Source organism: Marmota marmota, unplaced genomic scaffold, assembly GCF_001458135.2.
Source record: "Marmota marmota marmota unplaced genomic scaffold, marMar, whole genome shotgun sequence".
Taxonomy (NCBI): Eukaryota; Metazoa; Chordata; class Mammalia; order Rodentia; family Sciuridae; genus Marmota; species Marmota marmota.
The window spans coordinates 18,674,437-18,746,525 of record NW_026000142.1 but is presented as its reverse complement, the minus strand read 5'-3'; the positions used below and the strand labels follow the sequence as shown (position 1 = coordinate 18,746,525).

Genomic DNA, 72,089 nt, shown 5'->3' with positions numbered 1-72,089 from the left:
AGGCCAATAGGTATTTCAAGATTCCTTATGTAAATTTTCTTATTTCTCTTTTTGTATACATACATGAACTGTATTGTGAATAAAAAATAGTGACTGTTGAATTAATAAGCCTTGAATTAATTAAATATATATGAGATATGAAGTAACACTTCAATTTATATGATCAAAACATAGTATTTAATTTTTTTAAAATGATAGGCTAGATAATAATTCTACACTTGGCAGGGGAACCAAAGTTAGATGAATAGGGAAATTTAACCAAGAAATGACTTCTCTATAGAAGTAGCAGTAATTAGAATAATAGGACTAAAGGCAAATTTGTTAATGGGTATGTCAAAGGTAATTGTTTTCAAGTTACTTTCTTTTAGGTCATATAGTTTAGGGGGTATCTATGTCTTACTGATATTTAAAGAAAAATTTGGGAGAAAATAAAGGGATTGTGGTTCAAGTATAAAATGTAGTAGGAAAAACCCATAGAATGATTAACATGTTGGCCTCTAAATGAACAGTTGAAATAGAAATTCTTTTGTCTAACTTGATTAGAACTTGCAGTTGGTTATATAATTGGAAAACAGTGAAAATGAGATATCATTAAAAAGTGATTACCATATACCTTAAATGTCTTATTTTATTCTAAAATATATAAATATTTATTTGCTCACCAATCTTTTGAGATGTGGCCACTAATGAGTGGTGTTGACTAAAGATTCTCATTTTTCTTTACATAAAACACATCCATGCAAATATATCATTTCCATTCCCATTTCAGCCTCATTAGAGTAAGAACCTAACATTTAAAAAGGAATGTAAAGGCATTAAGTATTTTTAAGTTTTTCTTACACTTTTGTTGTTGTTTAGGTACTGGGGATTGGACTCAGCAGCACTTGAACACTGAGCTACATCCCCAGCCCCTTTTTAAAATTTTATTTAGAAACAGGGTCTGAGTTGCTTAGTGCCTCAGCCTCCCAAGCCACTGGGATTATAGGTGTGTGCCACCATTTATCATAATATTTTATGGTCATCTCACATCTAATTTAATAACATTTAAAAATCTATTTTTTTTTAGAGAGAGAGAGAGAGAGAATTTTTTAATATTTATTTTTTTAGTTTTTGGCAGACACAACATCTTTGTTTGTATGTGGTGCTGAGGCTCGAACCAGGGCCGCACGCATGCCAGGCAAGTGCGCTACCGCTTGAGCCACATCCCCTGCCCTGAAAATCTAATTTTTATGAAGCAAAGAAACAACTCTATTTTCATAACTACATCTCATTGTTTTTTATATAGTATTAATTTATACAGTTATAATGATGAGTACAACCATCTTTCACAGGTAAGGAAACAAACATAACTGATTTTGACTTTGGTTAAGCAGCACTGTTCAGGGGGTGGACTGGATCAAAGCGCCTTCCTGTGCTATTGTATATTGACTGGGCAACCCACGGGAAGTCCACACTTTATGAATACAATGAAGGAGGTTGATGAATTCAACAATTTAGTTAATTCCAACTGAACAATTTCCTTTTAAAAGTTTACATTTATTATTTTAAGGGTAATAGGCTTATTATAAGAATTTGAAAATACCCTACACATACACATAATGTACCACATGAAAAGTCAGGATAAATCTTTTCAATCATATCTCTAATCATTCTAAATCCATAATGTTCTTTTAAACATGAAGCACTTATAACAGCAGTTTTAAACATAGTCCATGTTTTTAGCTAATGCTGTATGTTTGATATAAAAGTATAATAATATTCATTTATAGTGAAAATTATAAGTCAAGAATATTAATTCTAATGCTAGACCTATAGCTTGAGTTTGTAGAATTCCTCTTGCCAAAATGTTCTGTATAAAAGAGATATTTTAAAATACAATATAAAGAATAAAAATGTGTAAAATATTTATTATTTTTTAAAATATCATATTACTTAGCACTGTCTTCACCATTTCCAAATGAGGATAGAGAAAGATTAGAGACACCCCAAGATTACCCTGCTCGGGAGTTAATGGAAAATTCAAAATTTTAACCCATGTCTTTTCTCAATGTTTTAATATTTATAGTATGGGATTGAAGTGCAGTCATTTTGATCTAAATAATAGTCTGAGGGTATATTTTTCTTCTTAAGTATGTTTTCCTCTATTAAAATTGCAGATTTCTAACATCCTTTAAGTTTAATTCCCAGGAATAATTTTAAATTGCAGCAATTCCTTTATAAATAAATTATAACAGCAATGAAACATCCTCAACAAATAGAACCCTCTATTGTTTTTTTCAAAATGGCCCCTGGATTTAAAAATTACAAAACTTTCTAGAAACAAAATGTTTTGTATCTATTTTTCCTCAAAGTCTTGTATATAATTTTGAAGCCAAATTTTAGACTTTAGACAACTCAAAATGAAGAACTATCTTAGCACAGAAAACCAAGTGCCGCATGATCACACTCCTGTGTAGAATTTAGAAAAGTTGATCTCATAGAAGTTGAGAGTAGAATTGGTGACCAGAGTCTGGGAGAATAAGAGGAGGGAGAGACAAGGAGGTTGGTTAAGGAGAACTAAGTTTTAGGTAGATAGGAGAAACAAGTTCTGATGTGCTGTTGTACAATATGATGACTATAGATAGTGATGATGTACTGAATGTTATTTCAAACTCTAAAGAAAGGACTTTGAATATTTTAGCCATTTATAAATGATAAACATTTGAGGAGATAGGTTTATCCTGATGTAACTCTCTACAATATATACACTCATTGGAACATCATGTATGTACAGCCCATAATATGTATTGGTTAATTTAAAAAAAATTAAAATATAAAAGGAATAGTGGGAAAAAAGAAGAAAAAGAAAATATAGAAAAAGAAAAAGAAAGAAATGCCTTAGCTCAGTCTGCCTTGTTAGGCACCTAGCACAGTACCTCATAAGGATGGCATATAGTGGGTATTTGCTGATTGCCTCTGATCCTTTTTTCTTTTTTTAGTGTGATCTCCAACTCTTTCTTAAATATTGCACAAGTTTAATTTTTCTTTACCTCAAGTCCATAGTGAAGAAATGCCTACCCACCTCTGCATTATGTGCTGGAGTCTGGTAAAACTTCTCCAAACTAAAAATCCTGGGTTACAGATCTTCCCATTCTGTGTGTACCTTAAGGGCACCCAGGGAAGGAAGGAGCAAATAGACTCAGCTTCCCATAATAGCTACTTGGAAGGGTCATGCTTCAAAGTGATCTATGATAATTTAGCAAGGGAAGGTATGCCAGAGAAATGGCTTGCTTTCCCTTCTCAATTCCCCTCCCTTAAAGAGTCTGCACAGAAAATCTATTTATGTTTACAAACTTACATGGGTTATGGATACACATTCCTGTTTATTTACTAGAAGTAAGGAAAAAAAACTTTATACAGATTTAAACATTCAAGATCTAAAAAATTAATAATTTTGTACAAACCCTGCAATTGTTTAAAGATCTAATAGTATAGTCATTCTATTGGTTTAAAATGTTGATTATTAATTTTTCCTGTGATGATACTTCAGACTTTTTTTTCTTAATAGTTGGTGCATTTGAGTAGATAAAAATGTAATAAGGTGTCATTGCTTTGAATGTCCCATGACAGATTAGCTATTAGCAATGAAAAATTTGGTTACACATAATTGAGCCACTATTTGATCTTAATTAGTTAAAAAGCACTGTGTACCTCACGCTTCCTAGGACTAAGGGGCAGCTTAGTGCAAGATCATGTTCTGGAGTTATGGCAGGCTTCTCGGTCTGAGACTCCTTCATCTGTTTTCCTGGCTGTAAATTGATTTTCTATATGTTTTTATTCTTATTGGAAACACACCCACCAGCACTTTCTGTGTTCTGTCAAAAGTAGAACTACTCTCCACGTTCTTTCTGCTTCTTTCCCAATTGAAAATGTTCCAGGGATTCAACTAATTGGCCAATTTTTGGTCAATTTGACTGAGACTAGGACAGAAAACTCTTGGTGTGGGCGGACTTCCCAGGAAAGTGTAAGTGGCTGGGGGCAGATTGGAGCATCATCTTGTTGGTAGTGCTAGAAGAGAACAACGGGTCTTTGTGAGTACTTTAATCTTTTCATTCATATTCAAGCTATTAAAACAAATCAGTTTAACAACAGTCACTGAGCACCAACTGTGATTTTATATCTATTACCTTTTCAATCATTACAACCACCTTTTGAGTCAACAAAGTGAACACAGAGCTTTCCCTGTTCAGAACCCCTTCTCATGCCAGAAAGCTTCCAGGAAGCACTCCACGATGTTCTAGGAACTCACTTCTCTACATGGTATAACTGTGAGGTGTCTGCGAAAGCTATGTGTATTTTCAATTTAGTCATTCCCTCAAACCACATGTGACAGGTCCAGGTCTGGTCATTTGACCATGTTGAGTCCTTTCCTGGGATGTTGGAAGTAAAAAAGAAAAAAAAAAAAACAAAGTCGTCCTCTTTGTACTTACACCGATTGACTTGTCAACATATAAGGAAGGAAGGTGTTGTCAGGTTTATTTTATTACACGTTTGAGGTGGCATTGGAAGTTGGAATGTAGGGACAGGAAAAAGCCCAGTGGCAGAGGGAAGTAGAGACAAAGGATGGTTCATATTAATTTCCTGTATCCTTCACCCCATCCCTTCTGAAGGGCATTCTTAGAAGACCTTCTTGTTGGGTCGGTGCTCTGGTTGAAAATCACTGGCTCTTAAGTCCATTCATGCTCTCTGGACTCTCTGACCCATCTTCTCCCCACTTCTACTTTAAACTCTATTTCCAGTCCCACCATATTACTGCTACCTTTGTAAGTCTACCCTATTGAATTTCAGCATTCTCCTAGTTTCCTTTGGATGTCCCACTTCTCCCTTTCTTCCTGCCTTCAATGCAGGTCTCAGTTTAAAACTTTCTTCTTCAAGGACATCCATTTTGACCCTGTCCCCAGTCTGCTTATGTCTTTGCAGCACACCTGACTTCTATTCTATTTTAGAGCTAATTTTGTCATGGTATATTCTAATGAAATGCCTATTTCTTTGATTGAATTCCCTCTTGCAGTGTGTGCTCCTAGAGGATATGGCCATAACTACTTTGTTCGTCACTGTACATCTAGCCCATATGGCACAGCACCTGGCACGAAGGAGGTAGGCAATAGGCATTACTGAATATGCATAGAGAGATTAATTTATATCTGAAGATCAATAGATTCAGAATAACTGGATCTCTAAGTCAAATAATGACCTAACTATTGTCCTCATTAAGTGACTCTTGAAAAAAATAAAATAGACACTAAGTATTTTGTAAGAGCAAAATCCTATTATGTTATTCCCAGCAACACAGAACTGCAGGTATTTCCAGACATGCCATTCATTTTCTCTTCTCCCAGTCTTTGCTGGAACTAATCCCTCTGCTTGCAACATGGGATTCTTCTTCCTCCAGCTTCAGTCTAGCTCCATCCACCCATTTATGCAGCCTCTCTGAACCTCTGACTAGTTGCCCCTTCCCTTCACTCTCAAAAATCTTGGTTTTTCATGGATGTTCCATTTCTACTGCAGAGCAAATAACCTTATCTACTTTGGTCTTGGTTTTCTTATTTCTCATATTTTATAAATAAAATCCCTTATGAAGTCCAATGTTTACATTAAAAAGTCTTTTCAGGGATCCAATGTGTCTCCCTTTTACCAATGAGGTAAAATGTATTTAGTAATCATGGAAGGGAAGCTGCCCACCCTATCCTTCCCTAAAGGGACCACCCTGTGGACACTTTGCAATCACCACAGGGCACTTTGTGGAACACCACTATAGAGGTCCTCAATCATGTCATCACATATGTATAGTCTTGCTAATATGAGAGGAGATATCACTTATTTGTTTTCTGAAGATCTAAACAAAACCTTTCCTAACTCCTAAAGGTGGATGCTCAGAGAAGGATATTGAGGTCATGGGGGTGGGGCGGGGCATCATACTAGTCCTGTAAAAGCATTCCATGGGCCAGCTAGAAGTGAAGCATATGGGTACCTAGAAGTGTTTTTAAACACTAGAAACTAGTAATCTCAAGTATCCAAATTTCATACCTTGGACCAATCTTATGAATTTGACCACTCAAAAATTTTATATTAAAAGGTCAATTTGTTGTAATGTCAATATCTGGTCACAATCTTTCCATCTTTTGAGTGAGTTACAAAATAAATATAAAGTCGACCTTGTTTCCACCCAAGCAGCAATTTTATTTTTCTTTCTGGATCTCAATGTTCTTTATAATATCTTAAAAATGAATGTAAGCAAATCAGAAAGATTATACTGGAAACATTTTCCTTTTGTTGACCAATCTTTAGGATAGAGTTTTATGACCCTCACAAAGCAAACCCTGTTAGGTATTTCAACTACAAATCAAGAAAACCATTGCTAAAAGTGCCAAGATTCAAGACTTCAATGTGACCATTGAATTGATTTCTTTGCTGGAGCTAAAATTTAATAGGTTGCCAAGAGAGCCAAATCAATGGTGTATTCTTAAAAAAAAAATCCCTTCTAACTATCATAACTTGTCTTTCACTTTTCATGGAGAATATATGATCTACCTTACTACCTCTATGTAGAAAAATTATACTCTAGTCAATAAGTTGCTAAAAATTCAAATTTATTCACGTTATTTTAAGCAATGGTTGATACTTGTGCAATTTAGCTTGACTTGTTTTTATACTTCTGTATTATCCAATATCAACACAACACAGAAAAGTGATATAAAGTATAATCCTTGATCAGAAATAAAGCAGCAGAAGAAAATAATGGAATTTGAGAGTCTCAGGAGACTCTTATTGATACAGCATACAACTTGGACCCATATGATAAGAGAAGGAAGTAAAATACATATCTGCATAATATTTCATTTTCTCTGAATAGTTCTTGAAAAGTTCTGCTAACTGTGATTGTTGACAAGACCTAAAATTAAAGTGACATAATTTCTAGAGAAAATGCATTATTTGAGAAGTCATGACAGACTGAAGTCTGAGATGCTCAGGCCTCTTGATACATCATGATTTGCTGAATGTTAAGTAAATATCAAATTGTCTATGTTTCTCAATGGATTTCATCAGAGAGTGGTACTGCATTTTGCAAGCATTTATGTCCATAGAAAGATGTGAAAGTTTGAGAAGTTTGGTTACATATGTGCTAATTCATCCTCAATTTTAACCCTTTATGTATTTGAATTTCTTTCCAATCTTCTATTAAAAATTAGACTTGGCTATAAATTATAATGTAGTGTTCAAATATTTTATGTAGCCTAGGAACTATTTTATTTTTTTCCTGGAATAAATAAAGAAATATTTTAATTATTCTTTCTTGATTTTAACTTATAAATTTAAATAAATTAAAATACCTTAATTTTGATACGTTTTTAAAATAGACATAATTAATCATGTATATTCTTAACAGTACCATTTTTCGTCCATTAATTCTAATTAGGATTTCATATAAGGCAAAGAGATCAGTGGAGGTTTCCAAAATAACAATTAGTCTAGAGACAGAATCAGGGACAAAGTTTGTCACTTGGTAAAAGACTTTTTTTTTTTTTTTTTTGGTGGTGGTGGTACTGGGGATTATTGAACCCAGAGGGCTGAGCTACATTCCTGTCCTTGTTATTTTGGGATAGGGTCCCACAAAGTTTCTCAGGGTGGTCTTGGCCTTGTGATCCTGCTACCTCAACATCCAGATGTGCTATGATTATAGGCAGGTACCTCCACACCCACAAAAAGGCATATTTTGAATCTTGGCAAATAATAATATGTTGGTTGCATATTGTGATTTCTTTTAGAAATATGGTTCTTTTGAATTCTTTGAAGCAAAATGGAAAGAAAAATTATCTGGGACATGAATTGGCTGCTGGGTAAAATTTTTCTTGTTCAATAATGTATCTCAAAACTTGAAATAGTCATTTCTTTTAATTTGTAGTGTGTCTTATTTCAGCACACCAAACACTAAATGGAGTGTAATAGATTTTATAGAAATGCCAAGACAGGTAATAATTTACATGTTCTCTTCTGTATAAAAAATCAATAGTATGTATTATCAACCCTGTGGAATGCTGATATGGAAAAATCCATGTTCAAATCAATTCTTTTTGTACAGATGACCTTAGATCTGAACCAAACAATGATTAGCTAACTTCTTTTTTGGTCTATATTTCTAAAGTAGAAACTGTAGAAATAGATGAGTTGTGACTATTCCCATTTGAAAAATTAAAGTTACAGCTGGGATAAGCTATGAATATATTCAGTGAATATATTCAAAATTTCCTTATAAAAATAAATATCTTAATTTAGATTTTTATTTATCAAACATTATAATCCCCTTCAAAACTTATGTGTCAAACTTTACTTTTGCTAAAAAAAAGAAACTACAAATACTTGAATTACTAAAAGCAATAACAAAAATATTTGCACTTTATGTTTTCATGTTCACTTAGTCAACATAACAACTTGCGTAGGTAGAGCTGAGAACAGGTATTAAAATCCTTGTTTTACAGATGAAGAATTTTGTTGCTAAAAAGATAAAGAGTTTATATTGTGCCAGTCCCCAACAGAGTGGCTGAAGCTCCCTGTGGTTTTATTCATGGTCAGAATAAGTCTTTACTTAAGGAGCCAGAACATGGCAGCCATCCAAGCAGGAAAGCATCATTGTTCAGGTTAAGGAGGCCAAAGCTTCTAAGTAAGGAGGTGTCATCTCAGACAAGCACAGGAAACCCCTCCTGTGGCATTTCCATAAGCCATGCTCCAAAGCTGGGTACCTGAGTTCTGTAGCCCACCACTTTGGGAATGATGCCCAGCTCAAGTGAAGCATGCATCCTGGCAATGGAGCTTCTTAGGCAAGATGTAAAAGATTTATTATTCCTGTTTAGCTTTGATCTCTCTTTGCATAAGGGTGGAGATTTGTGACACACTTAAGTGGTCTAAAGTAAGAAGGTTAGAAAAATGGCTCATCTGTATAACTGAAACTCCAAGCTAATAAGATGGGTGGGGAAGAGAAACCACTGGTTTTATTTTGGAAACTTTTTTTTTCTATTCCATAATTAATGCAGAGGTCCTACTTCTGAATATTTTTTAAAGAAACAAAATAAAAGAGTTAGAATACAAATTTGCTTCCATCCAATTTATAGAGGTGACTGATCTTCTGAAGTTAATGTTTATTTTTTTCCATCTGTATACTTTATGATATATATATATATATATATATATATATATATATATATATATATATATAAAACATATGACTTATGTTGTTTTGTGTGCATTTTAAGAGTTACGTGAAGGGTGGCATAGTAAAGACATTAATCGCGCTTTTTTTCCTCATATTTTTGTTTCTGGGATTCATTCTGGTTGATTCATGTAAGTCAAGTTTGTTCTTTTTCTGAATTCACTATAATTAAATTTTCCATTCCTATGTTGATTGACATTTCCATTGTTCCCATCTTTTTTATTCTTAAAAATAAGTGTGGAAGTTGCCTTCTGCCATATGCAAGAGCTCCACTAAAGTTTATACTTAGGCATAGTATTTTGGGTTTACAGGGTATAAGCCTTTAGCATTTTAAGGGATTGACAAGTCCCTTCTCCTTCAACAGCAGAACATGAGAGTTCTCACTTCGTCTTACTCTCTCAAGCAGTTGGGTATTGCCATTCTCTTTCATTTTTTTTTTCCTAATAGAGATGCAATTTCATTTGTATTTTACTTTGCAATTCTCTATTAAGTTGAGCACATTTCCATACTTTCATTGGTCATTTGGTTTTCTTTTTAGTGAAATTCCTGGCCCCATTCTTTGATCATCTTTTTTTCAATTGGTGTTTTTTTCTTATTATTTTGTGTTTCTGCAAATATTGTATGCTAGTCTTTTTGTCTGTGTCACAGGACAAAAAGAAAATTACAAAGACCTCATAGAATGGGGTATTTTTTTAATATTTATTTTTTAGTTTTCGGCGGACACAACATCTTTGTTTGTATGGGGTGCTGAGGATTGAACCCGGGGCCGCATGCATGCCAGGCGAGCATGCTACCGCTTGAGCCACATTCCAGCCCCTAGAATGGGGTATTTTTGAAAGAAAAAGATAAAATGGTAGTAAATAACTTCAAGATCACAGCATTCCTAGGTGTTCCCATGATATCTGATTCCTTCAGTCCCAGAGAAAACTTTAAATAACTGTGTCCCAAATGCTGTATTATTGGATACAGGAATACTGGGAGACCACCTCAGGAGTTTTATCAATGTGCATGTAAATCAACAAATACTATGTCATTTTGTTATTATAACATATAACAACAATTCAGCTCTAAGCAAGTGCCCTGGATACTTATTTTGTATGATATTTCTTATGAGGATTGTAAACCTGCACCATACCACTGTTTGACATCTTTAGATGACCAACTGAAGACAGACTTTTCTCACCAGGTTTCATTACTCCTTCATATCACAGTATGATTCCACCCAGTGGATTAATTGTAGCTTTGTTGATAATTATTATTATTATTATTTTTGGCTCTGAAATGTGAAACTTTAAGATAGTCACATTTATCATTATTGTCTTTTATTCTTTTGCTTTTCTTGATCTTACTTATGAGCCCTCTCCTACTCAGATGCCATCATGGTATCATCCTTAATTTTCTTCTCAAATTTTTCAGTAGTTAATTTTCATATTTAGATTTTAAAAATAGATTTTACATATGGCATGAAGAAAGAAATATAACCTTAGTCTGTCCCCCACATGGATTGTGATCTTTTTCTAGTACCACTTATTGACTGGTTCAACCGTTTCTACCATTTATAATGGCAGTTCTCTTATTTTGTAAAATTCGCTTGAAGTTTCACTGTTTTCTGTTCCATGCCATTGTTTTATTTAGCCATCCAGTACTAATATCATGCTGGTTTTTAACATGGTTGCTCTAAGATAGTCTTGATATCTGGTAAGGCACTAGCTATAAGTTTCCTTTTATGACAGGCTTTGCCCATTCTCTGTTTTCTTACTCTCGTTCCTTTGCCTCCTTGGCACTTATGACCTAGCATAATACATATTGCTTATTTTTTATTGCCTGTCTCTCTCAAGAAAATTTAAATTCGCTGAGAGTAAAACTTTATTTTATTCACTATTACGCCCTAAGTAAGAATATTTATTTAGTGATTTAACAAATTTGAGAGAATTAGTGTGTATAATGAATAAATGAATTCATAAATAAATATGGGGTTTTAAGTCATGATTTTTTTTCTCTTTCTTTGTCTGATTTTGATATTCTGGTTTCATGATATTAATCCAGTAGCTTTCAGACATTTTGTATAAATGCATATTTATTCTTTAGGATATATCAAGGTCTAGTTCTTCCTTGTGAATAGATGTTGGTAAATGATTTAATTTATTTAACATTACAGTTTTCCTTGGGTTTCTAAAAGTGTTATTCTTGAGCTAGTTTTGGTATTTTCTTATAAAAATCTTCCTGTTTCCTTCATTTTTCAGATGAATTTGTGCATTTGCTTATTTTTGCTGCTGCAACAAATGATCCCAATGTATTGACTTAAACAAACCAAATGGGTAGTTCTAGGTCAAATGTCTCAAATGGGTGGCAGACCTTTTCCTCCCTTGTTTCAGCTCCAAGAGTATTGCTCACATTTTGTGTTGGGTCACATCTTGGCTTCCCATTTCCCCCACCCGCACTACCACTTATAAGAACCTAAAGATTGCAGTGTTCCTGGGTGTATAATCCATGATACTCTTTCCTCTTTAAGATCCTTTGCTTCTCATATGAAACTCCTATTTCACCTGTCAGGTAGCATATTCACAGGTGTTGGTACTAGGTTATGGACTTCTTTTTGAGGGCCAGTATTCTACCTACCAAAATTAGCTTCATGTTTTTCATTGTATTTTCTCTTGTATCTCTCAGTTTTATTGCTCCCCCCTTCCTTTCTTTCTTGTTTCAGATGGTGTTTATTTCTTCCTCTATCACTTTCACTTAACCAATTCATCTGATAGTTGTCTTTTTTATCAGCAACCCAACAGCTGTGACGGGGTTTGGGTATAGTATAAAAATTAGAGGGCTGGGGATGTGGCTCAAGCGGTAGCGCAATCGTCTGGCATGCGTGCGGCCCGGGTTCTATCCTCAGCACCACGTACAAACAAAGATGTTGTGTCCGCCAAAAAACTAAAAATAAATAAATAAATTAAAAAAAAAAATAGAAAGTCATGGTGGGCCCTTTTGGGCGTTCTGTTCATATTATTTGTCCCTCCTGTCATTTCTCACTACTTCATCAAACAAAACTTCCCTTGTGCTCTGGGTAGTTGGAAGTAACCCCTAGTAGGCTGCTTCCTAAATCTACCTTAAAGGTAATGGCACATACAGAGCATTCTCATTCTGAATCCCATTCTCATTTTCTATGAATGAAACCTTCCAGCGCCTTTTCTCTCCTGACTCAGCTCTCAAGAATATCTAAGGAGGTGTGCGCCTTACCTCTCTACTCCCAGGGGTTTGACGCCTGGGCATGCGCACCTGCTGTGGCCTAATGGAGGCAGTGATGCGGGTCTCACTCCTTCCACTCTCTAGTGACCATCCCGCTTCCATTATGCCACCCCTTCCATCTCCTCTTTCCACCATCACTCTGCACCCAGGCTCCAGAACCGGTCTGGCTGGTTCTGATATCTGGGGAATGAACCTGTCGGGTTCATCCCCTAGCCTCTAGCAGCTCGGGCTCCGCGCCTCCGCCCTTATTCCCTCACCGCTGCCAGCTCCTAAGAGTGAAAACCACTACAAATGGCTTGAATGAAACGTGTGTGGGTTTAGTGAGTGGTAAACAACCAGGGGATCCGGTCTCCCAACAATGCAGAATCTCTCTCTAGGAGGAGGAAGGGTAAGGGAGGAGGCACGGGGCAGACCGTTTGTCTCGCCCGCTCGCGCAGTGGCTGAAGCGGCGGGAAGAGGCTGGGCCACCTCCCCCTTCCCGGCCACGCACTGCCTTGCCCGCGGCGGTTCCAGGCACCACACTCTCCGCCCGGTCTGCGCCTGCTGTGGCAGTGACAAGCTTCTGCGGTCGACGGTACTGTCCGCCCACCAGCAGCGCCCTCTTCTCCCCCTTCCCCCACGATTCCTGTCTCTGCAGGGGTACGCCGCCCAGCAGCCGGTGCCGCCTCCTCGTCAACTTTGAGCCGGAGGAGAAGCAACTTTGACAGTGGCCGCAGGTTTCCAGTCGGCTTCTTCTTGGCAACATTAGCCTCGAAAGTCGCTAGGGTTAGGTGGGGCAAGAGTTTCCTGGTGCATCAGCTCTGAGTCTGTTTGCAACCTGTTTCCAACGAGCAGGGAGCGGGGATTGTGACTGTCAGTCATCTGGGGGAGGGGGAGTTGTTTTTCTTTCCCTTTAGAGACCTCGGCTTGCAACTGGATAAAGCAGTAGCAAAAGGATGTAAGTAGGCAGAGCAACTGTTACCAAGAAGGCAACCACCACCCAAAGGCAGGGAGGCGCACAGGGCTTCGTCCGTCCGGGCTTCGCCCAGTCGCAACATTAATCAACAATCAGGTGTTGGTTGCAACTTTTCAAGGTCAGCCACCCGGAGCAGCTCTTTCCTCTCGGAATCTTGGGGGTACACAGTGCTTGGACTGGATTTGGCTGAGATGCACAGGACACCAAACGAGGAAGGATTGTAGGGGGAACCCCAAGACCCATCCCCCACTCTCCCGGTAATCTCCAGTTCCCCGCTGCCCAGGCGGGGGTGAGTATGTGACATGTGGCTAACTCTCCGCAGCAAGTTAGGCAGCAGGTGTTGGTCCTAAGCGAGAGCGGCGGCTGCAAGGTGCGCCCTAGCCAAGCCATGCGGGCCCGGGGCGCGCCACTCGGTCGCACATCGCGGCTGCTGCTTCTGCTACTGCTCAAGGTTTCTTCTTTCTCTTCTGCGCTGGGGTTTGTCCCCGCGGCCAGAAAGGAAACTTGTCTCGGGGAGAGCTGCTCACCTACATTGATCCAGCGCCGCAGCAGGGATGTTTGGGGACCAGGAATTTTTGCAAGAGACGTTCTGAGAGCACGCGCACCCAGGGAGGAACCAGAGAAAGGGGCACGAGATGTGCCCTCCGGGGACCTACCGGCTGCCCGGGGCGGTGACCCTGGTGCTGCTAGAGGGGCGGAGACGTCGGCGGTCGGGCCCTCAGGACCTCCACTTGGAACCTGGAGGTGGAAAAATGCCCGCAGTCAGGAGGCACCTGGAAATTTGGGGAGAGGGGACCCAACGGCCTTCCAACTCTTCCTTCAGACCTCAGAGGAGGATGAGAAGAGTGCCAGAAGCTCTGGTATTTCCCGGCGCAGCCAGGAGCAGAGCGTGAGAACAGAACCCGGAGCCAGCGATCTTTTCTATTGGCCAAGAAGAGCAGGGAAACTACAGAGCACCCACCACAAGCCCCCATCCAAAACAATCAATGAACCTGCGGGGCACGAAGGGAGGACAATTGCACCTCCCGGCAGGGCGCTACCCCAGAATGGGTCCTCTGGTGAGGGAGTTCATGATCGCTGGGGTCCCCGTCGGGGGAACAGCACCAGCCGGCGGGTGAGATTGAAGAACCCCTTCTACCCGCTGACCCAGGAGTCATATGGAGCCTACGCAGTCATGTGTTTATCAGTGGTGATCTTTGGAACCGGCATCATTGGCAATCTGGCGGTGATGTGCATTGTGTGTCACAACTACTATATGAGGAGCATCTCCAACTCCCTCTTGGCCAACCTGGCCTTCTGGGACTTTCTCATCATCTTCTTCTGCCTTCCACTCGTCATTTTCCACGAGCTGACCAAGAAGTGGCTGTTGGAGGACTTCTCCTGCAAGATTGTGCCCTATATCGAGGTAATGCCTTCTAGGGGTTCTCAAGCTACTGGCTTTATCCATTTCCGGGAGTATTGCATCAATGAACTGCTGCTGGACGCACCTACCTGGCTGAACCTCTTCGCTTTTTCTTTGGGTCCCTCCATCTGTCTTTCCAATCATTTACGTATATATGTGTGTATGTAAAAAAAGAGGCAGCTTCTCTAGATCACCTTCAAATTCAGCTGCTTCTGGGCTGTAGGAAAAAAAAAAGATGGTCTCAGAATGCATAGGATTGTTTGGATTATAAATCTCTCTCTTTGAATATGATACTACTTATATTTCTCATTTGGCACCCATCAGAGATTCCAGAGTTAAAATAATGGCCAGTCTATGGTTGTCCTTATCAGAGCATAGCAAGAAACAGGAAAATAGAGAAGAAGAGGGAGGAGGGGAGGGAGGCATTAACATTTATTTACTAGATTTCTAATGCTTCAATGTAATTTTCTCCTCTAGAAAGATTATTACAGTCTTTCAAGATGCATAAGTGGAAGCAACGTTTTATTTGGAAAAAAAAAAGGAAATTTTTTCTTGGTTGATTGGCCTCAGGATATATTAATAACTCCTCAAAATAGTTTACGTTTCTGGCTATCTACCAGGGTATTTCATCTAAAGTCTCAGGTCATTTTTTATATCTCTCTTTTTCCTTCTGAATTTCATAACAATTTTATTATTTTTGTATAATGAACTTAAGTAAAAGACTGGTTATAATGGCACAAAATCTGTTTAATATTCTCCAAGTACGTATTTGCTATTCTTTATGGGTGTAAAGGATTGACAATTTTAAGGCATTTACTCTTAGTCTAGAAAATTTTAGGAAGACAGAGGCATATATAGGTCCCAAACTTTGAAAATGATTATCATTTTGAGTAGGATTTTACTGCTTCATCCTACAATAAATGTCCCAAACCAGAATTGTGGTAGTTGGAATTTGCTCTCTAAATGGCCTCTCTTTAAACACCAGCTCTTGGAAGGGGCCCAAGTGTTTTGCTGCCAGTTGTGTTTTTAGCCAGCTGGCCCTTGATTTTCTCCATTCAGACTGTCCATTTCATTTATGGAAGCAGAAGAAGGGAAACTGTAAATATTCCAGAGCCCCTGATCCTGTCTGGCACCAGGGCCAGTGACACTATGTTCAACATTGTTCCAGGGCCTAAAGCTAAGGGATAAGTAAACAGAAAACAGCACCTACTTAAAAGGACCAAAGCAAGAGACAGTAAATAAGACCCTCTGTTATCTTGACAGGGATCAGATGCAGAATCATTTCAGGGCTACTAAGTCAGCTGCTGTGACTTTGGTAGGTTCCAGGACTTCTCTGTTGCCAAGCCTGAAGTGTCTCTGAAACAACTACACTTATTTGGGAGATAGTTCATTTTCAAATTGGGAAGGAGGTAGTAGAATTTGTGTTCAAGAATATCTGTCTATTTACTAACTGCCCTTTCAAGGTCAATTTCAGTTTAGAATTTCTCTGCTTATTTGAATTACAGGAAATTAATTTATGCAAGAAAGGAGACAGAAAGTAAAGTATAAAGGGAACAGGAGAGGTACCTATCCTAATAAGAGAGAAGGGTATTGACTTGTCTCACTGGAAATGTTCTGGACATAGAGAAACCTTTGTACTGGAAAACAACACAACTGAAAGAAGAAACTGGAGAAAGAAAATTACCAAAGTTCTTGAAGGGAAATTTGAAATGAAAAGAAGTTTCTCAAATTCAGGAAAATATATAAAAACTTAGTTTAGCCAGACCAAACAGTTTTGAACAATGGTATTTATTACACATTTGTTTTAAATTTTTTCTCCCTAATTCTGTTTTCTAAATGTATTGATATTGCCTTCCATTTTTATTTCACTGTCCAATTTAATTTTCTCCTTAAAAATATTTTGTTTTTTTTTTAAATCATTTTTCTCCTGGTCAGTAAAAATCTGTCTTTTGCTTAGTTTCCCCCCATCTTTATGATCTTATCTATTTTTCAGTTATTGAGACTAGGCTTTATTCTTCCTAGAGAAGAAAGACTTGAAAAATATTCCCTTATTTTTTCTTGAAAATTTACATTTTACATTTAAATATTTGCATAATATTTATATCATACATTTAAACATAAATATTTAACATAAACATTCTATATATATTTACTGGTAGAATAGTGAGTCACAATCTTAGTATGTAGTATTTCTATATTCCTACTTCTCCCTTTCTATTCCAGGGTTTTGTAATCTTTGTGGCTTTTTAATAAATCTTAGAATGACCATGGGCAAATAGAATGGAAGGAAAAGCAGGATAGGAGAGAAGAGAATCTGAAATTATTTTGAAATGTTTTAGCATGTTTTATAAAAATAATTATCCGACCATAGTAGTAGCTTCATAATTCCTAATTACTGAGAACATGAAGTTCAAATGTCAAAATAAAGCATTTTTACCTCCAGGAGGCACTGCTGTTTTCACAGAAGTAAGAGAGATTTAGTGCCTGTCCTATGTTGGGATCACACCCTGAGATGGAGATTTATTGGGGCATGAAGTTTACTAAAGCATGCCTTTGGGTTCAGTACCTATTAGGGGATGAAGGAAGCAGGACTGGGTAGAAGGAGAAGTTTCACTATGATACAATTGCCTTAAAGTCTTCAGCCCTCAGTAGGAGGACCTCTAGTGCTAAGACGGATGGGTGGAAGCATGTAGAGAAATCCTGAATTGAGGCCAGAGCGCCCAGTCTTATCTTTCTAACGGAACCCATCATTGGATACAAGTTGCTCCCGGAAGTGGAGCATAACCTTGAGTTTGATCTATCTCTTTGGTAAAGGGCAGTTCCTAGAGAGACAAATGTAACCAAGAGCTATCACCCAATAGCCAAGGGAAGCAATGTTTCATTTCTGAAGGATGTTGGGAGGGACCAGTGTGGGTGGAGAACCACAGTATCCACAACACTGACTTTAGAATTAGCATGTTAAATTAGAGCACAATTTCAACCAACCCTTGCATTTTAGTGATGAAACACAGGACTCAGAAAAAAAATCAGCATCCCTAGCAAATACCTAGTATGTGGCAACAAGACCTTTGGTCTCCATACTTCTCCACCATGTTGCTAATTAGACAAATATCTATAAGGCAAAAGATAAATCCAGTGACATCACTTTTTTCTTTTCTTTTTTTTTTTTAATTGATACTCCTTAGCATCTTTTAAACATTTCTGTATTTACTAGACAGGGAAAACAATATGCCCAGTTAGCATCATTTGTTATATGATGATATTTATGTTTTTTTTTTTTACATTCATAAGTTTCATCTTGTTTCTCATAAACTAGCAATTGGTAACTGATTAAAGTTTTAAAATTTTCATGACTTAAGATAAGTATACTTTTAATGTGCCAAACATTTTGATGATAAGATTCTATAGGTTATATTTCATGTTATTAAAAATCACAAAGTAGATTGGTAAGACATTATTACTATCTTACACTTTTTCGAACTTCCTCCTGATATTTTTCCTCTTGACCTTGATACATCTAAAGACTATTTGACATTTGTCTTTTTTCATATTTCTATATTTTGCCTTTCCATCACTTTTTACTTGTGTTTACTTTCTTGATAGTTCCCTTCCTAAAACCATATATACTTTTATTGATTGATAATGTAGGATCTATCATTTTTCCAGTAATGTGATCAGTCTCTTCCAGTGATTTTTATCTTTTAAACTTTTCTTTATTTTAAATTTTATCCACATGGATTATTATCAACTCTTTTGATTTTCTCTCCATCTTTTTTTTGTTTGTTTTTCTTTTATTTGATGATTTTTTTTTCTTTTGTCAGACTGGATGTTAGTATTATCTGATGTGGAAGGGAATTTTGGGAAGAATTGGGCTTGGTAGAAAAATAAGAATGTTTTTGAGCAGATGCTGCAGAGTCTTTGCAATTGGCATTCTACTCTTCTATTTATTTCAATTTGTTGACCCAAAATGTAAGGATAGCATCTACTTTCCAGGGTAAGTTGAAAGAAAGGGGATTTTATGTTGTGAATATGGCATGTTCATATAGCTGTGAGTAGAAATGTTTTGGGAACTGTTGTAGTTGATAAACTTTTCCCTTTCTATTCCAGGGGTAAGATATCTTTGTGGCCTCACGATACATCTCAAAAAGACCAAATACAAATGAAATAGTAGGAAAAGCGGGTAGGAGAGTCTAGCATTTGAATGAATGGGGGACATCATCATAGATACAGCACTATCAAATTGTCACCAGTAAAAAACTATAATCAAAGCAACAGTCGGATGTGGAAAGTGGGGGGATCATGTGTGTGATTAGAGATGGAGGTCTGGGTGTAGATTAAAAAGGAGAGTGGCAGAGGAGTCCCCACCATACCACTTACTTCAGAATTTAACAAATGTTTAAAGCCAAATCATTCAAGATTTGAGCATGGCAACCCAAGCAGCTCTTTGTTCATTACTTAATAGATTGAAGCCAATCAGAGTAAGTGTATCATATGATCTAGATCAATCACCAAATATTTACTTCTGTTTGGATGTTAATTGGGGGTTTTGAATGAGCAAGGTTCCTCTTTAAAGAATTGATAACCTTCATGATGTGTGGTAGGGCAAAAGTCTTCAAGAAGGTGTAAGATAATCTCAGATGTAACAGTATTTTTATTTTACTAGGATACAATATTCCTGTGTTGGAGTAAAAAGTAAATAAAAGGAACACATCTCACCAGGCCTCTGGTCAAGGGATAATATATGACAAATCTAAAATGTTCTCTGAAGAGCCAGCCTCTGCAATAGCTTTAGAAATACTGGTTTAAAGTGAGTGAAACTAATGCTCTTTCTTGCCTTCAATTGTAGTTAGAACTGACAAGCAAGAAAAGAAGGATATCGAGGCTAAAGGTGGCATGACCACACTAGTTTGCAAAGTTACACCAATTTCTCTGAATACCCGCATTCAAATTGTAGCACATTAAGCATGGCAGATGCTAAATTTGCTTGAGTTGTAAATTAGTCATTTGGTATTCTGATGGACTTTTAAGTGGAAACATGCAGTTTTATTAGCAATTTGGAAATTGCTAATAATATTCTCAGGGAAAATGGACTCAGTGTGTAGGAATGGTGCTTAACAAATATTTTATGATTTCACATTAATCCCTTTGTAATCATTTTCTACACTTCCGTGCAAGTGAAAAATTTTAGTTGATGACTCCAGCAGGAAAGAAAACCAGTTTGTAAGAGTGTGCTTTTATTTATAACTTCATTCCTGAATGGTACATGGTGAAGTTATCTAATTTGAATCTTAACATAAGAAGTAAAAGTTCTGATATTCAAATTCAAACTTCAAATAGTTAACCATTGATTGGAAAGAGAATGTGCCATTTTCTAAAGTTTGCCACTAAAATGTAAACAGAAGCATGCATTTTACTTTACTTCCCTTCCAGATTTATTATCTGGCATTTAGCTTTTAAGGATTATGAAACACCCAATAACTGATTAAGGAACAGTATGAATAATTCACTATTTACTCTAATATTTTTCCAAATGTGTTATTGTGTATTCTTTGAGTCACCATGCATCCATTCATTACTCATTTATTGGGCTTTTCTTCAATGAGAGACATTATGTTAGGAGTGGGCAGGAGGAGATAGGAGAAGAAGGGCAATTTTTTCAAAGACCAATATCATAGTTACGCTACTATTATTAAAGCTATAGAAAAGTAGAATGACGTTCTACAACATAACAAATACTATAGTAGAGGTTTTAACAAAGCATTATGGAATGGACCTGGTTGTGACAAAGATGGAGCAAAAACTGTTTTCTCCATCATTCTTTTCAATCATATTCTTATCACTAATCTTTATAGATGCCTATACATCTGAGATCCATGGTGAAAAGTTACAACTATGAAAATTTTTAATCTTGGTTTCCTATTTTCTAAACCTTTCTTAGACAGGAAGCCCATCATAATTGGCAAGATAATTCAGCAGATTGGAAAGTTCTTTTAAAATATGGAATTTTAAAAATATGGAACCCCATCTCTGCTTTGCATTTATGAGTTCTTATCAGTGATGAGGACATTAAATAAATCAGACTTAAAATTTTTGACTTAGTTTATTTATCAGTGTAATTATAGTACATTAGATCGAGTTTACTTTTTTTTTTTTCTAAACCTGAAAATCTCAAGAATATATGTAGTATTCAGTTTGACCGGAGAGAGTCTAGGAGGCTGGCCAGGGAGCTACTTTGGATGCTATTGTAGAATGGGGGAGTGGGAAGCATAACAAATGGACTTTCCCAAGAACTGATTAACATGTCAAGTGTACACTCAGAGTGAGGATTTGCCCTGAGATGCTGAGGGCTCCCAAAGTATATGGTTATGTCAGTAAAGCATCTTTCAACAGAGAATAAGAAGTATATATGTCTGCAAAAGCTAGAGAGGTCTGAACTTATGTGTCTATCTGAGGTAGTAAGAGTGAGGGTAAGTGAGGTGAGGGTCTATCTTCTTAACTATCATGCTAATGCTGCATGGACCTTGATGGAATTCTTCCATGTTTAATGACATTTTTATGTGTCACAACTAGATTTAACAGTGTCCCACAGGAAACACATGGACCTGTGTCTGAGATGTAGACTGTAGGAGAAGAAAGATGAACAGACTGTTGGGCATGGAGGTTTGTGTCTGGCACTGCACTCTGCTCCCATTCTGCAGGGGTATTCCAGATGTTTCACCTCCCCCAAAATTGACCTGCCAAGGTCCCATAATTAGTCAACCTTGTTGGTAAGACTAATTCTTAAATCTCCTAATTAGAACAGTATTCTTTGTGCTAGAAGAAATGATCCAAACTAAAATTTCAGGGTTGAGTGGACAATAAGATTATTGTAACCCTTAATATGAAGTCTGTATATTTGCAAGGTAGGTACAGGTAGTTTCTACAAAGCTTCCATAAAACATGGGATATAATCTCAGTTCTGAAATCATTCTAGAGACATAAATTTAGTTTGTAAATTTATGATGGTTTTCAATGTTATCTATCTGCACACTTGAATGGTTCATAGCCTTAATGAACCAAGGTCATTGATTTGATTCCTATGTGGAGTAAGTCATTCTTACTGATTCAATTCAAGGTTGATTTAAGGTTGCCATTTTGTCCCCCAAACAGTCCCTTTTCCATATTCCTCACCTTCAGGGTCTTTCCTCCTAAATTTACTGTCTTCTTGATTCAAATCTCTCATATAGGAAAAGTAACTGATAAAATAATTCACACTAAGATGTGAGATTTAGAAACATTGGCTTTTTATAGAGGATTGAATGAAGAAAGAATACTTACTTCACAGAATATCAATGGTAGAATTCTTGTTAAAAGCTTAGAAATTTTATCTTAAAATGTGTTTTTTTCAGTATCACTCAAATCATAATGATCCAGTTACAAATAATTTAATTTTTAATTTGGGAGCACCAGCATGCAAATAATTGTCATTAGTCACAAAGAGAAATAGGTAAAATTTGTTCCTGTTCTTTGGATACTCATCAGGACCCACAGGTGCACAAACCAAAATTAATTTAATAATTAATAAATTAAGTCCACTTAATTTTTATTAGGAATCTTATAATAATATCAAGGATTGAAAACTAGAATGTGATCTTGGGGGAAATTACACTTTTGAAATGAATTCATAATTACTGAGAATAAGCATGGAAAATAAAAAAAATTTAATGTTGATTCCAATATTTAGCTTTTATCTTAGGACAAATGATGCTAATTTTGCTTAATTTGTATTACTATATTAGTGAACACAAAAATTTATAGTTAAATAATAACATAGGACAAACTGTTGTTAAATGGATTTTTAAAACTGTACAAGGAATTCATTGTGCTACAAAAGTAATACTTGAAAGAAAATCTTAATTTAAGCTAGGAGTATAAAGGAAAAGAAGAGATGTATGGAATCAAGAGATGTTTTAGGTTGATATGTCAGTTTTAAACAACCTTAATTGTTTTTTAAATAAGTGTGAGCATGTTATTAAGCTTAAGCAAGAGAAAAGAAAGTGTAAATGAGGTCATTAATGACAGTTGATAGTTGCTGCCTTCAAAATATTTTTTAGGCCATGACTTCAGGAATCACATACATGAGCAGTCAAGATGAATATTTATTCTATGTGGGTGAGTTAGATCAAATATCAGTGATGGGGCTGGGGATAAGCTCAGTTGGTAGAGTGCTTGCCTCGCATGCACAAAGCCATGGGTTCATCCCAGCACCAAAAAAAAAAAAAAAAAATCAGTAATGTAGATACTTTGCCAAAGCTTGGGTGAAAAGCTCTATTTCATTCCAGAGATGTGTGTGTACTTGAGAAGAGTGAGGCAACTCCTTGCTGCTTTTGGTCTGAAAACTCTAATTGACATGTGTTACTGCCATAGTGTGCTTTGTAATGAAGACCTTTTAAAAAAGGTCATCAATAAACATGCTGTCCCTGTTGGTGCTCAAAGCAGGGGAAGTTGGGGAAGTTGCCCTGAAGTGCTGCAAGGAGGAAGGTTATGGAAAATGCTGGAAGCCACAGGCACAAGCCCAGGCCATTTAGGGTTTCAGAGGAAACTCTATCCTGTGCTCATCCTGCTTTTCTCCTGACTGTTGTTAGTCCCACAACCACTGAGTTATAATAGGTTATCATTCATGGCCCAAATGAATGGGTTTTCTTAACAATAAAGTCCTTGTTTCTGAGGGTCACTTGTAAACAAAGGACAACTCATAAATAGATGTATTAAACATTTTTATATGAAATAGAAGTTAGATTAGAATGTCTGTTATCATAACCTTCCTTGGAAATTACCCTATTTTATAAAAATTAATGTATTCCAGTCATTTCACTGTACTTAAATATGTAGAGTTAATTTCACATAAAGGGCATTTTGCTTAGAAGTTCTTTTTTTTTTTTTTTTTTGTTTAGAAGGTCTTTGATCATTCCCCCCACCCCAGTCAGTGGTAATCTTGATGTGCAGTACTAAAAGTTTAGCAAAAGGTAGTATTTATTTAATAAGAGTTGTACTGAAAAAAGAGAAGTGCTCTCTGATGTCTGTTTCACAGGTTACTTTTCATAGTTGCTTCATTCCTTTAGTTGGTAGTAAGCTTCTGAGAAATGGAGTAATAGAAAAGACAGACTCCCCATGGATTACTGTTTTCATAGAGCATCTGTGCACTCCTTCATACTATTTTGAATGAACATGGACTTAATGTAGTACAAAGTGGATATGTTAATCCAGGTGTCCTCAGGGCCTGATATTTGCATTGAATTAGAAAGTTGAGCAGGAGAGACAATGAAATCCAATAATGTCATGATCTGTAAATTAAGCTTTCTACCTCAATTACTAACTGTTTTGCCTTATAGGTTTCTTTTCACTTGTTTTATTTTTAACAGAAACCTAGGCAACCATTAATCTTCAAATTAACTCATGATGGACAGAGCAGTGCATTTTTTTTCCTTACTATGGAAGAAGACAGTTTTACTCTAAATCTTTCCCTGAAGTCACTGTTGCCACATATCTTGTGGGATGGATTAATTTCTCACCATTAATTTCTCACTGATATAAAATGGCTATCTTAAATTGGTTAACACAATAGCTAAACTGAAATTTGAAATTCATGATTTCAAAAACACAAGTTTAAGAGAGGGATGAAACATTTGAAGGGTGAGCATACCTATGGTTCACATAAGTACTGGGTGGAGTTTCTCTAAATCCAGTCTTGCCAATGTTGATAAAGGAATAGCTGAAGAGATATGCCATTTCCATTCAGATGACCACATTTGTGCTCTTCATTATCCTGATTGGACCACCTACTTTTTGTTAGTTTGTTTCTGTAACAAAACTTAAAAGGTAACTCTAGAAGCCATTCTTAAAAATTTCCTTTATATTTTAAAAATCCTCTATATTATATAGATTTATTTTTTCTCACTCCAGTGGTTTATTTTCTTTTCAGTATTCATAATAATGGGAAGAATATCGATTTCCCTTTCCCTTTATTAAGGAAACTGAGGCAAGGGAAAGATGAGAAGTTATCTGTCATGGTACTGAATTTCATTTGGAATATCTAGGCCATTAGCTAGAATCATTTGCACATTGATTGTAATTAGAAATAAACCTTTTAAAATGATTTCAAAATGGAGTCCAGTTAAGGTTAGTAAAACAAAGTTTTGAATACAATGAAACTATTATATAATATGAATAATTCAAGCCTGTAGTATTCATTATGAAGTATTTTATAAATCTCAAATTAACAAATATTTCAAAAGCACAACTTTGATTCCTAAAATGTATTAGTGTGTAAAAGAAACACATTTAAACCTCAAAAGATCCTCTGTATTATGAAAATAACATATAAAGCCAATGGCATTCTTTCCTGTTCCTTTTCTATTTTTCCTACCCAGGAGCAAACTTTATGAGGGTTACTGTGAATGTCAAAAACAACAAAGAACATATTGAGATCTCAATTCTGGGTGGTTTTCAGCATTATCTTGCCTTTGTGTGCATGTGTTATCTTCGCATTTCACAGATTTATTTATTTATTTGTTTGTTTATTTATTTATTTATTACTCCTGGGCCCACAGATTTAAATGCATGCTTTAAAGTACTGGCACACATTTAAATGCTACTGGCATGCTACTCTCCTAGGTTTTTATAGGTGTTAAAAAGCCATATGTCAAATGACCAAAATCCCAAGGTTATCTTCATCTAATAGGCTAACTAAGACAGTGATAATATTTGCAAGGAATTAGATCATATCCCCTGAAGGGAGATTTTGTAAGGGAGATTTTATTATTTGGTCAGCTTGGGGAAACTAGTTAGGCATCTGTAGCAATTTCCAAATATTTTGGAATTATATTTGTCTACCATTTTTATTTTAAGCCAGTGGTTCTCAAGTACAGTTTCCAAGCATACGTGGATATGTTCTGAGCAAGGGAAGTCACTGCAAACATGTCAAGAATTGTGCATAGTCGAGTCAATCCCTCTAATAGACTGTAATGAGTCATTCTGTGTATAAACTAATTTGTTGAATGTGTAGCAGCAGGTGTGGGATAGTCAAAAAATTCCTCTTTGGATTCCAGTTCTCTTAAGGACAGATTCATCATTGTTCATAGCAGCAAGCACAGTATAACATATCTGGTAGTTTCTCTGTTGCTCTCAAAAAATGAATATATATTTATACACATGCATCCACACACATAGCATTAATGTAGTGGCTCTCCTTGCCACTAAAAACGGAGTTCAATAAAGCCACAATAATACTGAAATGGGAACAGTACATCATAGGGGTGATCAAGAAGAGTGGCCCTTGACCCCCTGCTTTAGCACTGGGGCTGCCACTTCCATGTATAAATTCTCAGGCCTCAGCTTCTGCTGAGTCTCTCCTGTGCTTTGTAGCAATGCCGTAGGTGGCCACAACTGCTCAGAGCCCAACTGCTCTGGATGTTGACAGGGCTGGAGCTGAAGGAGCTTTATTGTTGTCATGCTGGGCTACAAAGAACAACAGAACATTGTTGTTTGAAAAAGAAAAAGATCTCAGAGTTGTTTGTTTTGATTCCCTTGCCATTTCTGAATTTTGATGCCAATTCCCTCACAAAACTCAATATCTTAGTTCCCCACATAGTGAAAATTTTCTGTTTCCAGCTTTCCTCTGATCTTGAAATTCTCAAAGTTAATAGTATTTTCTATTAAAAGTGTTTACAGTTCTGCTTTTGTTGCTGTTAATTATTCCTCCTATTGCAATTTAATCATAAGAGATTTCATCTCATTCCATCTCAGGATGCTGCTTCAAAGTACTACCCTTCTAAGCCAACGCTTAACAGCTTTCCTCCCAGGAGCATATTTCATAGTGATATTGAATTTTAGCAATCAGATATGGTCATTAAATGTAGAAGATCCAGCATTCATGATACAGTTTTATAATTGCATATAATTGCACTATTCATCTTGGTAGAATCTTTAATAAGCTGTACATAAACAAGTACATTTAAAATTGTGATGGAAATCTTTTCATGTTATCACAACGTTTAGGAATTTTAATTACATGGGTAAATTTCATATATGTGTAAGTAGAAACTAGGCCAACACCACTCATTCAAATGATTTTTATCAATCCATTCAGAGGTGTGCAATTAATTCTTTACATATGTTACTGCCTTCTATAATGATTTGGAGAAGTACTGAGCAGGACCTTCCCACATTCTTGCTTTTTCACATTACAAAATGTGGTGCATAAATATCTGAAAATATCTGAAGTCACACTGCAGGCAGTGGCAGCAGGAGAGCAAGGATGTCTAGGAGTGGCATTTGGGCTGCAGTTGCTGCTGGCCTCTACGCTGAAAGTACTGTCTGCACCTGGGGCAACTCTGCTTTCCTTATTGGCACCTTCAGCAACTCTCTCTGTTACTCCTGTGACTTTTCTGGATTGCTCACCCTGTTTCAGCGGGATCCTAACCACAGAGGATGTTATCAGTGAGAAGTACAGTTGGAAAATGGGAAGCTGTATACAGGAGATTTTTGAGTTTATTGTATGAAAACTGGAAAGGATCCCTCCATCCATGATTTGTCAAGAAGACTACAGATCAAATATGTTTGAGATTCTAATTGGTACTAAAGCTTTTAGGAATCATGTCTGAAGAAATGATCATCTGTAAATAAAATGCACTGCAAAATAATTCTTGAGCAAAACGTTGGAGCATCTATAAGTGACACACCCCGGCTTTCATTGTCTTGTGAGATGGAATATATGGAGCTTAGAAAATGTTCTCTTGCTTTTTGGAAAATGTTCTTTTAATTAAAAGTGAATGTGCAGCACAGCTTCTCATAACTAGAGTTGGCAATCTAACACACCCATCCTAATCCACATCCACCCACATGCATGCGTTTGCTGTTACCTCTCATGAACTCCTCTGAAACCAAGTTGGAGGTAGAGATGCAAATGCTAGCAGTTCTAATAATTGGTTCAGATTTTTGAAAATCTCTACACTGGTAATTAGAGAGATTAGTAGAGGAGAAGATGCTATCCTTTGTGTGTTGTTTGCTTTTTGAAAGTAATGATATGCTGAGCCTCTAACAGACTGCCTCTTCTCAGAGTCTCCAGTATTTTTATATTACGGAGCTTTCCTTTTATTAGAAATGTTATTCATAATTTAAAAAGAATGCAAAGCATACAGCCTTAACTTCATATTTGTGGACTGACTCAGGATATATAGCGACAGAGAACCATGCACAAAGATTTGCCTTACTGAAAACTACACAGAGAGGCTTGCTGAGTATTTGCATATATCTGACAACTTGAAATTTTGTTTTATATTGTTAAGAGAAATGAATCAAAGCATTTGAAGACTTTAAATCCAAAGTGTAGAAAATCTATAAAGTAAAGTAGAACAATATTGTTTGATGTAGACCTTTAGATAATGGCAGGCCATCCTCAGATTTCCTCAAGTGTGGCAATTACTGATATTAAAAAAAAGCATAATCAGAAGATAATCACACAATGTTGAAGTCAGTGTTAGAATTATTTTTGGTCTCCAGTATAGATTAAAAACAAATTTCCATCAGGGTTAATAACTCATTAGTTTCAAAGTTAATTTTTACAAGGTAAATATAGAATGGCTTTTATTTTTTTCCCAGTCATATTAGACTGATGTTTCTTATACTAGTCTTTAGCGGGGATTTCTGAAACAATCAATTCTTGGAGAACAAGAGTTGTTATAATGAGCTCTTTATCTGTACTGATTTAGAGCTCTGTTAATCATATTTTTCCTTATTTTTGATTTTTCACGTAATTAAAAACCTGTTATAACTCACTTTTGACGTGTTTCCCTTAATAAGCATGAGACTCGTCATGGCATGGAGTAATGTTGGTATTTTCTATATTTTAACTAGTAGACACTGTGCAGTGTGTGAGAAGAGGAGAGATTATTTGACATTGAACTCTTAGAATTCACAAGGCAAGTTGCCATAGCTCTGGTGACAGTGACAGCTTGAATGCAGTAGATAAACAACAAATGTTTCAAGTACTAAAATTGTATGGCAAATGGTTTTCCTTTTGTCAACATGATCACATTGACTTTAAAAAATCAGATATTAACTTTATACATATATTTTTTTACCCATTGACCAAGTCATGACCCATAACTATGTTTCTTAAACATTCCCACCAGACCACAGAGGAGACTGAATGCATATACTCAGGTTTCTGGGGTATAGTTTAAAGCATTCCATCCACTTAGGACTTTTCTTTTAGTATCCTGTTTTATCTGAAGCCTCACTAGCATTTTACATTCCGTTCATATCAATAATGGCTACATTAATAAGCACTAAACTACATAAATTACTCCAAAAATATTTGAGTAAATTTGATGCTCCCAGGCAAGTGCTATGTTTATTTTGGGACTTTGAAAACCATCCTATCCCTCTTGGGAGAAAAGGACTCCTTCTTATGTCTTTTACCCCTAATATTAAGCTTGGCATAGAGCTGATATCAATAAATATGTGTTTGTGTTGGGTATGTATGTATCTGTGTGCTGATTAAAGTATGTGTAATACTTAATATAGGCAAATGAATTCTGTTTATATTAGGAATATATTTTTATATTCTTGGAAAAACTTTTGTGTGAAAAACATAGGATCATATTATTGGTTCTTAACTTTTGTTATTCATTTAGATTTAGACTTTTGATTTTGTAAATTCATGTTCCCTTGAATTTTATCTATGAGATTTGTCTGAGGCCTGGTTATAAGGTGCACTCTTCCAGAGAGGATTTGTGTTTGCCTATACCAAGCACCTGGGTGATTGTAAATACATTTTTGATCCTTTTGACAACCAAAAATAGATAATGTGAATTCTGGCCCTAATGCCATGTAAGTGCAGGTTCTCAGAATGTGTCAGGATTTATTTTCCTTACCCACATCCCAACCCCAATTCACTTCCAACTCAGGTTATGCAGGCTAGTTTCTCTCTCTCTCTCTCTCTCTCTCTCTCTCTCTCTCTCTCTCTCCCTCTCCTCTCTCCTCTCTCCTCTCCCCCACCCCCTTTACACTTCTAAAGATGTCAGTATTTAGGAAATTTTTAATTAAAAAGGGGTCTTTGCCATAATCCTTACCCATATCAGCCCCAGCTTTGTGTCCCACCTCTGCATACCTGGGCACCTGGCCTCATCTGTCCAGCTAAAACTAACCTGAAACCCTCATAGGCCTGGCAGATACTGCTGTGGAAAACATGCCTTGGGGATGGTGGTGGTGGGGGATCATCTCTGACCTGCTTAGAATTTCTTTTCTCATTGATCTTAGCCTCTGAAGAATTCCTCTTTCCTTTTTTCCATAGATGTTTGCCTTTGAAAATAATACTAAAATGATTTATTTAGAAATTAGAGGAGACTTTTCATTATCTAGCTTTCTGGAAACAGTGATCTTGATTGCTTGCTGTGTGTGAGGCACACTATTGACCCTCATGCTGGAAAACATGACCTGTCTTTTCAGTAATGAAAGTGGGGCATAACCCTTATCTTTACTCCTTATCTGGATCTCTAGGTGGCAGGCATTTTCAGGTTGTCCGAAATTCTTAGAGTCTCTGAGTTCTTATCTATAATAAAATGGTATTGGAATAACTGACCTTTATAGATGTTTCTAGTTCTAATTTTTTTTTCTTTTACTACATCACTGCATCACTGTATAGCCATTAAAATATTATTCTATTTTTATTCTTACAGTGATTCAGCTGCAGTCACCACTCCAGTTACCCATGACTCCTGCAAACGGTTCTCTCTCACCAATCTGCATTTATTTCTTAGTGCATTGATCTTTTCAGAGAGCGCCCAGAATAAATGTTTTTTTTGGTTCTCCCCATCCCGCAGGTTGCTTCTCTAGGAGTTACTACCTTCACCTTGTGTGCGCTGTGTATAGACCGCTTCCGCGCTGCCACCAATGTACAAATGTACTATGAGATGATCGAAAACTGTTCTTCAACGACGGCCAAACTTGCTGTGATTTGGGTTGGCGCTCTGCTGCTGGCACTTCCAGAGGTCGTTCTCCGCCAGCTGAGCAAGGAGGATCTGGGGTTCAGTGGCCGGGCTCCTGCAGAACGATGTGTCATAAAGATCTCTCCCGATTTACCGGACACCATCTACGTTTTAGCCCTCACCTATGACAGTGCGAGACTCTGGTGGTATTTTGGCTGTTACTTTTGTTTACCCACACTTTTCACCATCACCTGCTCTTTAGTGACTGCAAGGAAAATCCGCAAAGCAGAGAAAGCCTCTACCCGAGGGAATAAGCGGCAGATCCAACTAGAAAGCCAGATGAACTGTACAGTAGTGGCATTGACCATTTTGTATGGGTTTTGCATTATTCCTGAAAATATCTGCAATATTGTCACTGCCTACATGGCTACCGGAGTTTCACAGCAGACAATGGACCTACTTAATATCATCAGTCAGTTTCTTTTATTCTTTAAGTCCTGTGTTACCCCCGTCCTCCTCTTCTGTCTCTGCAAACCCTTCAGTCGTGCGTTCATGGAGTGCTGCTGCTGTTGCTGCGAAGAATGCATCCAGAAGTCTTCAACAGTGACCAGTGATGACAATGACAACGAGTACACCACAGAGCTCGAACTGTCTCCTTTCAGTACCATACGCCGGGAAATGTCCACTTTTGCTTCGGTTGGAACTCATTGCTGAAGGACAGTACTTGGTTTGGTCAGATTTGCTTCTTTGTTTGGTTTTCATATCCTGTGAATGTTTCTACTTCATATTTTTCTTTAGGGGAAAACATGCAAAAAGAGGGGGGAAAATTTAAAAAAAAGCAAATAAATACATATTAACTACCATAGAACTGATTTTGCAAAATAATATTTGTGCTCTGAAAAAAATGTTTATATTTGGTTATTTAAGAAGAATGAGAAGGCCGATAGTTTAGATTATTTTATCTGTATGGTGCTAATATTTTATTTGAAAAAGTTACTGCACCTTAATTTAATTAATTGCTAGATTTCTTCCTTTCTTTAAAAAATTACAATTGTTGTATATTGAGTACAGCCATGTGGTTTTGCAAGTTACCTTATGTTTGAGTTGTAATTGAAAGTATATTGTATATGGTATTGTGAGATGATTTGTATTTAGAGGCATTCATTCACCAAGTAGCACCAAATAAATTACACTTTATTCTTTAATGTCATTGTCAATCTACTTTTAACCAACATTCAATAAATCTTTTAATTGCCTTAATGACACAGTTACTGGTTCTATGCACAACTTAGAATTGGCCTTACTGCTTTATAATTATATGCTCCGTTGGGGCAGGTAATCACTATGTTATAAAGAAGCATTCCTAATAGTACTATTTTATGTGCATGACTCATAAAAGTATATTGTATATTAAAACAAAACTGTATTTTTAATATTCAGATATAGATGTAAAATTACTTCCTAATATTTACAAAATATAAATAAATAGAGTAGGAAGAAATTATCTTTTTTTTTTTCCTAATAAATTCACTTCTGAACAAGCATGATTTTCCCATGAGGAATTATGGGCAGAATCAAGAATAAAAAACAATGCACTTGTCATCCGGTTTTCCCTCAATGCTGACCTTTGAAGCTTTGTGCATCCTGCATGAAGCACTCTGAATTCTAATTTTCCTTCTTTTAAAAAATAGACTTGATTAAATCTGTATGAATTAATTTCTTTAAGTGGAATGAAAGCACAGTAGTAGAATAGTAAAATATTCCTACATCTTGATTAGAACACTTGAATATTCAAATGCTACCTTTGAACAGATTCTTTATAAATTCCCACTAAAAAACTAATGCTCTGACCAGCCCAAAGGCCCAGCCTCTTTCTAGGATGACTCTTTTTTTTTTTTTTTTTCTTTTTTGGTACTAAGGATTGTACCTTAGAGCATTTAACACTCAGCCATATTCGCAGCCTGTTTTTTATTTTGATGCAGGGTCTCACTGAGTTGCTTGGGGCCTCCCTAGTTTGCTGAGGCTGGCTTTGAACTTGTGATCCTCCTGCCTTAGCCTCCTGAGTTGCTGGGATTACAGATGTGTGCCACTGCACCTGGCTCAAGCTGACTCTTAATGTAACACTGAGAGGGAAAATATGGGTAGGGTTTTGAATAACCTGGCCAGTTCTAGAACCAAATCTCTCCAGTCTCCTCTTGGAGATACCAACACAACTTTCTACTGAAGTTTAAGGCTTCTCTTGTACCAGGATACAGAGTGAAGCCCTACCCTGATGTAACTGTTCTGTTTAGAGTGGTCTGAGCTGAAGATTCCCCACCCCAACCCCAAAACCTCAGCCGGTGATCTGGATCCATGAGTCCTCAGCCCACCCCTGCTGATCTCCTCCTTGATCTTGCTGGTCTATTTGGCCTCTCCACTCTCAGGATGTGAAGCTCAGAATCTCTCAGTCCAGAAGCATCTGCCTGTGTTCTTTCTGTCCCACCCAAAATAGGAGATGGTAGTTTAATAATGGGGTTTATTCTGTTTTTATATTTAGTCCCACTTTGGTGGTTAATTTTGTTAGCCAACTTGACTGGATTCAGCAATGCTTAGAACAGAAGTAAAGAACTGGAAAATCCAGTGGGTCTGTGAGGATGTTTCCAGAGAAGATTGGCATGTGGGTCAGTGAACTGAGTGGGGAAGACCTGCCCCAAATGTGGTGACACCATCCTATAGGGTAGAGGCCTGGAATGAAAATGCAGAAGAGAAAAGCTAGCTCTGTCCCTGCTCTCCCCTTCTGACCAGATGTGTTTCCCCGTGGCTGTTGCCCAGGGACATCAGACTCTACATTCTTCAGCCTTTGAACATGACTTGTACCAGTAGCTCTCCGGGGGCTTTCAGGCCTTGACCCTCCTGCTGAATCAGTCAGATGCAGGCTTGCTTTGTCTTTCTCTCTCTTTTGCTCCCTTCTCTCACTCTGAGGCTCCAACTACTGGTTTCCCTTGTCTCTCCAGCCTGCAGAGAGCCATTGTGAAACTCTTCAGCCTCTGGCTTTCTGAGTCAATCTAATAAATTCCCTCTTAGAACTAAACAAACAAACAAACAAACATAAACTAATGCTTTCCATTGGGATTATTTGAATCCCCTCTCTTTCCTCTTCAGGAGTTTAAGTTGCAGCAATTGGGTTAGATACTGGACATGTGGGGCATATGTCTAAATGAGATGACAAAGACTCTGACCTGGTGACACAGTGATATTTAAAAGCTACTAAAAAAGAAATGTGGTTGAATTCCTTCATCTTTAAAGAAGCTGCATGATATGGAAACACAATTTTCTATCCAGGAATATGTTTCTCTAATGGTCAGTTTATATACTGTGTAACATAACTGAGTCAGTGCCTTTCTTCTTTCAGATTTTAACATGATGTTATTTAAAATAATTAAATTTCAGAGGTAGGAAAATTAAATAGATGTGATCCAGACCATTTATCTTCCAGATGAAACCTAATTATCTAAATGACTACTCACACTCTTCTTTTCCCAGTCCGATACTCTTCAAAGGGATTTTTCTCTCCCTCTGTGTGTATGTGTATATGTAATCATGTATTCTGTTTTTTTTTTATTTGTTTTTTACCCAGGGACACTTAAACACTGAGCCTCATCCCCAGCACTTTTTATTTTTTATTTTATTTTGAGACGGTGTCTCACTCAGTTGTTGAGGCTGGCTTTGAACTCACTATCCACATTTTAGCCTTCCCTGCCACGGGGATTATAGGCCTGCCCCACAGTGCCCGGCCCACTATGTGTTCTCTAAGAGGTTTCAGGAATGATAACAACAAGGCATCATTGTCCTCTTTTCACGAGGACAGCTGAGGACACCTAGGTTGGCTGCAGAGCAGATCAATAATAGTGATTTCACATTTCCTCTCATGATACTTGGGCAACTTTATAAATGAAGAAACATTGATGGAACACATTAAATAGAAAAGATTCTATGCTAACTGAGGGTAACTAGAGTTTAGTCTCAGACCTTAAAAAAACAGAAAGAGGTGGATGGGCAAGAAGGATTGAGACAAAGAAACAACTGTGACATAACCAAGGACATGTCAGGTACCTCAGGAAGGTGTGAAGTTCTGTGACTGTTCAGAAAAGAGAACAGGTCACACTGGGGGAGAGCATGAAAGGCCTCATGAGAAAACTTATAGGTAGGCTTTGAGAGGAGTGGTGTGAGGAGTGGTGCTCCAGGGAGAAGGAGAGAGAGAGAGTTTAATGAAGGAACAGAGGAGGAACTTATTGGGTACGATGGAGGAATGAATGAATAGTCCAGTTTGGCTCCTGTGCATGTGTGTAAAGAAGCTAGAAGCGGCTGTGGTTTGGATATGGTTCAGATATGTTTCCCAAAGGTGTTGGGAGGTGGCATAATCTTTAGAAGGTGAGGCCTAGGAGCCTCTGGTGAATGGATTAATGCTCTCTAACGAGATTTCTAGATCTTGTGGGACCCGGTTGGTAATGTAAGAGCAGAACTTGTCGTAAAGTAAAATGTAGTTGGTTTCTTCTACCCACAGCCTTTCTAATTCTCAATCATGTTGTGACACAGTAAAGGGGCCCTCATAGGAGGCCCAAGCAGATGGGGCAGCCTGATCTCGGATTTTTCAGCCTTGAAAACTATAAATGTAAATGAACTTTTTTACTTTAAAAACTACCCAAACCTGGGCATTTGGTTATAAGAATGGGAAGAGGATTTCAACAGAAGCCTTATGGAAAATAGTAATGAAAATGTGTACTGAGGCCTTATAGTAAAGGGGTCATGTTTTGAAAGATGTTTAAATTGAATTCTTCCAAAATTGGAGCTTAGTTTTTAAGGTTTTGAATCTTACACATCATCTTAACTTTGTAATAGAAAGTTCAATTTGGAAATGTATAAATCGTATTTGTGTTCCTTAGCCAGAACAATTTTGTGGTTTCAGGAGAGTTAACAAAAACTTTTTCAAAATCTATTTCTATAACTGTATAATATAATGTACTCAATTTAACACTTCTTCAATGATTCAGAATTAACAAAGCTTTTAGATTCATGGTGCCATGCATCAACTCAATGAACATTTATGAAAGAGAAAGAATCAGTGATTGGGAGGGAAAAAGGTGGGCAGGATGGCTTCACAGAGGAAAAGAGCAAATGTTCGTTGATCCATTTTATAAATGTAGGTCATTTACAAAATCCAGCTGAATTTGCATTTAGTATTTAATAATATTTTAAAATATACACCTAATAATTGTTTTTCTCACCATTTGCTTAATTTTCATAAAAGTAGAATTAGAAAAAAAGGTCCATTTCTCCATGAATCATGGTAAAACTGGCTCTAGTGTGTCACAGAAGTATGTAAGTGACAGTTGAGTACTGGGCATTGGTTAAGTCATGAGTACTTATTCAACAAGTACTTAGTGAGCCCCACTATCAAGCACAGATGTAGGTGCATGTGATGTAGCTAGGAACAAATCTACAGTCCTGCCCTGTCTTGTTGAGAAAGACACTATACAAAATAAATAAATAAGGAGAATACATAGTGTCTTTGATGGTGAAAATTAACATGGAAGAAAGGAAACCAGCTAAGCCTTTAGGATATCTTTCCTTTCGTTTTCCAGCTTCTAGTAGCCCCATCCCTGGCTGGTGGTGCCTAACTACAAATGCTTCTCCCATCTCCATGAGCCCACTTTCTCCCTGTTTATAACTTCTTCTCCTGTGAGACACAAGTCATATTGGATTAAGAGCCCACTCTCTTCCAGTCTGACTTCATCTATCTTATATCTGCAATTACTTATTTTAAGTAAAATCACATCCTGATCTATGGATTAGGATTTTAAAATACCTTTTTGGAGGATACAATTCAACCTTTTAAGGGTATTCCAAATAGAATATTGAATTATTATGTGGATGAATTCCTAGTTCTTCCGTCCTCAGACTCAAATTGAATTATACCAATGGCTTTCCTTATTTTCCAGCTTGCAGATGGTGCAGTGTGAGACTTCTCAGTCTCTATAATTACATCCCAAATTATGTAAGACTTTAATAGTAATGCTGCATTGCTCAATTTTAGTCTATGGCCCATGTCTTACATTCTTATTCTCCTGCTTCTATCTCTGTTTGATTACTACTCTATATATTAGGTTTTATTATTACTTTCTGAACCTTATAAAATAGATAATTTACCCTAATATGTTATGATGATCTGTGTCTTAGTTTTCTTTAAGGAGATTAGAACTTGAGCATAATATTAAAGATGTTATTAATCTCAGAGTATAGATTACTGATACAGAGTCTATTAAATTCTAATCATTCACCTCCTTAAATCTTACAGATTTTTTTTCTCATACAATGATTTCTATATGACACTCAGTTGTTTAACATTCAAAAAGTTCCTTGGCTCTTTGAAAATTCTTAGATCCCTGGATTGATCTTCATGAAATACTATCTCATCTCAAAGTTAACTCTGAGGCACTGAATCAGATTTTGATTAAGTATATGGTGTGCCAAACATCCAGATAGTTTTTTTTGGGGGGGGGGTATATCAATTTGAGAAATATTGCTCTAAATATTCTATTCTAGTATTTTATAATTTATTTATTCTAGTCTTTTATAATTCCTTAAATTTCCAAGTTCAAAGTGAATATTTTGTAGTTATATGGGTATCCTCTCATATTTGAAAGTATTAGGGATGAATTAATATTGAGTTAATATGAATTAATACAAAGAGCAAAGTCTTTTATAGAATAAACACTTATCAAGTGTGTTATAATTACTGTATTTTACTACTGTTATTTTATATCGCAATTCCTAAGGATATCATGAACACACTTTGTTTCTCCCCACTTTCAGGGTTACTTAGCACAGGATGGATTGATCATGTTCAATGAAAATATTCACCACATTGGGAATCACCTGGATTAAGAGTTGGCCTGATCTCACAGAAGATACCTTTAGTATCAGATACTAAAAACACATCCTACATTTCTGGAGATTAGTCATACTCCTGCTGCTAATATGAATGTATAAGCAGTTATTTAGCCTCATGTCTCGCTGGCATTCTAAATGTCATGTCTTCACATGGTTGTCCCTGCCCATCTTCCCTCATCTCATGCTAGGTGTTAACTAACAGTGAGTATAACAATTCCCCTCTCTCTCCATTTATTCCTAGTCCTGATCTAAAACACATTTGGCAGAGAGCATGATCCATTAAAGAAATTTTCTCTCTAACCCTTGATGCTTATTTTGAACTACATGGACTTTTCTGATCATTGAAGTCTTTTCCTGATAATTTGACTACATCTTGCATTTTTGTGTACTCTCCAAGAAATTTCTGTTGGTTTGGTTTTCTATATTCTCCTTTTAGGCAGCATATCCCCATATCTCTGACTATAGATAACCCTTATCATAAAGAGAAGATGGAGAAGCACATTGAAAGCTTCCATAATTTCACAATCATGCCTTATGTATATTTTCTCCCTTCCTCTGGGAAGTAGAAAGATACATATTTTTATTTGTTTTGGTCTTTTAGTGAATGCTATTAAAAATTATTTACTAAAACCCAGTTTTGTTTTGCTGCCTATATTGTCACTTTTTTAATTCAAAATTGCTCAACATAGGGATTGTATTATGTAATGGAATTATATTACTTTGGACCTAAAAGATATCTTAAGATCTTTCAGTATTATTCAGATCTTTCTTTTAAAAAAAAATATGCAACACTGATTCTTTGAGAAGTTACCTGACTTATCTGAAGTCACCCAATTTAACCTCAATTGTACGATGATTTAGCATAAGAATTATGAGTAGAGATCTCCTTCTGGATATTACAAATAATAACTTCTCTACTTCTCCAGCACACTCACAGAAAAATCTAAAAAAAATAAATTCAGATAACACATAGTAGGTATTCAGTAAGTATTTACTTAATGAAAGAATAAATGAATCCTTAAACTAACTGAACACACAAACAATACAGGTTGGCAAAATACAGATGGGAAATCAGAACTACGAGTTAAGATGGAGTGATCCCCACAAAAAAATTAAAAAGAGTAAGAATGCACAATTTTGTTAAGACAATTTTCAAGCCATAATATGAACAGTCCAGCACAACGACATACAGATTTATGGCCATGTACATGGTATATGTTCTAGGCAAACTATAGTATCCGTGTGTGATAATTCAATCTTCAAATGTCTCTATCTCAGAGTTTTCAGTTACAGTATCCTTAAAGCCATTTTAGACATTGTCCCTTTCCCCTTCCTTCCCTCAATTACTCTATTCATTCAGTTAAACTCTTATATGCCAGACATTGTGCTAAGTTCCTGGAAAAACATAGCATATACATTAGATCCACAGCAACCCCTCATAGAATTTACATTATACAGCACCTACAGGAAGTGCAAATGATGTAATCAAATATTTAGTGAAAATATGGTTAATGTTGAGAAAGTAAAAGGGCTCTAGGAGTATATATTAGGGGAACCGTATCTATTTGTTGTGTCAGAGAAGATTTTTTTTGGGCCAGTTGTAATCACAGGCCTGTAATCTCAGTGGCTAGGGAGGCTGAGGCAGGAGGATCACAAGTTCAAATTCAGCCTCCGCAACTTAGTGAGACCCTGTCTCTAAATACAATTTATATATATTTTAAAAAATAGATGAAGATGTGCCTCAGTGGTTAAGCACCATTCGGTTCAATTCCTGGTACAAAAAAAAAAAAAATCCTTTTGAGGAAGTACTGCAAAAGGCTTAGAGAGGAAGGAGGATTCCAGGTAGAGGGAAGTGTTGTATCAAAGCCCTGGGTGGATACTGAACAAGACAAGACAAGGCCCCCAACGAAGGGAAGAGCAGCAGCATAGGAGAACAGAGTCTTTACATGTGCTAGGTCTCCAGGGAGACCATCGTCTTTGTTATTAGAAAACAGACTTACTATGTATTTGAATGTCATAACCTCACAATAGTCCTGATTTTTTTCACTATCTCTCTAAACTGTTTTCCAACTTTTACGTCAAACATTGTAATCTGCAGTAGGATAAAATAAATTGATTGAAGAGACTGTATTCGTTTAAGTAGAAGATAATTATTATTTGCTGCCATAGTTATAGGGCCTTTGAATCCTAGAACTCTGTTCTAAATCAATTTTCCATTGCTTTCTGTGGATTTGTAGAGGATTAGAAGTCTTTGTGGCTCAAATGCTCAGAATTCCAAGATTGATTTTTTTTTTAATGTACAGTTTAATCAACCTCAAAGTGATCATTCTCTTCTACTAGTAATATTTTAATCAATCACATGGCTGTCAAATGGCATTTTCATTTCCTATTATTTCAATTCCACAAACTTCATTCAATACTTTTTCTTAATTACTTAAGAGAAAATTAATTCACATGCAATTCATTCCATAAAATCCATAGGAATCACTGGAGTCAAATGCCTTACTATAAAGCTAAACATTTCTGGTTTGTTTTACTTTTTTATATATACTAAATTTAAGAATAAGCATAGGTAGCTGAAAGTTTACTATTTTGATCATTATTTTTCTGAGGTTTGAGGAAAAAGCCTTTTCAAAATTGTATTCTTCTTAGTTTTATTTGTATTGAAAAATATAAATTTAGGTCAACTACGATTTCTTTTTTCTTAATGAAACAAAGTATTTTGAACTTGAAAAATTTGAAAATTATTCTAAGAGAGAGTTTAGAAGCTTAAGGGAGTGATGATACACACACACACACACACACACACAATGTTACACACAGAGGGTACATTCAGGGTGTTCAGAATGAGTAAAGAGATGGTTATGGTTGCAAAGGAAGCTTTAAAACCATTTATGAAACCACAAATCATATTTTTTTAATACCTTCTTCTTTTACTAATGACATTTATTCCTGATAGTTATTGTTCCCAATTCTGTTTACCAGGGAGAGTGGGCTGTGATCGCAAGTGCTTTCAAGGTAATGGAACAGTGACTGGAATCAAAAAACATGTTAGTAATGGGGGATTTATGTTGGAGAATACAATTATGTGCTTTGGTTTTTCTAAAAATTCATTCCTGTTTCTGTTTAAAGCCTGTTTAGAGCTGTTTTCATCTCATTGACAGTTCAGGTTTGAAAATCTAATGATTTTAAGAACAGTTTGCAAGACAAACATGGCCTTTTATGGATTACCGGGGTGTCCAGGGGAGGAACACTGTGAATCACACTTAACTTTCTGAGGTTGCACAAGGATGTTGTCCTTCACTTTGCAAAAGTACTTTTGTATTGTGTTTGTAGGCTTGTGTCAGCAGAGTTTAGTTTTATTAAGTTTTAATCTTGCTTTCACTCTCCTGGAAAAAAGACTTTGTTGTTTTCCTCTATGTTTGAGTTAGCCTCAGCAAGTTGGTGTTGGAGCAGCATTCTACCCTGACGTATTCTGATTTGAATTCCAAATAGATTGAACAAAACCCACATTAACAGGTTGGCATTGTTCTGTGGGCACAATACAGTGATTGTTAGAGAAGTGTGGCTTCAAAGTCCACCAGGGTGTCAGACGTTAAATGAGTCTTTTGTTGGCTTTGGGGGTTGGATTATTTTTCTTTGTCTTGCTGATTTTGAGATTGTTGGACAGAAATTTAACTTTTTTCTTCTTTCATTTTGGCAAAAGATTAAAACAATCTCAATTATGTTTCTTCAAAAGCCTTCATTGACATCCATAAAACTTTGTTTCTGAATTAACTTTTATCTCCTAAAAGCTTTGGGTAGGACAAGCCAAGCACTTATAAGAGCATTTGCAACACTTAGAAAGCCTCCTAGTTGGGACTGATCTTTGGTCACTGAGTTTAAAAGGACTGGATGCTGTAATGCAATTGATTGTATGATTATCTAAACCTCAGTCCTGCAGGGTTTTAGCTGGGTCTTTGTCTAAGCAGGCCTGAGAGCCCCAGCTGCCTCTGCCCCTGAACTGAATGCCTTTGTGTAAATGGTCACCCTGACTCTGATATTGGATCAGGCCCTATTTGTACCCCAACCTATTTCTACATCAGTAGAGTGTACATATAATGCCAGGCTTTGTAATCTGGTTGAGAAAATGCATGGATATTTAGAGGTTTCCCCTTCACTGTCACCTTTGGATGATTAAATCTAGTGGAAAGAAACTTTATGTGATTAAGAATGCAGAATGACTGATCCATGCAAGAACTGTGACTTTTTTTCACTGCTGCAATTCCCTGTTGCCAAGGTGAGCTCTCTGATTTTGCTGCTTTGATTGATTAGATTATCTAGAAAGTTTGGAAGGTCTTTGATTCAAAGAACTATATCACCAGGCTCCACCCATTGGAAAAGTAGAGAGAGAAAGAGAGAGGAGAAATAGACTTTCAAAAAGTAAAGAAACTCTATAAATGTCATTTAGCTCCACACACATACACAGTGCTATATATAAAGCTTTGGAATTAGAAAGTTAAATAGGTTCTATCCTTTCTTGATATAACAGTAGTAAATGCACTTAAATCTCCAGTGTCTTTTTGTATTAAACCATTCTCTCAGTTATAATCCATCTTGACATTATAAGGGACTAAGAGCAATAATTCTCAGTAGAGATATGATTGACATTTCAGAAAGGAGAGTTCTTTGTTGCTCTTTGTTGTACTTGACTTTCCCAATGTTGTAGCACGTTTATTGTACCTCACCCCCAGGACCTACCAATAACTAGATCTCTTCATTGTGCTGATACAATTCTCCTCCTTTTCCATTGCAACTCTTCATATTCCAGATGTCCCTGGTAAATTGCAGAGTGGTGCCAGACCAAACAGATTGCAAACCATAGTAGGTAGTATGGCTTTTGAAATCCGTGGATTGAAAACCATGGAGGAACATTGGCAAGTATCCTACTGTCATGACTGAAATGCCCATTTCCCTCAGATTCTGAGTCTTTCTCCTTTGGATCATGGTAGATAAGGTACAAAAAATTACTTCAATATACCTCCATGTTAATTTCACTGGTTAAATTGAATGCTGTTTCTAGTTAATTTTACATCCCACATAGCCCCTATTCATAGTTTATCATGTCCTAAAATTAGAATAAGTAAAGAAATACTCAGCCCTAAAATTATGTGGTACATGTAGACCACGGGTTTTAAAGTATCATTCCAAAATTTTTTTCTAAAGGAGTTATTTGTAACGTCATACACACATTTATGTAGAAACTGGTAGTCTATATTATAAAGTTTCATTTAATAAACTGTCAAATGTGTTTGAGTAGAAAGGCCACCAATGCCACCAGGGAAAGAAGCTCCACAGAGTTGACACTGACAAAATCTAAAATCTGTTAACCTTGGAGTCTTTCAGTATAATCCAGTGACAATGTGACTTGGGTTGACAGACTTACTGAGCCATTGAATTTCAATCAATGTGCATATTTTGAGTATGTAAGCCTAGATTCACATCCTATATCCCAAGTGTTGAGTCCTGATATCAAATAATTAAAGGATTTGCATTAAAAGTCACATGGTGGCTGATGACTGCTGGGCAGTTGCGGGTACGGAAGACTGATTCCTCTGGGCTGTGGAGGAGCTCTGGCAAGTATCCCACTTTCATGACTGAAATGCCCATTTCCCGTAGATTCTGAGTCTTTCTCCTTTGGATCCTGGTGGATAAGGAGCAAGAAATTACTTCAATATACCTCCATGTTAATTTCACTGATTAAATTGAACGCTGTTTCTAGTCAATCTTACTTCCCACACACCTACGAAATTATGGGTGTTGCTTCCTGTTTGGGTTGACATTAATTTACCTTCAGATGGAATTTGTCTTCACAATATCTCACAACTGCCCTGGAATCTCAGTCTCCTCATACACTGCTGTCACTTATCAGGTAGTTAAAATAGCACCAATGACAGCCAATATTTACATGGCATTTATTGCTTGTCAAAAATGGAAATGAGTATAAAATTTGGAAAAGAAGTCTCTGCTAATACACAAACATTTGAAGAACTCTTGAAATAACTCAGTGAGTTGAAGATTATAGAATAAATCTAAACAGGTTGATGCCCTATTTTTCATGAGTTTACAATCCTGTATTATTCTCTCTAGGGAATAAAAATATTGTACTCCCATAAACATGTGGCCATACTGTGTCTCACCCCTATCTTCTTCCACTGAATAATTCTTTCCTCTTTTAGGCATTCAGCAAGCCGTCTTCAAGCACTGAACATTGCTCACCTTGTTTCAGACAGGTCCTGTGACAAATTATGGCCTCTGCAGACATAAAAATATATCGATCAAGAGAAGTTGTAAGACATGGAAGAAAAATTAATCCATGCTTTTCTTAGAAAAAGGAAACCACCTTTTTGAGCAAACTTTGAGCAGGGCAGGCTCTGGAGCCTCAGCATCACATCTGTTCTGAAGTAAGGGCACGGCAATGCATATTGCAGGCAGCCCCTCCATGTTCTGTTCTGCATGGTGGGTTGGCCTTGGAGTTTGTGTGGCTTGTTTCCCCAGCTCCCAGTGCAGATTCACTGATTATTATTATTCCATCTTCCTTTCCATTATAATTTGTTGGGCTATTTAACTCATGCCTAAACCATTCAGCTCAGGGCACTTTCATTGTCACAGTCCCATGTTCAATGGAGGGTCCAATCTATGTGAAATTGAGTATGACAGTTTTCTAAAGCTAGCAAAATGAATTACCACATTTTGGGTAATGTGGAATTGGATCCAGGGTTGCTCTACCACTGCGTTATACCCTCAGCTCTATTTATTCTTTCTTTATTTTTTGAAACAGGGTCTTGCTTAGTTGCTGAGGTGGGCTTCACACTTGATATCCTCCTGCCTCAGCCTCCTGAGTTGTGGAGGCATGCATCACTCCTGGAAAGTTACCACATTTTAATGGCTTAAACTATATAATATATTCCCTTACAGTTCTATAAGTCAGACATCTGCTGACCACCTACTTGAGCTAAGATCAAGGTGTCAGCAGGGCTGCAATCCTTTCTGGGGGATCTAGGGGGAAATCTGTCTCCTTGCCTTCTAGCAAGTGGCATGTCTTGGGGGCAACTCCCTTTCTTATTCTTCAAAGCCGTAAACATTGCATCTCTTGGACTATTTTTTCCTGTGGTTACATATCCCTCTGTCCACTGCTAGGAAAGGTTCTGCTTTTAGGAACCCATGTGATTACATTGGGCCCATTTTAACCTCCAGGAGAATTCCCCATTTCAGCATTCTTAATTGCATCTGAAAAGTTACATTGCAGCTTTTAAAAGCTAAAACATGTTCTGAATGCTTGTGCCCTCCTAAAATTCATGTTGAAATTCTAACCACAGAAGTACTGGGGTGATGGTATAAGGGGGTGGAGTTTCAGGAAGGTGATAAAGTCATGAGGCAGAGCCCTGCTGAATGGACTTAATATCCATCTAAGAGGGACACAAAAAAAGATCCCTGTCTCCTTTGCCACATAAGACACATGAAAAGACAGTCATCTATTAATAAGGACACAGGCCTTCAGCAGAAAGTGAATCTGAAAGCACCTTGACCTTGGACATCCCTGCCTCCAGAACTGTGAGGAATAAATTTGGGTTATTTATTAGCCACCTGGTCTAATTTTGGTGGAGCAATCTGGAAGGATTATAAAGGCATATTTGGGAGTCATTATTTTACCATTCACTCCTGGATTTTTATTGAATGGCAGGGAAATTTACTTCATTCCAGACAGTTTTGTTAGTAAATGAGAGACCGGGGCATGCCTCAGTCATATTGCTGTCCTAAGAAAAGCCAACCTGAGTATAAAGACCTATGAGAGCAGCAGAACTGGTGTGAAAAGAGGATATATTATTTAGGAAATCTTTAAGTGCATGCCTTATCTCTAGACTTTTCTATAATATGAGCTAAAAGACTTCCCTTAGTGTTTAGGTAGTGTTAATTTTTATTTTCATCTTAACATATATGTACTATAAGTTGTACATTTCAGTATGTTATTCCATGGATTTTTAAATCGACACGTAGCAATTGTACATATTTTTGGGGTACCGAGAGACATTTTGACACACATACACACACACACACACACACAAAAAAAATCTGTAATGATCAGATCAGGATAAATGCCATATCCATCCCTTCAGACGTTTTTCATTTCTTTGTGTTGAGAACATTCAAATTCCTCTGTACTGGGACCTTTCAAATATATAAATAGTTGTTGTCAACTGAGTTCCCTTACTGTGCTATAGGGCAGTAGAAATTTTTCTTCCTGTCCAACTGCATTTCTGTATCTGCTAACTATCCTTTCTCCATCCTCTTTACCTTGCACCCTTCCAAAATCTTTTGTAACCATTATTTCATTCTGTACTTCAAAGAGATCAGCTTTTTTTTTTAGCTTACAAATATATGTGAGAAAATTGGGCATGTGTCTTTCTGTGCTCCACTTAGTATAATTTTCTTCAGTTCCATCCATGTTGCTGAAAATGACAGAATTTAATTTTATGACAATAGCATTTCATTGTGTATACACAATGAAATGCTATTGTCATAAAGTGAAAAACACACACACACACACATACATACACACCACATTTTCTTGATGTATTCATCCATCAGTAGATCCTAGACTGATTCTGAATCTTGGTGTTATGGTTTCGATGTGAGGTCTTCCCCAAAATCTCAGGTGTGAGATAATGCAAGAAGGAATGGAGAAGAAATGATTGGGTTATACCTTAGCTTAATTAGTGAATTAATTCCTGATGTGATTAAATGAGTGGTAACTAGAGGCAGGTGAATGTGGCTGGAGGAAGAGGCTCATTGTGGGTGGGGCTATGGGGTATATAATTTGTATCTGGAGAGTGGAGTCTCTGTTTTCTGATCATCAAATGAGCTGCTCTCCTCTGCCACATACTCTGCCATGATGTTCAGCCTCACCTCAAGCCCCAAGAAACGGAGCCTGCTGTGGATTGAGATCTCTGAAACTGTGAGTCCTCAAATTAACTTTTCCTCCTAAAATTGTTCTGGTCAGATCTATTAGTCACAGAATCAAAGAAAGTTGACTAAAACACTTGACTATTGTTAATAACACTGCAATAAGCATGGAAAGCAGATGTCTCTTCAACCTGCAATGATTTTTGAAACATGTAAAGGATAAATTTGTTCAACAACCAAGCAACAAACTAATAATTGTCACAAAGACAAACATAAACTGTATGGTAGAATTCCAAATAAGCTTGTCACCACAGAGTTAGCATAACAGAGATATTCCCAGGAAGGCCACCCCAGGATGGGTTGGGGCAACCTGGACCCAATCACATTCTTCCTTTGGGTAATATACTTGCTGGCCAAATGAAAGAAAGGCAGGTCACTGAGCTCAAATCCTTGCATAGCTTGCTGTTCATACTACTCTTAAGAGTTCTGCAAATATCAGGACTAAAGAAAAAATAACTCAGAGAGACTATTCCTGTCTTACTTCTGAATAGGAATGTAGTCAATTCCCATTTCTGCGGGTAATCTGCATTTTCTTCCCTGTGAATCTAAGAGACTCAACTAATGCAATAATGCAATTTTTAGGTTCCATAGTGGTTGTCAGTTTATTGCTGCTCTTGCGTCCTACTCAGTGTTCATGATTACACATTTCAGAGATTTCAGAGTCTTCTTGTCTTTTTTTTTTTAAACTTTGAGTAGGGGCACTTAAATCATTTCCTGTAGCATAACAAAGTTTATGTATGGTGAATTATGATATTATTGTTATTTAAAGACTGGCGTTTTGATTAGATCTAAGAGTTCCGATGGAAACATAAATATGCCTGCATCCTGCACAGATCCTCTTATTTCATTATCTGCAATTTAACAATTTATAAGAATTTAAAATCTTTCTACATCTGAAAAGGCAGATACTTTAGATGAGGTTAGTACGTATGATGTAAGATTATGACTCTTAGAAACATTTGATTTGGATAGGATGAAAAACAAAAAAGATAGAAAGACATTAAATTTTGGATTTAGATATTAGATATTTATAACCAAATGTAGGGAAATGTCACAAAAGGTAAAACAAACTTTTTAAAATCAAAATTCTGCCAGGGTTGACTCAGATGAATGAGTGTATTGATGAAACAATGCCAGTGGTGTTCATTAAGTACCCAGCTTCAGCTGCAGAAGTAAGAGGAGATTCTTTTCACTCTTTGCCTAAGAAAACAAGAGAAATCCCAGAGAGAATATCACTAAATTCAAAGAAAAATGAACACCAAGTAAAAGAGAATGACATAGATTGGTTTCTAAGAATGTTATATTTTTCTCAAATGGATATGCTTAATAAATTTCACTTAAAATTATAAGATAAATTGAGTATATAGATAAAACATATGAAGGATATATTTTAACAAAGTGAACAGTATCAATTTATTTCTTTCCAATATTTCAGGTTAGTAAGGAATTAGGTTCTGTTTTAATTTGCAAAGAGTATCATGAAAGTAGGTCAAATTTGTTGGAGAAAAGAAAATAAAGAACTATATTTTCAAGCTAGATTCTTCTCTGTTTTATTATCCCTAAGGAAAAAATTTAACCATAAAAAGCTGATAATTGACAAGGCAGTATAAGGATATAATAAAAGGAAAAGTTTACTTAGGAGTAAAAAAGAATTATTATAATCAACAGGGATCACTTTTTTCAACTGTTAGAGAATAGAAGTACAATCATATATTTAAAAGAGTAGAGATGCAGCATTTTGAAAGTCTTCAATAATAAAATGCATAATCATTTTCACTATGTTTCAGAAAGCACATGAGTAAACTATTGCTATAAAATACAAAACACTCATTAGTTTCTCTAGTTTTTGCTTCCTCATGCAAATTGTTTCTTCACCAAAGATATTCCAATGATGATTGATCATAAATTTACACTTAATTTTATTACATTTCATTGTTTTTTTCCTGAGCTGGTTGAGGAAGATTTTTTAAATTATCAAAAATTTTAGCTGTGTGCAGAGGTGATCTTAGCAACATGGTGTCTGAGGAAGAAGAATCACAAGTTCAAATCCAGCTTCAGCAACTTAGAGAAACCCCATCTCAAAGTAATAAATAAAAAGTACTTGGGATGTGGCTCAGTAGTAAGGTATCCCTGGGTTTAGTCTCTATACCGTACCCCCAAATGTGTGTGTTTGTGTGTGTATCAAAAGTTTTATTGGAATAACTCTTACCATTTGATTCAAATAAAATCTTCAAAAGATTAAAGTCATGGCTTATCTCTCAAAAATAAGTCATATAAAGATGTAGTTTAAAATGAATATTATCAAAATAACGGTTTCAAAAGCAAGCATTTAATCCTTGAGACTATTTTTCAAGAGGATATGCTTTTCTATATTCTCATAGAAATATATGACTGCTTTTAATTAAATTTCTGAGACAAAGTCTGTGTTGTTTTGTGTTTTGATGCCATATTCAATATCAAAACAATTGTAACAAGCAGCAGAAAGTTTTGTGTTTAGTTGTAGATGTGCACATACCTTCATTTTATTTACTTATTTTTATGTAATGCTGAGGATCGAACCCAATGCCTCACACATGCTAGGCAAGTGCTCTACCACTGAGTCACAACTCCAGTCCCTAAAGTGTTTTTTAATTGGAATTCAATATATGGATTTAAAAAACTAGAGATGCATCAGGGCAACCTCTATGTAAGGGTTTTAAGTTTGGGTAAGTTTAAAAGTCTAAGCTCCAATAAAAATTGTGTGAAAGGGTTCTATTTCATCTTAATTCTCTGGAAATACTCTAGTCAGGCAGCCATGAAGACACTTCTCTTATTGGGAATCCTAAGGTTTTGCTTGGCTCTTTGAGTAGCAGTTACCAGGAATGTTCATATCCCTTCAGAGCATCCTTCAGAGCTCCGAGAGGCAAGGAGCTGCCATTGGGAAGTTTCTAATGCTTCATTCACATTCCAACATTCCTGTATTTATATTGGCTACTGTATTGGAGCAAGTCAGGATAAATTTGTTTTTGAAATGGGCACCCCAAAAGCCAGGAATGGAGTTATATATCTAAGCAAGATGGTAATTCTGAGGGCTTAGCATCAGTTGAAATATTGACATTCATTTTTCTGTTTTCCTTCTAGTAGGGCTTGTCTCTTCTTCAAATGTCTGGACCTTCATTCAGAAGGCTCACAGGGGGGGAAATTATTTGAAGACTCACTCACTCACATGTGCAGTGATTGATCCAGTATGGGCTGAGAAGCCAACTGGGACCATGGCTAGGACACCCACCTGTGAGACTGCTTCATGTGACCCAAGCTTACTTGGGGGTTGTGTTTGGAGTGTTAGAGGAGGTAGGGGCATGAACCAGAACTACATCTTTTTTATAACCACACCTCAGAAATCACACACATTCCCTCATTGGTTAGAGCAGTCACAAGCTTGCCTAGTTTCAAGGATCAGGGAAATAGACTCCACCTCCTGATGGGAAATGGCAAGGTTTTGGAGAATATATGAAATTGGAAATCTTTGGGTATTTTGGAAAATACCATTTTTCACATCTCATAATAGGGCATCATCAATCATTATATCACTATATTAGCCCTATGTTTTGACCATATAATAATACATTTAAATACTCAAATTACAAAATACACAATAATATATTTAAAAACTCAAATTCTCACTTTGAAAAATATTATTTTCTTTATTTCAATATCTTCATTTTATTTTAAAATGTATGGATATCTGTATGGATATGAATTATCGATGTTCTTAAAATGGAATATTCTGAATTGAACACAATATTGCAAAAAATTCAGGTGAGATTCTAGCAAAGAGTACAATAGACTGTGGGCCTCCTTACTCAGGGATTGTACCTTACTTGATATAGCCAAAAGTAAATAGATTTTTTTCATAATATCACGCTATTATCATAAATTGAGTATATTGCTAACTGGTATTTCTCTTTTTCTGAAATCCTAGTTCAAATTATTTCTTCTCTCCCCTTCCTTCCCTCCCTCCCTTTCTTCCTTCTTCCATTTCTCATCTTTGTATTTCTGTTTAATTTTCTTCTTGGTTCCAAGTGAAAAACTTTATATTTTCTTAAGTTTATATTTAATTTTATATTGTTAATTTTGGCTCATTTTCCTCATAATTTTGGAGATATATTAGGATTCTCACTTGGGAATACACTATAGTTCTAATTTCTTAACTTCTTTAATATGTGAATTGGCAAGATCTTCATAGCTAACTGATGAAATAACTTTTTAAACACAGAGAACACAGAAATCTTCATATCTAGCAACATGTTTTTAGAGATGGCTTTGTTATCAATTTATTGATCATTAAGATCAGCAATTTTTTTTTTCACTTTCCTAATTCCACTTAAAATAGTAATTAAACCTTCCTGATTCGTGACAGACCACTAGACTGCAGATGGTACATATATAACCTAAGCTTACTGGAAAAAGCATGCCAAAATCCATGTATTTAGCTTTATTCATACATCTAATAAAAGTTCATTATATTTCTCTGATATGCTTTGAGTTCTAGAGACACAAGGTGAAGAAGATATGAATTTTAAAGAAAATTAGCATATGCAATGTTTTAGCAATTTATTTTCTACAATGTATTAAATGAACACAATACCTGTCTGATCTATAGAAATGCAAGGAAAATTTCCATGAGTTCAGAATGTGAACAAGCATTATTTTCTCCTCTAAATGTTCTTCTTATCAAGTTTAGAACGCGACTTATGCTAATTAGGTCTGTGAATTTCTCTGTGAAATTATAACATTGCTCCATTCTCAATACACCTTTTCAGATCATATGCTCACTGGCTCAGTTCTACATCCATGACAAAAAGAAAACATCCATGTCCCAAGACCAAAAAAATTAGAAATGAAAAATAAAAGATTTTCTGTCACCAACGAGGGGAAATATACAATGCAAAATGAGTAATAAAAATTAGTTTTCAATAGACATTACGTTACTCGCCATAAGTCAAAACCAGCCATACTTATTTTGTGACAGCTTGTCTGAAATAACATTTGAGTGATAGAGGTTCTTTTGCAAAGCTTTCTAGAGTTTGGCCTATTTGAAAATATCTTTGAAATAATGAAAATAATGATTGAGGCAAGTAAAATTTTATAGAGTTTATTTGAGCAAACAACTCATGAATTGAGTAGCTCCCAACCAGAAGTGGTCCAGGAGTTCTACCTAAGGAATGCTAAGGGGAGGCTTTTATAGGACACAGAAGTAAAGCAAAGAAACCCATAAAGCCTGTGTGGTTTGCAAGATGTGTGTACTTGGCAGAACATCCTCATTTATGTTCTCAGAGGAAGAAATTATTCAAAATTGCTTAGCGAAGTTTGAAATCAGCCATGAGAAGATCTTGATTTGATTTTCACTTATAAAAGTATGCATGCATATGTATGTTTGTGTGTGTGTGTGTGTGTGTGCTTCCTCACACATACAAGCACACATGCACCTTACCTACCTACAGCAGAAAGTGTTCTAAAAGAATAATCAGGCTGACTGTGTGAAGCAGTTCCCAATTTTTAAGTACTGTTCCTGACACATCAAGGTAATAAAATTTCCTTGAAAAAAGTAATGATAATTTAGAAAATTTATAACAATACAATTAATATTAGAGACACTTTTAATTCTAATTATGTGTGGACTATATAAATAATGTCTTAAAACAACCTTGAAAGATAAGCATTACAGCATCATTAAACCTGTTCTATATCTAACAAAATCGAGCTTTAGAGAAACGAAACAACCTGTATAGGGTTAAAATAAGTGAACTTGGGATTCAACGACTATTGTGTCTGATACCATATTGTATGCTTTTCCTACCATGGTATGGATTTGATCTTCTGAAGAATGAAATTGATTTTTAAAATTGATTATAATAGCACAATGGATTACACAGCAATGAATACTTTCCTGGGTAACTTAAGACATAAAATAAATTTATTGAAGGGATGAGGGAAGTTTGCATTTGAAAATATAGGAGCCATAGTAGTTCTGGGGTCCAGATTAAGAATGGATGAATAAAAGACTCTTCTGGGCAACACCATGGAGATGAATCTGACCAAACCCTTTTCTGGGTTTGCACCATCCTGCTCAAGATTCAGATTCTCAGTAGAGTTGGTATAGTCTTGATTGGGTCATGTGCCTAAAGTGTGGCTCATGGGAGAGCACTGTGACCACCATGACTAACAGATGGCCATGATGGGATTTGGGAGGTGGTGTAATTCTCTCAAAGGAAGTTGGATACCAGAAGGCAGAAAGGATCTGGGCAGCTAAAAACAACAGATTTCCCCTTTGCTGCTTTCTAGAACTGCTGGGGAAATTAAATGAGAAATATGTGTGGGATGGCTGGAATATTGTGCTCAAAAATAAGTGCAGCTCACTAAGAGACAAGCAGCAGGTGTCTGAAGGGAAATGACCTCAATGACCATTTGCCTTCTCTTAAAATGTGGTCAAGTTATTTGTTATCAACACAGTTTTTAGTGAATCTTGAAGCTTTAGACAGTTCATCAAGGCTCAAGTTACATTGCCAGTTATTTCCAGGTGAACAATCGGAAACCTGTGGAATAGATGAGAATGAAAGGGCAATAAAATATTCAGTGTCCTCTTGTTTGCCATGTATAATTGAAACCATTGAGGTTGATGGCTTGATGTCACCTTCTGTAAACTTCATGCAGAAAGAGGGATAGAGAGAGCACCTCTAACTTTAAACATTTCTCTGAAGTGTTTTAAAATTTAGTAACTGAGAAAACCTTTAGAGAAGTTTGACTTAGGAGATTGCCACCGAATAAAACTTTCACATTAAAATGGGAACCAACTGTCTCAAGGGATTTAACAGTAATTATAAACTTTATCAGCAAATTGTCACAGCTCGTCATTAATTATGGGTTAGGCTTTGTTTTCTCATTTTAAAACAGCCCATTAGAGGTTCCTTAATAACCCTGGAGATTTACTGACCATTTTCTCCTGTCAAGGTTCTGTTTTTTTCCCCTAGAAACACTGATCACTCACCTTGAACTTATTCCATCTTTTTTGGGGGCAGTGAGTGGGTGGGTGGGTAGAGGCGATTGAACCCAGGGGCACTTAATCACTGAGCCACATCCCCAGACCGACCGACCGATCGATCGATCGATCTATCTATCTATCTATCTATCTACCTACCTATTTATTTTGAATCAGGGTCTCACTAAATGGCTTAGGCTCTCACTAAATTGCTGAGGCTGGCTTTGCATTTGCCACATCAGCCTCCTAAATTGCCAGGATTATATAGGTGAATGCTACTCCACCTGGCTACATTTTTACTCAATCTTAAAACAGCAAATGGATATTTGACCAAAATCCTCAGGATTTTCTAATACCATAGCAGCTCACATGAAAAAATATGCTCTCAGGCAAAGAAGTCAATAGATATGACTTGATTATTATTATTGTAGTAGTAGTATTAGTAGTAGTATTAGTAGTAGTAGTAGTAGTAGTAGTAGGTATCTTTGAGCATTTCCGAGCTGCACCACTGGGCTTTTCCTGAGATGAATGTGGCTGGAAGACACAGATATAATTTCAATTAATAGTGGAAGCTCTGTTTTATTCACAAGTGAGATCATTGTTGGAACATCTGAGCCAGAATCCACTTAACTTTACAAGCATTAGCTAACCTGGAGTAAGACAGGTGTCATACATTTGGACCATATGAAATAACCTATCTTGTACGTTAAAACAGCTAAGTATTCACATTTTCAGAGTGTTTAGCCTAAGAGTTGAAAAAATCAAAACCATGAATAATTAAATAATTTACACAAGCTCATGGAGGTGGTAGTGTGGTTGTACTAAATTCAATCCAAAGTCTGCTGGGTTCAATCTGTTGGCCAGTTGTGCTTAGGATTTGAGTGACATCTCCTGCTCTGTGGCACTTATACTGCAGTCAAAGCAGCTTTAAAGTAGAACTACTTCCACATGTCGGTGAGACACAGGAAACGTTAGGATCTGCTTCATGGCCGAACCATCACAGTCTGCATCCATGTATTTTCCTCTCTTGGAAGATCCTGTCCATTTATATCCTAAGTTCTCCTATAGCCATAGGAGAACTTATCAGGTTTATTTAGAAACTAACTGGCCAGGATATTCAGTAGTATACACAAGGACAAAAGTAATCAGGTACCTTAAAAGACCAAGTTCATATATTTATCTGCTATAAACTAATAAAATTAATTTTAATTTGTATCCTAGATATGTTTCCTGAGACATGGACTTATTGTGATATATATATTTCATATACACATGCTATTTCAAGTAGGAAAAAGAGAAAAATAGCCTTGAATCATTATAATCCAATTCTCCACATAACTATGTGCTTAAATTAATTTGTCATAGCTGACTATACCTTGTTCATTATTTTGCCCCATAAATTAAAAATATATTGCATTAAGGTTAATTTACAATTGAACCCAAAAAGAATAAAATTGTTTTTGTTCCTCCTAGGATGTTTAGCTATACATGCATATATTTCTTTTCTTTCCTGTCCTTTACTCTTCTTTCTAACTGCCTCCCATGTGGATGGCTATGTCAGAGACATTTTATTTTGAAGTAATAAGCACAGAACCAATTTGTCACAGACTAATGTTTTCCTGATGGAGAGAAGTTAGGTCATGTCAGTCATAATTTCATTCTCTGAAAATAATTTTAAAGATCCATCTCTGTTCGGCCTCGGATACTAACATCTCTTTATTTCCTCTATTTCACTAAGATTTTTATCTCTTGGTTATTGTATGGAACAAAAATTAAATTTGTTTCCATAAAAATGTCCATTTAAAATAATGTCCATTTAAAATATAATATCAAGGAAAATGAGTTTTTGAATATCCTACAAGAATATAACATTCATTTCACTTTCTTTCTTTCTTTCTTTCTTTCTTTCTTTTTTTAACATCTAACCCTATGGAACTAGCATTGTGAAAGACTATTTTTAACAAAGGATGTGCTGGAATTCCCAGCACAAATAGGATATGTGTTTTATTTTGTGCTTGTAGGGAACATCAGATAATTCTTAGGTGGATAGAATAGTAACCTAATGATTCTGGTCTCAACATTTGCAATAGCTGATAACTGATAACACAGAACTACATGTAAGTAACTTACATTAGAATTCTCATCCGAGGCAAGATTTAGCAAAATATGATCCATGGGCCCAAACTAGCCTTCTGCCTGTTTTTGTGAAATAACTTCCCTGTTTGTTTGCACATTGTCTAAGGCAGCTTTCAGGCCACAGTGTCAGAGTTGAGAAGTTGCAACACAGATTATACTGTCTATGAAGTTGAAAGTATTTATGATCTTGTCCGTTTATCTTCCTGACCCTAGCTCCATAACAAAAGCAAAGCAAAGCAAAGCAAAGCAAAGCAAAGCAAAGCAAAGCCAAACAAACAAACAAACAAAAGGCACTCAAAAAGAAGTGCTATAAAATGAATACAAGAGAACAGATGAAAATGCTATCCTATTTAACTTCTAAATTAAAGGGTGTAGAAGAAATATTCTCAGGGTCTTAAACTAAATTAGCATTCCTTCTAGGGCTTACATTTCAAAGAAAGCTGGATGGTAGAGGTGAGTGGGTATATGAAGTGATGGTGTCAGTAGAATAGTATTGTTTGTAATTAATTTTGTAGGGTATATAGTTTTACATAAATAGTTGCACTGGAGGCTATGTTTTAATAAAAAAAAAACAATAAAAGGTGGTCTTATAAAAATTCATGGATAAAATTGCCTATGAGTCTTCTAACATAAAATTCTACAATTGTCCACTATTTTTACTACCAAAAAATTAAGCTATTTCTTCTGTTTTCTGAGTCTTGGGGAATTTGATTTTGTTGGGATGAGCTAGCTTATGGTGCAGTAATAAACATCCCCCAAATATCAAAAGTCCAAAGACAGAAGTTTAACTTTTGTCTCACTCAGACAAAATGCATTGTGACCTTATAGGCAGCAACCCTCTACAGGATGACTGAGCTTTGCGTTTTCCATATCAGCATGCTTCCATGATTATGGCTGCAAGGGAAGAATGTTCTAGATATTTTACAATGATAGTTTCATCCTTCTGCCCACCTCTACTTATATTCTTATATTACAAAGAAAGTTGCATGACCATTCCCAACCTCAAGGAGGTGAGAAAGTGTGATTACCCCATATAATCCAGAATGAAGAGAGGAAAGAAATTTGAGGGATATCCAAGGGCAATTGGAAGATAGGCCAGCTCAATCATAGTTTTCCATATTTTTCCTCATCCTCTTCTTACAAGCTCCAAAGGAATTCTTTCAGAAGATCATATATGTACTGGCATCAGTAGGAGAGTCTAAGGGGTAAAATATTGGTATTCGAATTAGGCACAGGCAGGCAAGTGTGAAGGTTGAAGGCTTTGTTGCAAATACCAGCTAGATTTCTGAAGTCTTTGTCATTACACATTTTATTTAATTTCAGTCTAAGCTATTTCCTTCGGCTGCCAGTGTTTGGTAGATAACCAAAGCCTTTTCTAACCCACTTCTTAATGTAACAACCCTTTTCCTATGACACAGTTCTCTCTGATTCTACAAACTTCTCACCCTGGGATAAACAGGATAAACATTCTGAATCATTTTTTTTTCTTCTCCTTCAGTCTAGTCTCACACTCCAGAAGCCATTCTAGCAGTTTCTTCTCAGTTGACTCAATTCCTTTTTATTCTTTATATTTGGCTTCAGTATTAATATTCCTACTTGAGTAGCTTTGTTCTAATTCAAAGACCTCACTCTAATTTTCTGCTTGATTCTAAGATATCTTTTTCCCTGTTCCTCTCTTGAGTCAATTGCTACCTCATTACAAAGGAGGTACTGTACATCATGCGGTAGTCCTGAGATAAATTCAGTCTCCTCACACACAGCTGGGAAAGAGTGTTACTCATAGTGATTATGTTTATTTAGTTCATCACTCTTAATAAGAGTTTGTTAGAAAACTGATTTGTCCCTTTTTGGAGTTTCATCTGTGGTGCGTATGGGGACGATTGATGGTGGGCTGTGTGTTCTAACCTTTGTGAATAAGTCCCTGTCTATCCCCACCCATTCACACATATTTGTACTGTTTATCAAACTTTCTTTTTCACAAATCTCTTTTTCTCCAATTTAATATTTTTATTTTTGGTTATCTTGGTGTGTGTGTGCATTTAAAATGGTCTTCAATTAAATATCTGTCTTTTTAAATAAAACAACAAATGCTTACTAGAGTCATTGCCATGTATAAACTAGAGATCAATTCTGGAAATTTTATAGTATGTGCAACTCCCCAATGCCTTTAATTGAGATCCCTTACAAGAAGATATTTGAATTCTATTCATCACTGGGGTCATAGGTATTACTGAATTAGTTAATAATTGTCTTTCTCACTTTAGGAATCAGATTCTAGTACTTGAGATGTGTCTCACAGCAATTAGATTTCCTTTCCACTGTTTAGTTTTCAACACTTCACTATCAACTTAGGTCCCACATTAATCTTATATATCCCTTCCCCAGTATCCAATTTGGAAAAGATTGAACCACCTGAAACTAAAATATCTGGAGTTTGATTAATACCTTGCAGGTGCTTGAAGGGACAACATGTAGAGACTCACTTCAAAGTGGTGTCTCGAATTCATAAGTCTTTGTCCTGCCATAAGAGCAGATCAATGACCATCACCCGTGGGTAATTGAGCATGGGTCTGATGGTTTTCTATTAACACTGGGTATTATTGATGATGCCCTCTCACATCCACATATTCATGTGATTCACGGTTGGCATCTTGTTGAAGATTGATGCCCTGATATGAAATGATGGGTTTGTGATGAATTTCACTATGACTGTTTCTTGACTATTTCATTGAACATTCTTCTTTGGTTAGATATTCACCAATGTAGGTCACTGAATTCACTAAATGAAACATTTTACTTGTACTCACATTTACCAGCCATATCTTTTGAAAATACTCTTTTCTCTGAAAATAAAATTGGTAATCTTTTTCTACCCAATGTACATTATTCTTTTCTATATATAAATTATTAAGTAACTACTTCAAATTAAATTAATTATGGGGTATGCTTTGTGATTTAAAAACTTCATTTAACACCCCTGTTAAAGGATCATCCAAAGTTCCTACTAATAACTATTTTAAATTGAATTAATTATGGGGTATGTTTGTGATTTAAAAATTTCATTTAACACTTGTGTTATAGGATCATCTGAAGTCCCTATTTAAAATTGTTTTGTAGTTGTAGATGAACAGAAAGCCTTTATTTTATTTGTTTATTTTTATGTGGTGCTGAAGATCGAACCCAGTGCCTCATGCATGCTAGGCAAGTGCTCTACCACTGAGCTACAGCCCCATCCCCAAAGTCCCTATTCTTAATTGTTTGAAGGAAAATGAAGTCAAAGCAAAAACTGGAAAAAGATAAAATTTTGAAATTGTATGTGTTCAGTAAACATGAAAACAAAGGCTTAATCTCAAACCAGATAGTTCAGTAAAATGGGAATATTTTAGTTTACTGACTTTTGTCTCTTGCAGTAGTCTTCCTATTATGATTCTCTTTAGTGATTTCAATTTGACAATATGTGATATTCTGGCCTCTCATTTTCTTGACTTCCTCTCCAACTCTAATATCCTTTACACAGCCTCCATCACTGACACCTACATTTATGCCAAGATGTGAAGTTCTGTCCCTCCCTCGTCTTCCTCTGGCTTTCCATCTTCTAGATGGACAACTATATCATGCACTCACCTCTTTCTTCACAGGGCCAACCCAGCCTCTGTCACTGTCGTCTTCATTCTCCACTGAAAATCTTGCTTTCTATTTCATGAGGGAAAACAACCAAAAGAAGACAACATTCCTGGATTAGTGTGCTTTTTGACTGTTACTATGACCAAAATACCTGACAAAACAACTTAAAGGAGAAAAGATTTATTTTGGTTCATGGTTTCAGAGGTTTCAGTCTTTGGCCCGCTGCCTCCATTGGATTTGAGGTGAGGCAGAACATCAGGACAGAAAGGCATGAGGAGGAAAACTGTGCAGCTTATGATAGAAGGAGAAACAGGAGAGAGGCGAGAGGAGAGAGAAGAGTGAAGGAGAGAGAAAGGGACAAGACGAACACTTCCCCGGCACAACCCCAGTGACCTACTTTCTTCAACAAGGTCCTATTTCTAATAATCCATTAAAGTTATTAATCCACCAAAGGGATTAATCTGCTGGTGAGGTTAGAGCCCTCATGATCCAATCATTTCCTAAAAGCCTTACCACTGGACTTTGCTGCATTGGAACCAAGCCTTTATGTACAGGAGCTGCAGGGACATTCCAGATAGAAATCATATTTCAAAAATGACACCATCTACTTGCCTGAAGCACCATGGTCTCTGCTCTCTCTCTCTCCCTTTTGTTAGGAGGACCTCATTGCCATGTTCCTAACTGGACAACTGTTTCTGTTGTGCACTATCGCCCATTCTTTCTCACCTACTTAATTGTTCTCTCTCTCTCTCATATCAATTTTCCCTGCTTGCTGTATCATGCTCATCCATATAAAATTGCTGTTATTTATACTTATTAAACTAAAAATGATCTTCTCATAACCTTGCATTGTCTCCAACTACTATCCCTTTAAAGCAAAGTTTTTCAGACTGATGTCTATAATTGGTGTCTAATTCCTTTCTTCCCCATCTACTGTAAACAAATATTTGCTCCTTCCTTGCTACTAAAATCCTCTAGTTAAGGATATCAATGACCATCCCATCAACTAAATAAGTAAATTCTCCTGGATCAATCTTCACAGCATATCCAAAAATCTCATTTTACTTCTATTGCTATCACTGTGGCCAAAGTCACTTGGAATGTATCCTACCTGTGTCATGACCCACCTGTATCATGACCCACCTGCATCATGACACATCTCTATCATTGCAACAATCTTTCAACCTGTCTCCTTGCTTCAACCCTCATTAAATTCCCCTTCAGTTAGAAGTAGAAACAGGTTACCTTTAGTATCAATTTGGCACAAACCAAATGTCTGCAATCTTAGTAACATCATCATCATTGCCATGTACACAAAATGCTCAGAATCTTTCATTTTCTTAGCAAACACTGAGCATTTAGACACACTTGGCATGATAGGAGGTGCTGGCAATGTCATATAGAAGACAAAAATCAGACCTGGTTCTGGAATTTTAGACATTACACTGATTATAAATTGTGATACTTGACACGACAAAACAGAATGTGGTATTTTAAAAATGGCTTTATGGAGATAGAATTTTCATATTATAAAAATCACCTTTTTAAAGTGGATAATTTGATGCTGTTTTAGAGTAGTCACAGAGTTATGCTGAGTGAGTCAACTATCCCCAGAATTTTAGAACACTTTTTCCATCCCCCAAAGTAACTCCCATGCTCACTATCAGCTACTCCCCAACCCTGACTGCACCTAGCTTCTGACAATATCTAATCTATTTGGTGCCTCTCTGTATTTTCCTATTCTGGACTGTTAATATAATTGTAACATTTCCATATGCTACATTTATGACTGGTTCTTTTTACTTAGTATAGTGTTTTCAAGGTTCATCTATGTTTTAGCACATCAGTACTTCCTTCTTTTTATATTGCTGAAAATACAACATTGTGTAGAGAAACCACATCTTGTTGATCCGTTTGGCAGTTGATGGATATTTGGGTTGTCATCATTCTCTGACTATCATGAATGATGCTCTTGCTAAAATTCAAGTACATATTTTGTTTGTACCTGTTTCGATTTCTATTGTGTATATTCATAAGGCAGAATTTCTGGGTCACATGGTAACACTATATTTTATTTCAAAAAAACTGACAAAGGTTTTCCAAAGTGGTAGCAGCCTTATAAAATGCAATATGTGAGGGTTCCAATTTCTCCACAACCTTGATGACACTTGTTATTGTTTTTCTTCTTTATTTTCACCCACTTAGTGGATATGTAGTGGTGTCTTATTGGGTCTTTGGTTTTGTTTACCTGATGACTGATAATATTGGACAACTCTTCACATGATTTTTTTTTTGTCATTAAAAATAGGACATTTTGAGAGAGAATTTCTATTTCCAGGGAAGGGCTTTTTGAAGACAAGTGACTTTAATAAATGTGAAATGTAGGTAGGATTTAGCTGGAATAAACACGAGGGAATGAACTCTCCATGCTGAGAGAACAGCTGTTACAAGAGATTCTGAGGCTGAAAAGCATTTGATTTCCTGGGGAACTTGAAGAGGCTTGTGTGGCTGGGCAGAAGCCAGTGGGGTGGAAAGAGGCAGTGGAAGGTTGAGAGTGGTCAGCAGGAGCTGGAGCATACAGAAACTTCATAAGACATAATTCAGAAAGTTAATTTCATTCACAGGGCAAAGGGAAGATAGCAGATTTTTCCACCAAGAGGTGAGATAATCTGATTTATGTTAATAATAGCCAATGGCACATAGCTCTTACACGTTCCAGGCACTGTTTTAGGAGCTTTACAAATATTTACTGCATCCGTAACCCCACAAGGTAGTCTATCACTTTCCTCTTGCAGCACTAACAAATTGTCATAAGCTTAGTGGCTTAAAACAACACAGTTTATTATATCCCAGTTCTGGAGTTCAGAAATCTGTTTCACTAGGTTATAATCAAGGTTGTAATCTAGGGCTCTCATCCTTCTGGGGGCTCCAGGGAGAACTCATTTCTTTGCCTTTTTTTTTTTTTTTCAGCTTCTAGAAGCTGCCCACACTCCTTGGCTCATGGACCTGCTGACACTCTGACCTCTCCTTCGGCCCCATATCTGCTTCTCTGATTGACAATCCTGCCTCCACCTTACAAAGGCCCTTGTGGTTGTATTAGACTCACCTGGATAATCCAGGATAATCCTTTCATCTCAAATTCTTAATTTAACTGTCTGCAAAGTCCTTTTGATCATATAAAGTAATGTATTCTCAGGTATCTAGGATTAGTACATGGACATCTTCTGTAGGTGATCATTATTCTGCATACTATGAATATTCACTGTTGATTTCTGTGTAGTTGCTTTTTTAAAGTCACATAGATTGGGACAACACTGGAATTGAAACTCAGATATCTGATTCCGGAGAACTCATCTAGGATTTCTTGCTTCTCATGGTTACTAAACATTTATCTATCTATCTATCTATCTATCTATCTATCTATTTATTTATTTTTGGTTGTAGATGGACACAATACCTTGTTTTATTATTATTTGTTTTGATGTAGTGCTTAGGATTGAACCAGTGCCTCACATATGCTAGGCAAGTACTTTACCATTGAGTCACAATCGCAGCCCCAGTTACTAAACTTTTACAAATGTATACTTATTTCTTTACCATTGGCACTGCCCTTTTGGAACCCTTCATCAGAATATGCTTGATGTACTTGATAGATGATTCCCCTGTACATTTGTGGGTGAAGCTCAGTATGTTTGGTTATTTTAAAAGTTGTGGTTTGTTTTTTTACAGCTCAATGAATGTACAAATGTTATACAAAGAACAGCACATATCTCATATGTACAGTTTAATAACTTTGGTTGTATACAAACACCCACAATAACAGTCACCACAATTAAGGTAATAGACACACCCAATATCTCCCAAACTTTTCTTGTGTCCCTTTTTATTTGTTTGCTTTGGTAGGAAAAACACTTAAAATGAGAGTTACCTCATTAACAAATTTTGACATGTACAATACCATATTGTTAAATGTAAGCACTTTAGTGTACAGAAAATCTCTAGAAATTATTCATCTAGCATAATTGAAACTGAATCCATTGAAATATTCCCATTTTCCTCACCCTGCAATTTCAGCAAATACTATTCTCATCTTGACATCTATGAGTTTCAATATTGTAAATAACTCACATAAATGGAATCACATGGTGTTAGTGTCTTATTTCTTTGAGCATAATGACACACAGGTTCAAGCAACCTGTTGCAAATACCAATATTTTGTTTCTCTTTTTAAAAGGGTGAATATTAATTTTTATTAGACATACAGCTTTATATACAACCTATGCATCTGTCAGTGGACATTTGTGTGGTTTTCATATATTGGCTATTGTGAATAATACTGCAATAAACATAGAAATGCACTATCTCTTTGAGATCCTTTTTAATTCTTTTTCATATATACCCGAAAGAGGGATTTCTGAATCATATATCATATGGTAGTTGTAAATTTAATTTTTTGAGGAACTTTTATACTGTCTTCTGTAGCTCCTGTACCATTTTATATTCCCACCCACATTATACAAGGGTTCCAATATCTTGTTATCTATTTTTTTAATCTGATAAAAGCATCCTAAAAGGTGTGTGGCCAATCCTTTCCTATGTTTTTATAAATATTCTTCTTGCTGTTAATGTTGTTATCTTTTACATTTTCAAATAGTTGACTATTTGTCTGATCCTAGTGATTACTAATTTGTTTCAGAGGGTTTGGCTGTTTAGATAGTTTAGTAAAGGGATATATGTATGTAGTCATTACACAAAATAAGAATTACACATACATAGCACGTATGTGGAGATTTATCCCAACTACAACTCTACAACTCAACTGTTAAACCCAGTAAATTGTCTCATCAGTTGACTAGAGAATACTGTCTATCATGGACTTTAAAGTTCAACAACTGAATTTATATGCCTTTAATTAACAGCTATTGGTGTAATAGTTTAGCCTTATAGGAAAAATGCCTCAAGTTTTCTTCATTTGTAATTTTAGCTTTTATATTGAAATTATGTTCAAGATAAACACTGATTTTTACTGCTTTGGGAAAGCAAATATTAGAACCAACAGATAAATATGCCTCCTGTTAATGTATAACATCTTACAGCACATCAGAACAAGCTTTGCTCTTTGAATTGTTGATTAGGAGTCTCATAATTTACATGCTTATTAAAATGTCTTCTGATAATAAGAATGCTTTTTGAAATAAAACATGTAAATCTTTACAGAAATGTTGATCAAACAGGTAAAAATGTTTTGCCTGTATAGGATAGTTTTATTCTTAAACATTGCAAAGTTGGTTTATGTGTATAAATTTACATCTAACTCTTGCAAATATTTACAATGACTTAAAACCTGATGAGATTTTGGTGAAATATAGAATAGTAAAAGATGGTAGAAGTTTGTCTTAATTGTTGTATCTGTAGTTCTTTAATTACAGTTTGCTTATAAGAGCTGAATGCCACATTAAACTGACATATCAGATTAAACCAAATTTGTCTCCTAAACCACAGTGGCGGTGGGGCCTGAGAATGTGCTTTTCTCTTCTTAACCTTACTCTTTCATCTCTATCTTATTCCTCAGGGTTTGTGTGTGTTTTTTTTTTAATAGTCCTTTAATTGACACAACACATTTAATTTTTCTTTCTTTTAAATTTTTTTTTATTGGTCTAACCAATTATACATGATAGTAGAAAGCTCTTCGATTCATGGTGTGACTCCTCAGGGCTTTTTTATGTTGTGGCCAAAACAGGAACTGAGAGTCTGCAGAACTGGATTTCAGAATCAGCTGTTTTAAATATCATCTTGGACCAGTCACTTAATTTTTCTGGGGAACTAGTTCACTAATCTACATACTGGAAGAACTGGAGTGGGTGATTTTGAGTGCCCCCCGACCCTTGACCCTGCACAAGGGACCCACACTCAGCAGTATGATTTTCCAGGCATTCATGATACATTGGCACACTGATACAGGGTCCACACAGTTAAAGGCTGGCCCATACAGAGGCATCTGACTTAGCAACCTTAGAGTTTGGAATCCTCTGTCCAGTTGCAGGAGTCCTGCATCTACCCTATAAATTCTTTGAAATTTGTCTTTTCAGATCCTCTCTTTTATTTTATGATCAAATTTAAGCTTCTGCACCTAAACTCTTATTGTCACTAAAGAAACTGTTACTGGAGATTGAGAGATGACCTCAGAGCCATTATAATTTGTTTCTCAGTCCTTGGGTATAATTGTGTTAAGTTAGGCAATTACCCTGGCACAGACACAGAAGTGAACAATGAGGCAGAGACAGACAGCGTTTAGGGTAGGTTTATTACAAGATGAGGAAAAAGCAAGCATGAGATACATATGGAAGCAAGGGACAGGCAGATGCCCTAGGGACCCAAATGGACCAAAATTATTAGGCTTTTACCTTTTGTTAGCATGGGGACAGGAACTTTCAGTGAACAAAAATCTTGGCCACATCTACTTGGGCTCATGCTTTGTGGAGCTGCTGCTCCAATTTGGAGGTGGTCATATATCTGGGCGGTGTTAAAATTGAGGAATGTATGTGCATACTTGGGTCACTTTGCCCTTTCTTTCCCAGCACCATTGACTGATATAACCATCAACTGATCTTTTTGAGCAACTTGTGTGTACATGCATAATCTTAAAATGATGTGTGCCTGTAAATCCATGGGGGACAATCCTGGGCCTCTTCTGGCAGAAGATTGGTACTTCTGAGCCAATCACCAATCAGGGGCTCCTTATGGCCACTCTTCCTCACTTTTTTTTTAATCCCCCCTTTTCTCATTCCTGCTCATTTATAACTTCTGCCTATGCTAAAAAAACAAATGGTACTTCATTCTTCCAGGGTGGATGAAGTGGAATAAAGTTTTAGATTTCTATACCTCCTATGTGCACATATATCAAAACACCCCTGTGTTTTCTGTTTCACCGGTTTTCACTTCAGTTTCTCTTGTTAGCTCTTCCTCTTTTTTTAAAGTCCTATTTTATGACTGTAAGTGGGTCGATTTCTTACCCAGCTGTGTCAGCCAATAATCAAAGTCAAGTGTCTTCCCTGTATGAATTAGTACATTTGAGCTGTTCTTTCTCTAGAGAAGATAGAGTTGTGTGCTGATTAACAATTTCAAGGGCATAAAAAGGGGCTTTCCTCACTATTTATGCACCTCAATGATCATTATGCATTTTTGCTGTTGAAATGACTACAGATTTGGAATAATGGATGAGTGGTCAAGATATTTATATTTCCTTAATGAATGCTAATTAATAGATCATCTGAACTATTAAGAGTAATAAGTTTTTCATATACATAATCAGAAAAATACTAAAGTCAGTTGGAGATACTACGTGTTGTACTGTTAGGAGCTTTCAAAGAACTATGGTTTATTTGTTTCTGCTTGGTTAACCTAGTCTTAGTTTTGTTCTGATGATAAATTTTGATTTAAACTAGGTATGGTGGTGCACAGTGTAATCCTAGCTACTTGGGAGGCTGAGACAAGTAGATCACAAATTAATCAAAACTTAATCAAAACCCTGTCTCAAAATAATAACCATAAAAAGGGCTGGGGATATAGTTCAGTGGTAGAGCACTTACCTAGCATGTGCAAGACCCTGGATCCAATCCCCAGTAATTCTCTCTCTCTCTCCTCCCCCCACACATGCACGCACACAGAGTTGATCTAGAAAAACATATTTTTCCTCAGCAAAAACTTATCTTGGTTACCTAAGGGATGTTCCAGGCAGAGCCTTGAAACACAAAGTGTGGTCTTTGAACCAGCAACATAGACATCTTTTTTGAAATATGTATTAAAGGCTTCACCCTTGACATATTAAATCAAATTCTACATTTAAAAAACATCTCCAGGCAATTTTAATGCACATTAAAGGCTGAAAAACTGCTCCAGAAAGGACTAATTTGCAAAATGACTAAAAATAAGAAAAAATCTATACAAATTTGGGAGTATGAATAAATGTCTTTTATTGGTAAATTTCTTAAACTTACAGGTAAAATTAGATCCAGATTCGTCTGTAAAAATCACATTTATAAAAATTACAATGTTTTCATTATAAATAATCTCAATTGTCTTGTCTCTAGGGAAAATTGAAGTTCAGAGGTAGAATTATTTATAGGCTTTTATTTGAACAATATATGTGCTAGTAATGTGAAAGAAAACATCAAAGAACATTCATGCTTGTGAGAAGGTGGTATGAAGAGACTCATTCTGCAGTGCACAAATACATGTAATATGAGTAATGTCAGTTTCACCATGTACCACTTTGTCCCACAGCCTAGAAGGAGCATTCTTTGTCCCCCTACATCTGTTTCTCTTCATTGTGACCTCCACTTCCTTTAAGGGGGTTTGCACAAAGGCTAACTTGCTTACTTGCACTGTTCTTTGTGTCTCCCTCCTAATTATGATCACACTATCCTTTTCAGTAGAGGGCTAATTGTTTCAAAATAGAGTTCTGCAGCAGAGGTCTCGGGTGTATAGTCAAATGAGGTGTTAATTGGACAGCAGATGCATTAACTTGGGCTTAAGAAAACAGAGGGGACACTGATTATAGGCTCAGCTAGCAGGCTAGAGGTTCGTTTTAGGGATTTACCACTCCATTTTTTTTTTTAGAGGTTAGATAGGTATGTATTTTTGTAGTCTTAGGGACTGAGATTTAGGTGAGATCTGGGAGAAATCAAATGCTAACTGTGATAAGAAGTAGGAACACAACGTGTTTCTTTTATGAGGTATCTCTGTTTACTTGTGCAAACACCAACCCAACTGTTACCCTCCCTGTTCCTCTTGTCCAGGAGGATGAGTTGGTTGCCTCCTCTCTCTCCTTTTGCCTCTCCCCTCAAAACCTGCATAGATGTGTGTGTTCACTAGTAGTCATAGCCACCTCCTTGTCAAACTTGATGCTTCCTTCTGACTGTCTCCTGGCCTCACTTAGCACCTGAGATATCTGATGTTTCTTCTCCCTATGTAAGATAGAAGACAAGGCTGGATTTTAGGTGTGGTAGAGGGAAAGTGAATCAGCAATAAGGAAGAATTCCAAAGAACATCCTCATCAAGCCTGCCTCTTATATGGACTCTGAAAAGTTAGTTCATGTAATTACTCCACCTTGTTAAAGAGACCAGGACCACAGATAAAATCAGCATGTTCTAACATGGTTTCTCACCACTCAGATAAGAATCACTGGGAATGTTAAAAATGCTGACTCCTGTGTCTCACCTCAATCATTTAGAATCAAAATCACTGGGGTTAGTCGTTGAATTTTTATCTTTACACAAGACCTCCAGGTGATTAATTTGAACAATAAACAACTGGTTATATCCTGGTATAGACAGGACACTTAAGCTCATGACAACCTATTGTCAAAGACTGTTAAGGCAATTCCCTACCCATCATTCTTCCCTGTCTCTAGAAAACCAAGCAAGCAAGCAAGCAAACCAACTAAAATCCCCATCTGCTTTAGTCTATTAAAAAAAAAAAAGAATTTTTAGTATTGGAAACATAAGTGAAAATTGCGTAGAACTTATTTGTTTATTTTTAGCTCCCCATAAATGCTGTAAGTAGGGTATCCTTAAAGGCTGTTCAGCAATTAAATGAAAATATAGCACAGCTATTTAGCAGCTACACCCTGCAAGGATGGCTGATCTCACTGAAACATAATGCAAAGCTAGGTTAATATCTGTGCCATCATCTTTTCATAATAATTCATTCACATAAATATACCCTATAGGACAGAGAGATGGTAATTATTCTTAAAAGAAAAGTTTCCATATTCATATGCCATGATATATGCTAAGCATGGGCTGCATAGAAACAGCAAAGGTCAATAAGGCTGCAATAGAATATGAATAGTTGAAAGAAAATGAGAAAGATGATGAATGGGAGTTCCATCTGAGCAAGCAGTTGTACATTCAGTCACTGTGACCTTTGGGGGCTAATTAGCAGGATCCACCGAGCAAGGTTGATGGAAGGAAGTGCCCCAAGATATTGAAAATATATTAAGTTCTTTAATTTAAAACACAACTTAGATATCTCAAATAGGTTTATTATTTCTCTTGTTGGTCAGGAACACTATTTTACCGATTAAACTCTCTAGATGGTACCATTAATACCATTAATAAATACTAAAACTTACTTGCATAAGTATGTAAATGGACCTATTCTAGAAAACCAAAAGTTATGAAAAACTTTTAATTTTGTTCTCTTAGTTATCTTAAGACGTTGTACCAAACCACAGGAAGAGTGTTTGTATAATGCATTAAAACTTGCTAATTTCTTATGGAAGTTTCTGAGGCTGTGTGAATATAAAACATTATTTTTTCTAACAGGATCAGTAAAACGTTACTACTTTCTATAAAACTGAAGAGATTATAATGTGGCCAATTAAGAGAAAAAATTATTACTGATACTAAGAAAATTCTGAGTCTGTCACTGAGTATTACCTGGTAGTTTAATGTCTTTTGTAAATTGACTTCAAAATTTTAGCTGCCAGATTGAATTATGTTCTTTTGAGCCTTGCAAATAATGGTTCTCTAAAGGTTTTATGACATAATTAGAAAATCATTTATATCAATCTGTGTATCATTTCTCTAGTGTAGAATTCATTGACTTTAGGAAAAAAGTTTCATTTATTAGTCATTTCCTTTTTAAAATAATTGCACAAGTATATGTTTTAGACAAATGTATTAAGCCTTATTGAAAAAGATAAATGAATTTAAGACAATTGTATTTATTACCTATGATGAAAAGTCTCATGGGAATCTAAACAACCACACACAGCTTTTTTCTTATGTCAAATGTATTATTAGTTGAAATGCTAATACAGAGTTACTAGTGTTGATATTGTGTTTGCTTCAAGGTAAGAGTTTTCAAATGTGTATTTTATCCCCTCTACCTTTACTGGTAGAATATCTACCCTGGAACTTAATAGAGTGAGTTCCCTAAGCCTCAGTTGATTTGAGCTTGATTTTGTCATTATGAAACGACAATGAGGTAGAAATGCCAACTTTTTTCAGCTTTAAGTATAATCTTAAATCTTAAATTATTTGAAATAATCTCTAAATAGCCTTCCATAATGTTGTCCCCAATTTTATTCTCTTCATGTTCTTCATCTAGGACTTTTCAAGATAGATTGAGATAAAAAATTAAATTGTGGATGACTAAGGAATAAATGTCAAACAAAGTTTTGGAATCATGTTACCTAGCAAAGCTTTAGATGGTCAAAGCAGTTTCTGCCAGCTAATTATTTATCGACTGACTTGACTTTTATATGCTCATGTATAATCTCATCTCATGTCCTCATCTCTTGTTCAGCACATTTTTTAAGAGTGCAGTTTGTAAGAGTGCAGTCTCTGCCACATACAATATTTGTAAGGATATAAACAGGCACTTGAATGCCCTACTGGTGGGAATATATTGCCACTCTGGAAACCAGCATGGAAGATTCATGTGAAGTTAAACCCACAATCCTAAGCAACTCCTGGGAATTTGCTTAACCCATAAAGAAATATGTCCACAAAAATAATTGCACAAGAATGCTTATAGCAGCACTATTCGAAACAATATAAAAACTGAAAACAACCCAAATGTTCATCATCAAGGAAATAGACAAGCAAATTGAGGTATAAACATGCAATCAAAGGCTACTCACTACAACATAGATGGGATGTCACAGACCTTATGTTGAGTAACAGAAACCAGAACCCAAAAAGCATGTGCTATAACATTCCATTTGGATAAAAATTACAAATCTGCAAGAGTCACTGATGGTGTTAGAAATTAGAAGAAAAATTGCCTCTGGGGTAGAATAGTGTGGAAGAATTGGTTAGAAGTAGTTATGAAGGAACTTTCTAGGGTGATAGAAATACTTCTTATCTGATTAGGGAGGTGGTTGCCCAGGTGTATGCAGTTTCAATACTCCTTGAACTGTGTGAATAATATTTGCTTGTCACCATATGTAAATCATAATGCAATATAAAGACCTACATATGTGCAAAGATTCATAAATGAATGAATGAAAAGTGCTTTATTTTCCTTAAATTTAATATTTGAACATAATCAGTTGTGAGAATAAAATAATATCAGAATAGCACAGCACAGTGTTGGAAACATGGTAATGTTTCAATAATTCCTAGATATGATATTACTACCCCCAAGGCATGAAGACATCAATTCAATTCTAACTTGACCTCAGTTTTTTCATTTGTACTCCTTCTCTTTGGGTGGTAAGATAATTTATAAGCCAACTACCATGGTCTGCCTCATGGTGCAAGCAATTTTCTTAATTGTGAAATTGAAGATACCAAATGATCACTTGTCATTTTACTACACTGAGCAATTAGCTAGATCTGTTCACAATTAACTTTTAATTTTAGCTGTCAGTGTGGCAGGTAGAAAGCTAACCACATAAAGTTTAATTGAGACCACTGAAAAATTTTGCCCCTGTGTAACAATAGATGCATTTTTTTTTTACCTTGAATTCCAAAATTCTTAGCTGAACTAAAGAGCCCTATGAATAAAACTCTTGGGTACTTTTATATAGTTGATGGAGAGAAAGCCATTAGCTTTT

At 36.2% G+C, this 72,089-nt stretch overlaps 1 protein-coding gene across 1 annotated transcript; it reads left to right on the top strand.

Moving 5' to 3' along the window:
- The first annotated feature begins 13,014 nt into the window (after window positions 1-13,014).
- Window positions 13,015-32,069, top strand: Gpr37 (G protein-coupled receptor 37). The gene is made up of 2 exons (XM_015488291.2): window positions 13,015-14,844; window positions 30,705-32,069. The coding sequence occupies exons 1-2, from the start codon at window positions 13,828-13,830 to the stop codon at window positions 31,521-31,523; spliced, it is 1,836 nt and encodes a 611-aa protein (XP_015343777.1). The 5' UTR covers window positions 13,015-13,827; the 3' UTR covers window positions 31,524-32,069.
- Window positions 32,070-72,089: the final 40,020 nt, after the last annotated feature.

What these genes read in the sequence shown, in the direction of transcription:
- Gpr37 (XM_015488291.2), top strand. Translation starts at nt 13,828, where the DNA reads ATGCGGGCCCGGGGCGCGCCACTCGGTCGCACATCGCGGCTGCTGCTT. An exon ending in AGATTGTGCCCTATATCGAG is followed by an intron (nt 14,845 to 30,704) that starts GTAATGCCTTCT and finishes CCCATCCCGCAG; the next exon opens with GTTGCTTCTCTAGGAGTTAC.